At 39.7% G+C, this 72,089-nt stretch overlaps 1 protein-coding gene across 2 annotated transcripts; it reads left to right on the top strand.

Annotated features, from left to right (window-relative positions):
- The first annotated feature begins 15,167 nt into the window (after window positions 1-15,167).
- Window positions 15,168-45,981, top strand: CUNH14orf105 (chromosome unknown C14orf105 homolog). Of its 2 annotated transcripts, none has more exons than XM_008065966.1 (6): window positions 15,168-15,526; window positions 18,906-18,988; window positions 31,396-31,482; window positions 33,032-33,130; window positions 34,122-34,281; window positions 45,728-45,981. In XM_008065966.1, exons 1-6 carry the CDS (start codon window positions 15,304-15,306, stop codon window positions 45,961-45,963), a joined length of 888 nt encoding a protein of 295 aa, XP_008064157.1. In that variant the 5' UTR covers window positions 15,168-15,303; the 3' UTR covers window positions 45,964-45,981. The 2 variants fall into 2 exon arrangements, with proteins under 2 accessions (XP_008064157.1, XP_008064156.1); XM_008065965.1 differs by having other exon boundaries at window positions 33,029-33,130.
- Window positions 45,982-72,089: the final 26,108 nt, after the last annotated feature.

Here is a 72,089-nt window from a genome sequence, read left to right as displayed (position 1 = left end):
TTATAAACAGCCAAAAACAAATGCGCATCACTTTAATCATGGATATTCACAAAGGTAAAAGTTAAGTTTTTGAACAGGGATACACTTTGAAGGGATTTGGTCTTCTATAAGACTGGAAGTTTTATAAAACTTCCAGGTCCTGAGCCCGCAGTTTGGAGACCCACCTGGGCGACTTGGCGAGACCTCATCTCTACAATAACTAAAAAAATTAGCTGGGCATGGTAGCGTGCACCTGTAGTTCTAGTTACTTGGAAGGCTGAGGCAGAAGGATCGCCGGAGCCCAGCAGGTTGAGGCTGTGGTGGCCGAGGGTGGCCACTGCACTCCAGTCTGGGCGACAGAGTGAGACTCCAACTCAAAAAAAAAAAAAAAAAAAAGAAAAGAAAAACTTCCAGGTCACGCTGGTTTTCCAAAAGGTTCCATGCAGCTCAGTTGCAGGCAGACATTCATTGCCATTTAGTGGCTGTGAAATGTGCTGGAGCATCCCTTTACCTTCTGAGTGAGGAGGTCTCTGCCTCTCCAAAATGGATGTCTATAATGAGAGCTATAAGTTCTCCAAAAATAAGGATGCTCTTCTCTCTTTTGCTGTCTAAACTCCAGCCCTGTCTCTAGACATCCACGTGTCTTAACCCCATTGTTTCTTAATGCGTCAGTCCCACTGCTCTGCCTCTGACATAGGGACCTTGCTTCCCTCCAAATACAAAAGCAGTCTTCCTGGTTATCCCCTGTTACCCTGACCGCAGGGCTGCCTGTGCCAGTTTTTGTTTACCATTCACTCTGAACTCTCATTAGCCTTAATATATTTCTTTCAAACTTTCCTCTTTTAGGCAGAACTTGGCCTGTCTTTCAGGAGCAAAATAAGATCAGAAATTTGACCAAGTTCTCACTTGTAAGTAAGCACTAAACCCTGGGTACACATAGACATGAGGATGGAAACAACAGACACTGGGGACTCCTAAAGTAGGGAAGGGAGAAAGGAAGAGTTGAAAAACTACCAAGTGGATATTGTGCTCACTATTTAGGTGCTAGGCTTGATAGAAGCCCAAACTTCACTGTCACACAATATACCCATGTAACAAATCTGCACATGTACCCCTGAATAAAAAACAAAGAAGGAAGGGAGGGAGAGAGAAAAATAAATAAATCTGACCAAAAGTCTAGGCAACCACTTTTCTCTCTTAGAGATAATTCCATATAACCTTGGCTGACCCAACAAGATGGAGGGGCGAGAAGGGAAAAATATTAGGAATTTCTACTAGGTAGGCTGGCCCTACATTCTCTTGCTCCAAACCCTTGTGCTTGCCCTGTAGGGCAAACCACTATTATTATTATTGATTGCATCTTGCTTTTTGGAATGAAGGAGCCCATGAACTCTTCCCTAGATCCAGATGTCAAGGAAATGTAGTGACGGCCCAGAGAAAATGACAGGCATTGCCTGAGGAGTCTGCCTCAGGGCCCCCAGGGAGGTAGCCGTAGCAATTCAGCCCTGGGCTGTCCCTGCACAGTTCCAGACCCCGGGACACACCTGGATGTTGTGAGCAGCTCACCCAGCCAGGCAGAAGGTTAATGAGAACAGAATGTGTGTGAATGTCATCAAATCACCTGGTGCTTTGGGGTCTATTTTGGGGCTCAACCAGATCTGATTGCATAATAGGCCTGTTTGACATAATTGGAAGTGGAAGCTGGCAGCTTCTTTGCTTGTGTAGGACCTGCAGCAGCTGGCATGAGAGACAAAGAGGGGCCCAGCATCATCTGGAATGAATCTGGGTAAGTGCAGGAAAAGAGGGGCTGCCCCCACCACTTGACAAGCTCAGGAAGGAAGGTGCGAGCAGCGGCTGGGGTCTCCAGCTAAAGAGTTCTGTGCCAATGTCTCCCACCCTGGCTCAACCTCTGTAGCCTTCAAAAACCTAACTGTTATCTCCCCATGGAACCTGAAGAGATAAAGTCATAAAACCTCTACCCTGGCCAGGTCTAGAGAAATGTGACAGGCACATATCCAGCCTGCCTCATCTTCCTTTCTTTTTTTTGAGTTGGAGTCTCACTCTGTTGCCCAGACTGGAGTGCAGTGGCCGCTCCCGGCCACCGCAGCCACCTGCTGGGCTCCAGCGATCCTTCCGCCTCAGCCTTCCAAGTAGCTGGAACTACAGGCGCACTACCACATCCGGCTAATTTTTTGATTTATTGTAGAGATGAGGTCTCACCAAGTTGCCCAGGTGGGTCTCGAACCCGTGGGCTCAGGGAATTCACTCACCCCAGCCTCCCAAAGGCACAGGATTACAGGCTGAGCCACCATCTTCCTTTCTTTGTAAAAGAAGGTTGAGGTGTCTGAAGTCTGAGACCCTCTCAGCTCAGTTTTGGCATCCTGATGGGGGCAGACTGGGTATGACCCACATCTAATTTGAAATGCTGGTGTTGAGATAGTTCTATAGTATTACAGTGAAGGGCACAGGCTTTGAAAGTATCACCCTACCGATTACTCACTATCAGGGGGAAAAGTGTTTCAATGGAGATACCGACTGTTACCTCCTAAACTCACTACCAGTCTTAGCATCCACCCTCCCCATGAGACACAGTATGACGCATACAGCATCAGCTGGAAGTGGTGTTATTAAACGATTAAGCCTGCATCTAAGAAGCCTTTAGACTTAACTCCCGGTTTAAGAAAATCCAGGTCGGGTGCAGTGGCTCATGCCTGTAATCCCAACACTTTGGGAGGCCAAAGTAGAGGGACTGCTTGAGCCCAGAAGTTTGAGACCAACCTGGGCAACATAGCGAGATCTCATCTCTACAAAAAAATGTTAGCTGGGCACGGTGGCACATGTCTATAGGGTGGCCTGAGCCTGGCAGGCTGAGGCTGTGGTGAGCCATGATCATGTCACTGCACTCCAGCCTGGGCAAGAGAGTAAGACCCTTGACTCTAAAAAAAGAGAGAGAGAGAGAAAGGAGAAGGGAGAGAAGAGAAGAGAAGAAGAGGGGAGGGGAGGGGAGGGAAGGGGAGGGAGGAAGAAAATCCAGGGGCTCGAGAAACAACAGAAAAAAACCAGACAGATCCCAAATCCATGGGACAGTCCAAGGACAACTGATTCCACAATCTCTCCAACAAGAGAGCGGCATGAAAAATGTGGGAAGATTGCTTAAGAGTAAAAGGTTTGACATTTTAGAAATATACCATTCTTCTCCCCACCAAAAATAAACAGACAGACAAAACAGGCAAGTATCCTCAGACAAGTTACTTAACTTCTCTGTGCCTATTTTCCTTACCCACAGAAAGAGAATGACGCCTTCTTTTCACAGGGCTGTGTGAAGATTTACTGAGCTGTGCATGGGAGGCTTTAGTACAGTATATAGTGCACGCAGAACAGTGCATAACAGCACTGTTGGGATTGCCCTAGAGATCTGCTGACTAACAGCTATACCCTGTGGGACACCCTTGGTCCGAGAGTGCTGTGGCCTTCCTGCTTACCACTTACCAGCTTCTCTACATAATGAGGCCTAACCCATCCTATGGGAAATATCATCTTCCCAATCCAAATCCCCCTCTTATAACACCCTCCTGCAGAGTTAGGATTGAAGAAGTAGCCAGAGGCCTGCTTGGGCGGGAAGATACGAAAACAGGCTTGCAGATGCTGCCTGCTCTCCTGGGCCCTTCCCAGGTAGGGGCACACTACCAGGGCTCCCATCTCTCTGTCTTAGGGCTTCCTTCCACTGGCCACCCCTCCCCTCAGTGGTTCTCAACCAGTGACTACAGGAGTTGAGGGACAGCTCTCCCAGGTCCCTCACCCTTCTGTGGGACTATCTCTGATGTGTGTATTCTATACTTCCCAGAATTCCACAGCAGGATTAGGTCCTACTCACTCATAGGGTAACAAGCTAGATGCTACCTTCTGTATTAGCTTTTTTCTTCCCAGATTTAATCCTCCTGCTGCCCTGTGTTTTAGAATAACATCTCAAACAAACCGCCTGCACTTGAAGCTTTGCCTGAGGGAATCAGAACCCAAACAAAAACATCACTTGAATGAGTTTGGTTTTTTCCCTGAAGGCAATGGAAAGCTGTTAAGTACCCATTAAGGTGGCTAATGGTGTCATTCTAGAGACCCAAGCTTTGTCCCACCCTGCCTTTCCACTCTCTGGGCTGGATTTTGAACCCAGTAAGAGCAGTAGGTGCCATGTCTCATTCACCTCAAATACTCTCCTACATAGTACCTGGCAGCTAGGCTGCCTCCACCTTCTCAACAGCAGTCTCCCCACCAGGAGCGACAGGAAAGAAAGCTAGAGGTACCCCCAGAGAGACCTTGGATCCACAGAGTCTAAGCGTTGTAGCCATCCTGGCTGCAAATAAACAGAAATTAACTGTCGCTTTCTGCATGGAGATGTCTGAAGTCTAAGTAAAATCCTGCAGGAAGTATCATGCCAGTAAGAGCAGGAAACACCTAGAAGGGATGAAGCTCTGAGAAAGCATCTGGTCACTGTGAGTGCAGCCCAGGGAATCTACCTTCCATAGGTTAACCAAGAAAGCCCTGGAAAGACCCATGGAAGACTACACTGCTCTAATAAAGAGACCCCTAAGTCTTCTGTCTTGCTTCAGCATACATGCCCTTGAGTCTGATAAGGAGACTCCCAACAAGGGAGATTAGGCAGCTGGCCAACTGTTGGCATGCCTGGCATACTGCAGTTGGAACTACTTCAGAAAGGTCTGGGTCCAAGTTGGTGTTAAGATACAAGGTCAGCAAGAACATTGAGCCAGTTGTGCTGCCGATCAAAAAGAGGACTGGATAAAAAAAAAAAAGGCGGTACATATACACAATGTAATATTACACAGCCATCAAGAACAAAATCATGAACTTCACAGCAACCTGGATGGACTTGGAGTCCATAATACTGAGAGATCTTTCACAGAAAGAAAGAACTGAGTATCACATGTTCTCACTCATAAGTGGACCTTAAACAATTATCGTAATACTATAAGAAAAGGATTGGCAATGGCAGAAAGGGGGCGGGGAAGCGGGATTGGCAGTAGTGGGAATCTGCCTGGGAAAGGGGGGGCACACCTCATCAACAGGGATACCTGCATAATGAGCGTTTGTATAGCTAACCCTGAATTGTACCCCACATCTTTAAAATAAAAAAATTGAAAGTTAAAAAAAAAGATGGAAGGTCTGTGGGAAAAATCGACCCAGTAAAATCTGAGACACCCCAACTCTTTTGTGTAACATTTTTTCCCCTCTCATGAGAAACAGATGAAATAAATAGACTGAGCCTATTGTTTTATTACTCTATTGTTCTAAAGCTAGATACTCCAAAATCTGTGTCCTTTACCAGGTTGCAAATTGGTAGCAAGCTTAAGATCAGCAAATCTTTTGAATTTGTTTAGCAGGTAAGGCGATTTGCTTTCTGTTTCTGCTTTTAAAAAAAAGAAAGAGAGAGAGAGAAAGAAAGAAAAGAAAAAACAAGTAGAAACTTGCTCTACAGAGTTTCAAAAGAAATCATTGTGTTAGGATTGGATGTCATCATGGACACACAATTTCTCTTCCAAGGAAAGTAATAAATGGGACCAGAGTGATCACTCGACTGTGTCAGCAGAAGCTCAGCCACAGGTGACATGAAGTCCTCTGTCCTCACGGCATTGCCAGGTGACTCAAGCCAGGTCTGGGCCCTCAAACCACCAGAACAAAAGAAAAATTCCACTGCCAAGCAGAGAGCCAGAGCAGTGAGGATGGTATCTCGATATTGCTTGGCATTACATTTGGTGGGAATAAGATGAATAAAGGGAATGAAGGGAAAGGGAAATCTTTTGGACTGGTCTCTTTATTTGGTGTCCTCTAAATTTCATCTCAATGCAATTTTGAAAAATCAGAGTACAGACTTTCCCAGAGCAAACATCCTAATTTGGGCTGGACTCAGCGTTGATGTGTTTTAAAACACATAGCTGAAATTGAGATTTCTTGAGCTCAGGCTCTGACTGGCTGGGCTAGCATTTAGTTCAATGAAAATAACTGAAGTTTCACTCTGGGTCACTTTGGTCCTAATCTTTAGGACATCTGATTCATCATGGTCTTCCTCACTCTAGTCTTATGCTGCTCAGAAGCTTGAAGTTCACATCTCCACCATTTAAATTGAGAGAGAGAGAGAGAGAGACACGGAGACTAAGACTTGTTTTTAGGAGGCATCAGTAAGAGGAGATAGCTTTTTAATGGCCATCATTAATAAAATAAACAATAACAGATGCTGGCGAGGATGCAGAGAAAAAGGAATGCTTCTACACTGCTGGTGGGAATGCAAACTAGTGCAACCTCTTTGGAAGACAGTGTGGCGATTTCTGAAAAATCTAGAAATTGACATTCCATATGACCCAGCAATCCCCCTATTGGGAATATACCCAGAGGAACTCAAATCATTCTACAAAAAAGAAACCTGCACACATATGTTTGTTGCAGCTCTATTCACAATAGCAAAAACAAGGAACTAACCATGCTGCCCATTGAAGCTGGATTGGATACAAAAAATGTGGTACATATACACAATGGAATATTGTGCAACCATAAAGAAGGACAAACATATGGACTTCGCATCAACTTGGATGGATTTAGAGTCTATCATACTCAGTGATCTATCACAGAAACAAAGAACAGAGTACCATATGTTCTCACTCATAAGTAGACCTTTAACAATTATCATAAAACTATAAGAAAAGGATTGGCAGTAGTGGGAAACTGCCAGGGGAGGGGGTTGAGATTGGCAGTTGAGGGAAACTGCCAGGGGAGGGAGGGGCACACCTCATCAACAAGGGTACCTGCATAATCAACTTTTGTATACCTAACCCTGAATTGTACCCCACATCTTTAAAATATAATAATAATAATAATAATAATAATAATAATGAGATAGTTTTTTGCCTTAGAAGAAAAATGCACATTATTTGATTTAGGCCTGTATTTGAGTGACAGTTTAGACTAGGTTAAATATATTAAAGGTTAAATTTCAGTGTGAATTCTTAAGACAAACATTTATGCACTAACAGTTAAATGTAATCGTGTTTTAAGAAAAAGGTAGAAGGAGAAAGAAAAACAATTTTCTAAAGATGTCTTTAAAAAGATGATCATAAATGGATCTTTAAATGTGGTACATATACACAACGGAATAATATTTAACCTTTAAAAAACAGGAAATCCTGTCATTTGCAACAATGTAGATAAACCTAAGGGACATATGTTCAGTGAAATAAGCCAAGCACAGATAGATAAAAACAGCATGTTCTCACTTAAATGTCAAACTCACAGAAGTGGAGAGTAGAAAGGTGGTTGCCAGAGACTGAGGGGACGGGAGATGGACAGAGAAAAAAGAGATGAGTTATTGGCCAACATATACAATGTTACAGTTAGAGAAGAGGAGTAAGTTCTGGTGTTCTATTGCACAGCATGGTGACTATAGTTAATCATGATGCATATTTCAAAATATCTAAAAGAGAGAATTTTAAATGTTCTCACCACAAAGAAATTCTCGATATTTGAGGTGATGGATATGCTAATGACCCTAACTGAATCATTTCATAATGTATCCATGTATCAAAACATTACATTGTACCCCATAAATATATACAATTATTATTTATCAATTAAAAATAAAACAAAAAGTTTTTTAAACAAAAAGGATTATTAGTAAAGGTTGATGTTCCCAATGAGAGACATAATATACAAAAATTACTTTATCTAAGTTAAATCTATGAGCAACATATTTTAAGAAACTCAGGCGCTGACCGTCTTCAGATAGAGGAGGGAAGTGAAGGCGCGGTTTTAGCATTTCATTCAATGATGCATTTGAAGATTGCATTTAAAGGGTAAAGATACAACTTTGGTTCAACTGAAACCATTTAACAGTTTATACAAGATGCTTCAGTTCACGTTTTTTTCATTTGTTTTGCTTGAGCACTTATAAACCAAGTAGGTCTGATTGTACTGTCACCTTTATATCCATGGATAGATAAGTAAACAGGGAAATAATCACTGGGAGGAAAATTAAGGTTTAGGTCATGCATCAACTCTGCTTAGCTGGCATCCAAACACATAATTCACATTGCTCTTGAAAAGCCTCCAGTGACTGTTTATCCATTACAGATCAATTGCAGAAAAGGCTGAAACTGTATTAAAAGCATAATTTAGAATCCCTATAAACATTTAGGATTTAAACCCCACTGACCAAATTAAATCCAACTCTATGGAATATTTATATACACATTGTCTTAAATCCTTTCTAGAGCCTTTCCAAGAAAACCGTATGCCAAAGAATCAAAAGGCGTTTTAACCAACCTGACTCTGGCTCACCATCTGATCCTAAGGAATATTACCTGAGCCTTTGTCATCTGCTTCATGGAAAACATCCAGATGAGATTACCCATAGCCCATTAAAAAAAGAAACTCATCTGTCCAATATTAGGTTGTTTAGATGTTAAGGTTTACTATTCATTAATATACCCAGTCATCAAATGTTTATACGGCTTTCTCTGTATTGCTGCTTAGAAGATAGTGCTACTGCAGTCACGATTTCCTGTTTGCTTCACACAGTAGCTTGATGAGTTACCTGCAGAAAATAGATCTTTCTTCACCCCAGACATACTCCTTATTTTTAGGTAGCCATTTTAGCAAGGTGAGGAGCAAGCAGATTGTGGATGACTCCAACTCCATCAAAACTAAGGCAGGAGATACCATATCACAATCTTATGGTCAAAGGTAGGTAATGTTTCCATATAGAAAGAAAATCTCTTCTCATCTTATTGGCTCTGATTAAATATTATAATATTTAGAATAGAATATTCTGTATAAGCCTGTAAGGAAACTTAGTAGGCAACCAACTCTTGTCAAACTCATACTTGAAGTCCTGGATCTTGGCTCCCACCATTCAAATGTAAAACTTTCTCTTTAATTCGAGAGCAGAAAAATTCACTTATCTTATTATGAAAGCAAATTGAGTTTCTACAGAATTTAAATTCACTAAACAAGATCGCTTGATGGGTTTGCCCCAAGGCTAGTTAGGGGTGAATCAAGAACAAAAGCTGAGGTTTCCAACTTTCAAAGCAGCTTTGTAGCTTTCATCCTCCTCCTTCCTACTTGGCTCACGCAGTGTCTGAAAGGAAAGCATTTTCTGTGTAAAGCAAGAAAGGTACTGGACCTGGTGGTTTACTTCTGTGATCCTAACACTTTGAGAGGCTGAGGTGGGAAGATTGCTTGAGACTAGGAGTTAGAGACTAAAATGCAAGACCTCATCTCTACAAAACATAAAAAAATTAGCCAAGCATAGTGTCACACATCTGTAGTCCCAGTTACTTGGGAGGTTGAGGTGGCAGGATTGCTCAAGTCCAGGAGTTAGACGCTGTGGTGAGCCGTGATCATGCCATTGCACTCCAGCCTGGTAACAGAGTGAGATGCCAATTCAAAGAAAAAAAAGAAGAAAGAAAGGTCCAAGTACTCTGAGCTCCTACAGGCTATTCCTTGGGAAGTTCAAGGTCACATTGTCTACACTGCTGCTCCAGGCTGGGAGATTTGATTCCTTACTTGCAGAAATAGTACATTTGGCAGTTAGTTCCTGCTCCTGTCTCCTGTGGGATCTCACAACCACCTCTTTTCTCTATGCCTTTTGTCTGAATAAATTTTTCTTTGTACACTAACTTCAGTTTTAGAAAAGTTTAGCTAATTCTTTCTGAGCTTCATTTTAAGATATTTATAAATTAATATTCTCATTTCATAGTCATGATTCTGATTATTACAAATAAAACAGCATATTATATTATTTTTACACACAATAATGTATGTTCATAGTCATTCAACTGGATAGTGATTATTATAAAGCAGCACAAAGAGTCTGGGAGCTGGTAAGTAGTGGGGATTTTGTAATGTTTTACAATTCTAACGGTTAAGGAATTATATTCTATATCTTTTGTATTTTTAAAATTAAAGATGAGGTCTCAAATTCCTGGCTTCAAGTGATCCTCCCACCTCAGCCTCCCAAAGTCCTGGAATTACAGACATGAGCCACTACTCCTGACCTAGAAATTATATCTTATATCTCAGAGGTCCCCAACCTCTGGGCCACAGACAAGTTCATGGTTTTTTAGGAACTGGACCACACAGCAGGAGGTGAGCAGCAGACAAACAAACAAAACTTCTGTGTTCACAGCCACTCCCCATCACTTGCATTACTACCTGAGCTCTGTCTTCTGTCAGATTAGCAGTGGCATTAGATTCTCATAGGAGCATGAACCCTATCATGAACTATGCATGTGAGGGATCTAGGTTGTGTGCTTCTTATGAGAATCTAATGCCTGATGATTTGAGGTGGAGCTGAGGCAGAGATACTAGTACTAGGGATTGACATTAGCAGTGAGGTTTGACTTCACAGAGACTATAATAAATCAATTGCTTGCAGACTCATATCAAAACTCTTATCAATGAGTGGCAAGTGAGTTAACATACTTCAATTATACAGCTGCATCTGGTGGCAGGCTTTAAGTCAGAATCCGACTTACACTTATTTTAGTCTGTGCATGGCCGGCCCATTATTTTATTTACCACTTCCATCCACACCTCTTTCCCTCACTGCACACTTGTCTCAGTCACAGTTTTGGTTAAAAAGCCACTGGAATGCTTTGAAAAAGGAGAAAGAACCAATGATGAGACAGCAGAAGACTCTAAGACTGCCAACAAAAAGAAAGCTACATTTAAAAGAAAATATCAAGAGTCCTATTTAAATTATGGGTTCATTGCAACAGGTGATTCACATTCTCCAAGCCTGCTTTGTATAATATGTAGTGACTGACTAACCAGCAAAGCCATGAAACCTTCAAAACTGCTTCGCCACATGGAGTCCAAGTACCCTGCATTAAAAGACTAGCCTTTTGAGTTTTTCAAAAGAAAACCACGTGAAAATGAAGAACAGGAGCAATTACTGAAGGCCATCACTTCATCAAATGTGTCTGTACTGAGAACATTGTTCTTAATGGCTAAACATATTGCAAAAGCTAAGACTTTCACTATTAGTGAAGAGTTGATCACGCCTGCTGCTAAGAACATTTGTCGTGAACTTTTAGGAGAGGCTGCAGTTCAAAAGGTGGCATGTGTTCCTCTTTTGGCTAGCACCATTACTAGACAAATTGATGAAATAAGAGAGGATATTGAGGCACAATTGTTAGAAAGGATTAATGAGTCATGGTATGCAATCCAGGTTGATGAGTCTATCAATGTTGACAATGAGAAAGCAACGCTTGCTTTTGTGTGATTATTTTTCAGAAGGATGTGCATGAAGATATTGTTGCCAACCAATACCACAGCTGCAGAACTATTCAAATCTTTGAATGGTTACATAGCAAGAAAACCGAACTGATCATTTTGTATAGGTATATGCATGGACAGAGCAGCTGCCATGACCGGCCGGCTTTCTAGTTTCACTACTCGGGTCAAAGGGGAAGCTTCTGAATGTGAGTAGACACACTGTGTAATCCATAGAGAAATGCTGGCCAGACGAAAAATGTCACCAGACCCTAATAATGCTTTGCAGGATGTGATTACAATTATTAATCACATTAAAGCACATGCCCTTAACTCATGTCTGTTCATACAGCTCTGTGAGAAGATGGATACAGAGTACACGTCTTCTCTTACACATAGAAGTGAGATGGCTTTCTACAGGTAGATCACTGGATAGAATTTTTTAGTTATAAGAGCCACTCCTGAGATTTCTTTTAGAAAATTAGTCACTAGTGGCAGCACATTTCAGTGACATAGAATGGGTCACAAAACTTGCTTACTTGTATGACATATTCAACATGCTCAATGAACTCAATCTGTCATTTGAGGGGAGAACAACAACTGTGTTCAAGTTGGCAGATAAAGTGGCTACAATCAAAGATAAGTGGGAATTATGGGGGCAACGAGTGAACTTTGGGATTTTTTATAGGTTTCAGACATTAGCAGAGATTTTGAAGGAGACTGAGGAGAGGGCCTTTTTTCTCCTAGCTGGTACATGATCACCTATCTCAGCTTTCAAAAGAGTTTGAGCATTACTTCCCAACCACAAAAGACCCACAAACTGGGAAGGAATGAATCCACAACCCATTTATGAATAAGCCAGATCAATCAACTTTGTTTGTGCTAGAAGGAGATCAACTGCTTGAGATCACAAATGACAGTGGCCTTAAAAGTATGTTTGCCACTTCAAATCTCCATACCTTCTGGAGTAAAGCCAAGGTGGAATATCCTGAGATTGCCACAGAAGCACTGAAAAGCCTGCTTCCATTTCCAACATCCTACCTTTGTGAAGCAGGGTCTGCAATGACAGCAACCAAAATGAGATTTCATAGTAGACTGGACATAAGCAACATGCCCATAATTCTGCATTGTGGTGAGTTATATAATTATTTCATTATATATTACAATGTAACAATTATGGAAATAAAGTGCACAAGAAACGTAATGCACTTGAGTCATCCCCAAATCACCCCCCTACCCCTGGAAAAATTGTCTTCCATGAAACTGGCTCCTGACACCAAAAAGGTTTAGGACTGCTGTTATAGCTAACTCTGCAGGCAAACTTAAACTCTCTTTTTTCTCTTTAATGGAATTAAAATTTTTGCCATGATTTTTAATAAAATTCTTTCAGCATATGAAGATTTTTTAAATGATAATCCTTAGGCACTGTTGTTTTCCCAGTTAAATAGACCTATCAACTTTCCTCGGTGGTCTTTTCTATACTTAGGTTCAAACTCCTTTGGACAGGAATATGTCTGTTATAAAGGATTCTTTTTTGACCCATGGGCAAAAAGGAACTATCTTATGTACATGTAAGCTTGTAGCAATACTTTCTCAGGAGGAGAATACAAGCTAATGATTACTGTGAGCTTACTACATGCTAGGTGTTATTCTAAGAGTTATACATGTAATCAATAGATTCATTCCTCGTGAAGTATTATATTAATAACTCCATTTTACAGATCAGGAAACTGAGGAATTTGCACGAGCCATAAACCATGGTAGTTACTAGTAATGAAAAGAAAAACAGACACAGAAATGCCCCTTCATTTTTAAATCATTTCTTCAACAACTACCAATTTCCTCAACCAAGGCATATGTTGTCCACAAACATAGTCTCTGAAAATTAAATAATAAAGCAAAAATAAGAGCTACAATTCTTCTCACTGTTCCAGGTCCAGAAGGTTTTCACTATAATTTCTAGTTCATTTGTTAGTTTGCAATACATTTCCCTGCCCTTAGAAATGGATTGTATCCAAACATAAATAGGACTAGATGTTGTTCAATATTTTTATCTTTATAATTAAACTAGTCTCTAGTTACAAGAGGTAATTTTATTTACAGATACTGTTAGCATATGGTTCTTTCTTACAATTCTCTCTGCTGCAGAAAAAAAATGTGTATAAAATGCAAAAGGAATACATGGGAAAAATCTAAACAATTTCTAGCATCATTTTAGATAATGCTATTGGCTAGCAAGACTTTCCAAACACCATGTTAGCTCCTTAGCAAATGGACTGTACAATAATGAAAAATAAATTATTTTGAATTTCTCTATGAAGATGGGATGAAAACACATGTAATTTGTGGTCATAAACAATTAGAACTAGAAAATAAGTCCCATTTCAAAGTATAAAGAATAAAATAAAAAATCACTATATTTACGTTATTCAAAAAATCACAACTCAACATTTCAGCCCATTTCCTTCCAGTCTTTTTTTTTTTGTTTATTTTTTAAAGATATAGTAAATAGGCTATCTTTGAAAACTCAAGGTTTATTTAGACCATTTTTTGAGAAGTCTGTCCTTTCAGGGACAGACCGAGAGTGGGAAGCTGTTTATCCTCTTGTTCTTAAACGCTGACACAATGATGAGAAAGTAAAAGCTATGCTTTTGGAGAAATGCACACTTTAGGTATAATTAACTTTACCGACTTTGTCTTTTCAGAAGCAGACTTCCAGGTATCAGAGGTATCTCATGTGGCAATCAAACTTGCCTAGAGTAAAGGGAATTTACAAGGCCTGAGACATCATCCTTTGGTCAAGGATTGTAAAAGTCATGAAACTTGTAATTACAAAAGTTATGACCACTCAGAGGGGGAGCAGGTGGGGATTCGATCTTCCAGTAAATTGGGCAATACCTACAGGGAAGCCAAGGATCCCCTGAAGCTGCCCACTGGGAATGCCTAGGAGATAAGGGGCGGTGCACCCTCCATTAGCTCTAAGGAATGTCATTTGGGAAGGTGCAGGAGCATTAGAATCCTTGTCACACCCTTCTTTAGGGGCTATGATAATGTGGGCGAACATTAATGGGTCTCTGTGTCACAGGTTCTCGAAGACATCCACAGGTAGTCGATAAGGAAGTCACAGCAGTCACGTGCAACATCATCAAAGAAAGAATTTAAGCCAGGACTCTGGGGGCTACGACGCCACACTCACCTAGAGTGTAGGTCCACTCCCTGTCTGTGGGGGGTGAACTTTTCTTAAATAAATCTTTTCTTGTCTCACCTTTCTGTGTGTCACAATTCTTTGCAATCTACTCGGATCTCTGGGTTGCCAGCGCGCACCTCCGGCTTGCCAGCCCCGGCAGTGCTGCACACCTCCCTGCGCCTCTCCACTCTCACCCTGTCCATCCGAACCCTAACAGTCCCCTCTCCCCAAGAAAAAATGTATATTGTCCTCCTGTAACATATTCACCCCTTCAAAGTCCACTCAGGTCACTGACAGGAAAATCAAGTGGAGCTTTAAGCCACTGTGCTGTTTTCCTTCCTATTTGGATGATAAATTATTTAAAGTTAAAGAGTAACAAAGTCTTAGCCATTAGCATGCATTCTCTTACTGCCAGAGGTGACTTAGCTGTTCTCAGTTGTTAGTTCCTACAAAAGTATTTGCAGTGAAAGCGTCAAGTTTAAGACTTCTCTAAACCTCTGCTCTACATCTCTCTGTTAATTGCCTTCCTGGTGTTAGATATCTGTTTAATGATCAGTAGTGGTTTTTATTCTTACCACAGAATTTTTCAGAAAGTAGCATAACCAAGTCAATGTTTAACCAGATTCTTTGGGTCTGAAATGGCAAAGTAAAAGTTGAAGGGAAGTCTCCATGGAAACCAGACTCCCAGGAAGTAACCTGAGGGGTTAGTATCTGGTGAAATAGAGCTAGAAGTATGTAGTGAGGGAAACGACTGCTTTGTAACACCCAGGTAAACTTCTGAAACACCTTGATGAAAACAAGCTACATTAAAGGCCCCAAAACCACTTTCCTTGTGGTTTTCCTCTGAATGTCCTTCACATGAAATGGGCCTGAGCCACTCTAAGTCTCACCCTAGGGTGACCAAAGTAGCACCTTTGCAGAACAAAGAGGAAGAAACTCCCTCGACTGGCCCTGTGGACTTTGCATTCTATCAGAATCTGGAAGAAAAGAGTTCATATTCCTCAGCAAGACTGCAGGACCAGAATAAAGCTTTGGAAGGGCAGCTGCCACCTCTACAAGAAACCCGGTATGGAAGATATTCTGCAGGTAAACATGAATCCAGTATGACATTTGCATATCTGGACCAAGGAGTCCGACTGATAGATTTACCTGACTGTCTCTATAATCTCAGAAAAATTCTAAATTCTACTGAAATTTAAAGGAATATCTTTCAATGGGGATTGAATGATTGTTAAATGAAAGTATTCTGGGTACATTAGAATGAGTGTGTAAGCTATGTACAAAGGGCTTTTCACTATTCCATATGAGAAAATCATTTTGTTTCAGCTTAGTTTGTGGTACTTTCAATGTTTATACCTAGTTTTGCCAAATCATTAAAATTTTATCCATACGAATGTGATAAATGACAGCAATCATGCTTCAGTTAGATTCTAAATCTAAATCATTCTCCCTCCCCAGTACAATTTAATGCGTTTGGATGTGTGGTTTTGAAAGCAGCACTTCAGGAGTGAACTCATTCTAACATGAATTTTGAAACCATCCTAAACAGAATTGATTTATTGCAGCACAGATGAGTGGATGAGTCACCTTCTTCCCAGCCCCATATTCTTCATGGTCATCTGCAGAACTAAGAAAATTCTTTCCCATTATTATTAGAAGCTCTGAGCCTGAAGTGGCTATAAATTAACCTGGGATATTGTATAAGACATATAAAATGTTTTACGATGACTACAATGATAATTAAACACACATTCTAACTTGGAAAGAGAGATATATGTTTATAACGTATACATATGTCATGTTCTCTTTTCTTTACATCCTGGAACAGTAACACAAATAAGTTCCCCTATTGGACGACTTGGTCAGAAAACTTATATCCTGGCCAGGCATAGTGGTTCATGCCTGTAATCCCAGCACTTTGGGAGGCTGAGGTGAGAGGACTGCCTGAATCCAAGGGTTCGAGACCAGCCTCGGCAGCATGGCAAGACCTCATCTCTATAATAAATAAATAAAAATTAGCCGGGTGTCGAGGCACATGCCTGTAGTCCCAGCTACTTGGAAGGCTTAGGCGGAAGGATCACCTGAGCCCAGCAGAGTGAGGCTGTGGCAGCCGTGACTGTACCACTGTACTCCAGCCTGTTCAATAGAGTGAGACTCCACCCCCGCCGCCAAAAAAAAAAAAGAAAGAAACCTTACCTTCTCTTTTGGTACTTGGCAAATCTTGCCTGGAATAATGTTCATGGCTACTGTCTATAGAACTGAAAACCTTTGACTAGTTCTATATGGGCCTACTTTTATGTTCTCCAAATTCTTAGGCACATGGATGGAAATTTTCCTCCTAGTTTCATCGAGAAATTTCTTTTTTTATCTAAATCCCCAATTCACAGTTTTAAGATTTTGGTAACTAAAGGAATGGCAAAAGCTGATTCTAGTGCTTTAGAGTCCCAACTGGAAAATGTGCTTATTTTTTAAATGACAAAACCAGATCAGAAATAAATTACAGGGGGATGGTGACCATTCTGATTACTATTTTCAAAAGTCCCATCTTCTACTCCCAGCTCCACCACATACCAAATAACCTTGGGCAAGTTACTTGACCAGCTTTCTTCACCTATAATCAGGAATAAAAATAAAGATCTGACACAGCCTATGCCATTTTGGGAGAATCTGATTTTAAAATAGGGTGGTACACTCAAATCATATAAAAATAAGCAGTAGTCAGTCTTCTGGGAGAAAAATTGATGAAAATATTTACATTTTAAAATCTGGTATGTTTGTTGTTGTTGATTCTGTCCTGCTCAATATGTTGTCATATTTAGAAAGAAAATAAGATCATAGTTTCTATCCCACTAAAAGAGAGAGTGAAGTCCATAAAGTGGTCATTCAAATGTCTTAAGGATAGAGATACATATTTACTCAGGATTTTTCCATTCAAAATACAAAATGGGACTGTAATATAGTCTACAGAACAATTTAGAAATCAGAATGCATCCAAATTGTTAAGAGGTAAGGACACTGCAGCATTGGTCACAGTAGCACTCCTGAGAGCCCAGGACAATCAAGCTAAAAAACAAAATCCATGACCAGAACCGTAACCCCAGCACTAGGAAGCCTTGGTAGGAGGATCACTTGAACCCAGGAGTTCAAGACCAGCCTGGGCAACATAGCAAGAACTCATCCTTATAAAAAAAAAATTAGCTGGATGTGATAGCTCACTCCTATAGTCTCAGCCATATGGAAGGCTGAGGCAGAAGAGTTGCCTGAACCCAGGAAGTCAAGACTGCAGTAAGCCATGACTGTGCCACTGCACTCTAGCCTGGGCTACAATGAGACTCTGATTCAGATAGATAGATAGATAGATAGATAGATAGATAGATAGATAGATAGATAGATAGATAGATAGATAGAATCTATAATGAATCTTTTGAACCCCTGTTTCCTAACAAAGACTTGACTACGTATCCCTGGCTTGTTTCATTGGAAAATAATACTGACATGTTGTATTATAGTAACAACTTGTGGAAATTTCTTTCCCTAGTTGGAGGGACTATTTAATGGTCATCATACAATTTTAAGCACTGCAAACTCCTATTATACATCTATGCTTCACATCTTTATCATCTCTCTCTGTCTAATCACCTCACCATTGTCTATTTCATTTGAGAAAATAATGTATTTTCATTTCTTAAAGTTGTGTTTTTTCTGATTTTATATTTTTTATTTCTAGGCCAAATCCCATTTGTGGAACATTTTTAATCAATACATTGTTAATTTTGTAGGTCTTTTAAATATGAACCTGAACAAAAAATGAGGATAACAGAAATTAAATCCTGGGTCTAGGCTAAAATAGCACCATTTGCATTCATGTAGGGCCCCTGCTTTCCATGTTTTATCCCTACATTCAACCTATAGGTTAGAAATTAAAACTGGAAATGTGCAAAATTGAGTTAACAAAGTCTTATAACTGGCCAGGTGTGGTGGCTCATGCTTGTAATCCCAGCAATTTGGGAAGCTGAGATGGGAGAATCATTTGAGCCCAGGAGTTCAAGGTTACAGTGGGCTGTAATCATGCCACTGTATACTCCAGTCTGGGCAATAGAGCAAGATCCTGTTGCTTTTGTTGTTGTTTTTAAAGTGGGGGCGGGGACAATCATGGTGGCTCATGCCTGTAATCCTAGCACTTTGGGAGACCAAGGCAGGAGCGTTTGAGCCCAGGAGTTTGAGACAGCCTGGGCAATGCAGTGAGACCTCGACTCTGGAAAAAAAATTTTTTAATTGCCAGGCATGGTGGCGCACGCCTGTAGTACTAGCTACTGCAGAAGCTGAGGAGGGTGGGTCACTGGTCTGGGCAACAGAGTGAGACCCTCAACTCAAAAAAAAAAGTCTAATAACTAATTTATGATGCCAAATTTAATGGTGAATTGTATTTAATGATTTATTCTTGTTTCTCCCCCAATCCTTTAAGCATCCAGCCCCACATATTTTGACATCCCACTGGAAAGGAGAGAAACAAGTATTATTAAAAGACATCCACCCCGAAGACTTCAAGTAAGATGAATTTAAAAGGCTTCATAAAGAATTTCTTGGATATAATGGTAACACCCCTTTTTAAACTATAATGATAAAAGAGGGATATTGAAAACGACCAAGCTGTTGATGAGAATGTTGTTAAAGAGAATACTGCCAATTGCAAAGACTAGACTACTTCAGGGTTTCCTTTAGTGATTATTTGATTTTAAGACCCACAGCCAAAAGAAGCAAGTATAGTAGCAAGGGCATAGGTATGATGGGATTCAAGGGACCTGAATCTACCACTGATTAGTTGGACAACTGTGGGAAAATCACTTGTAATAAATAATAATAACTACCATCACTACTATTGAATTACCCCCTACAAGTCAGATACTATACTAGACAACTTGATCTTTGCCATTCATTTAATGCTCCTAGCCCCCTGTGAGAAAGGGTGTATTATCTTCATTTTATACATGTGGTTCAGAGAGTCAGTAACTTGCCTGAAGACACACAGAAGCCAGATACCAACCAGATCTCCAAAGTCTGTGGTCTTGACCTTCAGTGTATGTAATCTCCAAAACCCTTCTGTCCCCAATCTTTAGTCTTTCTAGATGTTAACTGGTTGCTGAAATTGGAGGCACTGGATTCCAAGGCAGCAAAGCAAGGACTTTAAACGCACCTACCCTAATAAATTTCCTCTAGACAGCTATAAATTCTAAGAATTCTCACCCTGGAAAAGATAAAAGATCAGAGTGGGTCTTTGAAAATAAGTATCAGTTAAAGGAAGGTTTGGGCTCTCTTGTGAGCCAGATCTATCACTGGCAGTTGAAAAAAGGGAATTGCTACACAATTCATCCACGTGCCTTGACCAATCCCAAGGATATCGAAGCTCATTTGTTGGGATTATTTGTTTCGGTTGGTTTTTATTTACCTGTGTTCTGCAGAAGTTCACAGTCAAATATTAGAAACTTCAAAATTATAATTAAAAGAAAAAGTATAAATGTAATACATTAATATATAATTTAAGAGTTTTGAAGACCTCCAGCTAAACTAGACAATTTTAAAACTTGTTTTATTCCTAAATCAAATGTTTCCTTTCAAAGGAGTGTGCTTAATAGATTTTTCCGTGAAGGCTCTAAGCTGATTAACACAAATAGAAGATATTACTATAATGAGTGAAAAATATTTGTGTACTCTATCGTTCACAATATATTTTTAAAATAAATCAACCCTAAACAAATAAGGTTAGGTTTTGATTCTCTCAACAATCAAGCTCAAAAAGAGAATTTTGGTATTTTAGAGGAAAATACTATTCCCCCTAATCCTAACTAACCACCCTAAAAATGAAGACTCAAAAAAAAAAAACAAAAAACAACCAAACAAAAAAAAGAATTATTTGAGTGCAAAGACTATGTCTTACTCAGTCTTACATCTTTAGGTACTAACATGAATATGCACCCCCACAAAAAATTTGTGAGTGAAATGAATGAATGAATAAATGAACAGATGAATGAATTACAATGAGGTCCATCACCCCTACTGGAAGAAAAAAAAAAACATTAAAAGTACACTCCCTACTACTGCAGACCTGTAACATCACTGTATTGCAAATCCCATTGACTAACCAAAATAACCAATATGATTAATTATAAGGCATAGAAATGTTTTATTGAACTCAAGAGCTGGGAGACATTTGGACTTCAGGGAAGAATTGTGCTTTAAAACTTGAAAGGCAGAATCTGAAAAGGCTACATACTACTGTATAATTCCACCTATGTGATATTCTGGAAAAAGACAAATGAAGGAGATCGCAAGAAAGATCAGTGCCTGCCAAAGGTTAGTGGGGAGGGAGGGATGAATAGATGGAGGACAGAGAATTTTTAGGGCAGTGAAAATAGTCTGTGTGATACTATAATGGTGGATACATGTCGTTACATTTGTCCAAACCCACAGAATCTACAACACCAAGAGAACCATAATGTCATCTATGGACTTTGGGTGATAATCATGTGTCAATGTAGATTTATCAATTGTAACAAATGTACCACGCCATACCAGGGGTGGGGGGGATGCTGATGGGCAGGGGCCTATATGTGGGTGGGGGAAGGGGATATTTGGGTACCCTGTACCTTCTGCTCAATTTTGCTGTGAACCTAAAACTGCTCTTTAAAAAAAAGTCTATTAACAACATGAAAAAAAAAATTTAAAGACAGAAGAACTCTCTAAGTGTCTGCCCTTAGAGATTCTCTGTGCATTTGCTTTGCTCTCTTGCCCTGAAACTCAGCTTTCTCTGCTCCTCAGAAACACTTGTGAAATATAGCCACCCTGAACCTACACCTTATAGTTCCAGTCAAAAGGACAGATTGGCCTAACCCTCTTGGCTCCAATTCTGAATTCCTGGAAGGAAAGATTTCATTGGTTCAGCTTTGTTCTTCAGCTCTGGTCCAATAAGCTATGACCAAAGGATATGCTCAGGCAGTAGCTATGTGGGCAGAGGCGTCACCCCTGTAGATTCTGGAATCAGATCTCAGAGAAGAGGGAAATCACTAAGAACTTGGCAGACACTCCCGAAGATATCAACTATAATTATCTTCACAAATGGGGCTCAGCACATTTTCCACCACAAATGGGTTTTTGAGAGAATAATACATGCTGGGTCCACATGACACGCTAATTAATAGCTTGATCTATGCCAAAGAAAACTAAAAGTATTTTTAATTATTAAACCAAATCTAACTGCATCCTAAATAATTTGAGTTGTATATTTGGCACTCTTTGCTTCCTGAACATCTACTCCTCAAGTAAAGAGCAAGTCATGAACTAACGTTCTCCAACCTAGGGCTGAGAGGATCTGAGAGCCCCTACCAGGAAACTTGGAAACACACGTGCCTGCCCCCATGTTGAAGAATTGATTAACACTGTCCTCTCTGGCCTGATCACCTTCTCATTCAACCATGTCAGGTCTACCCTAGGTTGGAGGTTTTCCCCTAGTTATACTATGGCCTCCAGGAATCTTCTTGGATAAACCCTCTTTTCCAATGATTTGCTCAAATCTTACTGTTCCTATAAGGCTTTGCTTGACCAATCTATGGACAATTGCAACCCTCATGCCAGCAGTCTTTATTTCCCTTTCCCTTCACTATTTTTTCTTCCCCTCAGAACACTAATTTCCATTTAACATACTGTGTATTTTCTTCACAACTCTCCTATGTCTGACATTAGAATATAATCTTCACAGAGGCAGGGTTTTTTTTGTTTTTTTGTTTTTTTGTATTTACTAGTATCTGTAGTGTCTAGAACAGTACCTGGTCACATAGTAGGTAATCAATAAGTCTGTGTTGAATATTAAATGAATGAATAAAGAGAGAAATGTGAGTATAATCTGCTGGTGAGACATAAGAAGGGTGGTTCTAACCTGAAGGGTTTCATTATGTTGTTTTTGGCATTAGAAAATATCGAGTAAGCCAGGCACAGTGACTCACATCTATAATCCCAGCACTTTGGAAAGCCAAGGCAGGAGAATTGCTTGAGCCCAGGAGTTCCAGACCAGCCTGGGCAACATGGCAAGACCTTGTCCCTATTTTAAAAATCAAAAAAGGCCAGGCTCAGTGGTTCAGCCTGTAATCCCAGCACTTTGGGAGGCCAAGGCGAGTGAATCGCCTGAGCCCGCGGGTTCAAGACCAGCCTGAGCAACATGGTGAGATCTCATCTTTACAATAAAAAAAAAAAAATTAGCCAGTTGTGGTAGCGCGTACCTGTAGTTCTGGCTACTTGGAAGGCTGAGGCGGAAGGTTTGCTGGAGCCCAGCAGGTCGATGCTGGGGTGGCCATGAGTGTGCCACTATACTCTAGCCTGGGCGACAGAGTGAGACTCCACCTCAAAAAAAACCCAAAAAACCGAAAGATTAAAAAAAAAATAGCCAAGCACAGTGGCACACACCTGTAGTACCAGCTACTGGGGAAACTGAGACAGAAGGGTTGCCTGAGCCCAGGAGGTTAAGGCTGCAATGAGCTGTGATCATGCAGCTGCACTCCAGCCTGGGCAACACAGTGAGACTCCAACTCAAAAAAAAAAAAAAAAAGTATTGAGTCTATTAAACCACGAACATGGCATATATCCCCCATTTACTTGAATTTTCTTTTAGATCTTTCAATAATGTTTCATAATTTTTCTCCACAGGGATCTTGTATGATATTATTTACATTTGTTTCTAGACATCTATATCAATTAGCATTCAACCAGAGAAACAGAACGAGAAGATATATATATCTAAAGACTTATGACAAGGAATTGGCTTACATAATGGTGGAAGTTGGAAAGGCAAATCCAAAATTCATAGGTCAGGCCTTTAGGAAGGGTGGATTGGGCCGGGCTCGGTGGCTCAGCCTGTAATCCCGTGCCTTGAAAGGCCGAGGTGAGTGGATTGCCTGAGCTCATGGGTTTGAGACCCGCCTAGACAACTTGATAAGACCTCATCTCTACAATAAATCAAAAAATGAGCCGGGCTTGATAGTGCACGCCTGTAGTTCCAGCTACTTGGAAGGCTGAGGCGGAAGGATCACCGGAGCCCAGCAGGTCGAGGCTGTGGTGGCCGGGAGTGGCCACTGCACTCCAGTCTGGGTGACAGAGTGAGATTCCAACTCAAAAAAAAAAAAAGGAAGGGTGCATTGGGACTCTAGGGAATCAGCTAAAGCTGCTGCCCACTGGCAGAATTTCTTCTTTAAGGAAGTCTCAGCTTTGCTCTTAAGACCTTTCAACTGGTTGAATCAAGCCCACTCAGATTACGTATGGGGCTTAATCACATCTTTAAAATCATTTCCCAGCACCTCGATTAGTGTTTAAATAACTGGAGACTGCAACCCAGCCAAGCTGACACACAAAACTGGCCATCAGAATACCTTACAGGGTTTTTTCTCCCTGTTCTGAATAAGGCCTTTTATCCCAGGTAATGTTTCAAATCATCTTTATTGGTGAATAAGAAAACTATCGATTTATGTATATTGAATGTATATTTTACATTATTGAAATTACTTGCTAATTCTAAGTTTCTACAGATTCTTCCAGATTTTCTATGTAGATAATATTTTCCATAAATGTGAATAGGTTTTTTTTCTCTTTCTTTTAAAATCTAGTTTCTTGTACTTGTCTTCTTTTTCTTGCACTGACTAGAACTTCACTTGCGATGTTAAATACAAGTAGTGACAACAGACATCTTTATCTTATCTACAACATTAGTGGGACTGGTTCTAAAACTAAGTAAGTGTTTACAATAGGATTTTAGTAGATCCTGGTACCAGTCAGAGTGCCAAAGGGAAACAGATGGCACATTCAAATTACAGTAATTCAAGGAAGTTTTCTTTACAAGTCACTATGAACAGAGATTTGGATCAGGGAAACCACTGAAGATACTGCAATAACTGCTAGCGGTAGCTGAAGGATAACTAACTCTAGACCAAGGGACCAGGAAAGGGAGAAATTTCGGGAACATGGAAGGAGAGGGTTGGGTGGAGGAGGCAGTTTTTGAGAGGAGCAGTGGCTCACAATTGAAGGACGCAGCCATCTCAATATGACCTTCCAGGGAAAGAGGCAAAGGAACAAGTACCCTGACCTCACACTGTCCTTCCTCACTCAGATCTGCTGCCAGGATTCATTAGTGGCTAAACCCAACTGGAAGCAAAAAGGCAAGAGAAACTTCATAGTCCTTAAATGCAGAGGACAGAGTAGAGAAAATGTGGCTAGGAGATCTGGAGGAAAAAAATGGAAGATAGCTGGCACAATGCCATTTCTTTAAATTATGGACATGCCCCTTATTTCTCAGTAAAGGTACCAAGAGTTTTTCTCAGGGTTGAGTGTTACAATAATCATATGGATTTTCTTTTTAACTAGGTGAGACAATGTATTACACTAATGGATTTTATTATGTTGAACCATGCTTGCATTCCTGGCATAAATCCTACTTGTTCGTGAAATACATATGTAAATATACTGCTGAATTCGATTTGCTAAGACTTTTATATCTATTTTAATAATTGGGTCTGTAATTTTCTTATAGTGATTTTATTTTTGAGCTTTGCTATCAAGGTTATATTAGTCTTGGTTACCTTCCCCACCTCTCCATTCTCTAAAACATGTCATATAACACAGATGATATCTGTTTCTCAAAATTTGGTAAAACAGGCCTTTGGAACCATTTTGGGGCTACCTGGACTTCTGAGGGGAGTGAGGAATTTTCCTACTAACTGAATTTCTTTTATGGTTATTGGTTGAGTTGGATATCTTATTCCTTCCTGCTAATTTATATTTTTCTAGAAAATTATCCATTTATCTAAGCTGTCAAATTTGTTATTATAAAGACATATTCAACTTCTAATAATGCTTAAAAAACAAATCATCTAGCTTGCATTTTGATGCTGCTCATTTTTATTGGGTAGAGCAGTGGGGAAAAAAGAAGCACCTGATTTCAAGCTGTGAGCCTGGCTCCAGCTTCCCATCTTATTTGAAGTATTTTTTAGGTTCCTTTTAACCAACTGAGATAACTCTGGATAAGCCTTCAGGATCCCTAAATGCCTTATAGAGCAGGTTCTCCAAATATTTGCATTTCTATTCTGTTTCTAGTCTGTGGAGATGTTTATCTTATATTAAATCTTGACCACAGTTTTTTTGTTTTATGTTTTATTTTTCATTGCTAGATGTTATTTATTTTCATTACAAAAAATGTTATTGAAATGTGAACTCTTTGCAATACCTTCATCAAAAATTTCTCCAAGACTGTCCTGAATACCTTGTCTGCTTCTCAGATCCTTAAAAGACACATTCTTCTTAAGTCATGAAGCCAGACAAATTTTACATTTTCTTTGAGGTGCACTGGCTCATCTTTCTCTTCCTTATACTAAATAGAAACAACCAACTCAGATTAATGTTTATCTCCAAGTTCAGTGACATATGGGCTATGGTTGATTTAATCTTGATTCATGAGTTTCCCGGCAGACACTTCAACTAATTATGCTGGCCATTTGTTTTTATTTGAGATTTAAGAAGTTAAATAATCCAGAAGTCTTTAGACAAATAATACCCTTTTTAATATTATGAAGTGAAAAAAAAAAGTGTCATTCGGGGCCAGGAGTGGTGGCTCACACCTGTAATCCCAGCACTGGGAGACAGAGATGGAGCAATCACTTGCAGCCAGGAGTTTGAGACCAACCTGAGCAACATAACAAAAAAATACAAAAAATAAAAATGAGTCAGGTGTGCCTGTAGTGCTAACTTCTCAGGAGGCTGAGGCACGAGTATCGCTTGAGCTCAGGAGTTTGTGGAGGCAGTGAGCTATAATCACACCACTGCTCTCAGGCCTGGGCAACAGAACTATATTCCCTGGAAGGGAGAAACAGAGGGAGGGAGTGCAGAGGAGGGAGGAGGGAGGAAGGAAAATAATTCAAAACAAAACAAAAAACTGTCATTCTACCAAATCTCCAGTAACTCTTCCATTGTGTTCTCTTTGAAGATGATGAAATGAAGCTTCTTACTCCCCAGGTCAAGAAAAGGGACATGCACACAAACCCAGAATTCTGAGGCAATTTCATTTGACTGGTTTATTTATGTAAAGCCAATTTTCACAATTTTTTCTGCAGTGCTTCTCGGATCAAGCACAAGTGATTTAACGGAGTGATCCTATTTGCGATGTTAGTTGCTGCCATCTAATGGCTACTGTGAAGAACTATAGCATGATTCTGTAGGTTCTTTGCAAAGTCCAGAAAGGAAGTCACTGACTCGAGAGAGTTCTTGAAGATAATCACCAGTTAACCCTTATCAGAACTGTATGTTTAAATAAAAAGACTGAGGAGGGACTAAAGTCTGTGATTAACTGTATATTCATACTATCAAAGCAAAAACCTGGCCTAAGAATTTAAGAGTAGATAATTTTAAATAGCTCAAAGATCTTGGCTTTTTCAGACTAAATTATTCAATACTTCACAAACAAGTCCTCTGTGGTGTATTTTGATGTGCTCCTTTATTCGCTTGAGAAATTGTGGAGGCCAATAGACCCCAACCTACAAAGAAATCATCAGAATTCTAGGAGGGTTTTGCAAAATATATATTCCAAGGACATAACCCAGACGTGTTGAATCTCAGTCTCCGGTGAATGGCTCAATGACCCAGGAATTTTTTCTTAATTCCATCTTCTTTTTTAATTTTATTTTTTCTCTCTTTCTTTTTTCAGAGAGATAGAGTCTCATTCTGTCACCCAGGTGGTAGTGTAGTGGCACGATCACAGCTCACTGCAGCCTCATACTCCTAGGCTCAAGTGATCTTCCCACCTCAGCCTCCTGAATAGCTAGGAATTCAGATACATGCCACCATACCCCAGCTATTTCTTTTTGAATTTTTATAGAGATGGAAGTCTCACTATATTGCCCGGGTTGATCTCAAACTCCTGGGATCAAGCACTCCTCCCGCCTGCCAAAGCACTAGAATTATAGGTTTGAGCCAACACACCTGGCCAGTTTCAGAAGATTCTGATGATAAACCATTTTGGACAACAAATAGTGGAGAAAAGAACATAGGATTTGGAACTGGACAGACTTGAACTTGAATCCTGGAAATGTCACTTTCTAGCTGTGCAACCTTGGATAGGTCATTATGAATAATCATTATCTTCCATAGGGTCCACACGAAGATTGAGTGAGATGACATGCTGATAACTCTGGGCATAATGTGCAATAATGACTTTAAAGTAATATAGGCCAAATCAGAAAGAACGAAATCCTGAACACTCCCTCTGTCCAGCGGATGTCACAAAAAAAGTCCATTGTTCTCTTCCACCTCCAGAAATCCCCCTTTAGTTATTGCTGACTCTTACTTCCACAGGATCCAGATGTGCCTGTACTCCCAGCTCCTCAAGAGGCAGAGGCAAGAGGATCGCTTGAGCCCAAGAGTTGGCTTTACCCCCTCCTTTCCCTCCCACTCCTTGCAATGTTTTGTCTTGATCAGCTGCTGCCTCCAGCACCAGCAGGTCCTATTTGCTTTGTATCTTCATGTCCTACATAGTTGAGAGCTGGGAAACAAACAATCTTTTCTTACAAGTATATTATGTTAAAAGACCTATTTCCTCATCTGAAGTGAGAATGGGACAGAGTACCACTTCACACCACAAATTACCTGGCTCATATCTAATGTGAAGATGAGTTCTGCTCCCTTGGTGTCCTTTCCTTGTCTCCATGTTCTGTGCCCTTCTTTTCTTCCTTGCCAGGTCAACTTTAGGCTGCTCCAACAGAAAAGACTGCTGACTGCTCTCCCCGGAGCAGGTCAGATCCAGAACCAGGGAACAAGAAATGGTTCTACAGGGTACAGCGGGAGGCCCAGGTCATGCTCCCCACTACAAGTGCTGGACACACAGCATCTATTTCCCATAGTTCCACTCCCTCATTTGAGCCTGGTCACCTGGAAAGCCAAGCTGGCTTCCGAGTCTACTCCCTGAAAATGCATCAAATCACACCAAAATGAGAAACAATGTTTAAATAAATTACCATTTGCCTTCGCTGGGCTAAGGTAGGAGTGGTGCTCACACTGTTGGCTGCAGCATGGCAGCCTCCTGGTTTTCCTCCTACTTCTCAAGCCATCACTCCCCAGTCTCCTTGGCCCACTCATCCCCATCCACCAACCTCCCAACTTTGTCTGCTGTCCTTGGCTCTGCTCTTCTCACTCCTGACCTTGTCCGTGACCTTGGCTTCACTCATGCTCTACCCAGGGATGATTCCCCAAAACCTCAAGTACAGACCTCTTTCCTCTGAGTGTGACACAGGTCTCCCACTAGCCCTGTGAAACCATTTCCTGGTCCCTGGTCCTGTACCTGACCTGCTCCAGGGAGAACGGCCTAAAGTTGACACTCAGCATCTACACAACATCTACACTGGCATGTCCCAAAGGTTTCTCAAACCCAACCTGCTCAAAACCAAATGTGTATCTTCCTTCTGTAGCCCACCCAAACTGAGTCCTGCTCTAGGATTCTCCATCTCAGTGAACAGTAACACCATCCACCCTCTGTATTAGGGTGGGGTGCTAGTTAGGGACTCTACTTGCCTTCACTTGCCAGAACGAATCTTGTTTGGTAAGGTTTAAATACTTGGAGAGCCCATCAATTTTACTCCCTCAACCCCAGTCCATCATCTTGGTCCTCTTAACTGATCTCCTCACATCCATAATTGCTCCTCTCTAGTTTCCACACTGCTGCCAGAGTGACTTTTTAAAAACAGATGTAATCGTGTCACTCCTTTGTTTAATACATGCCAGTGACTTCCCATTGCTCTTTTGAGACCAGCATCTTTAGGATGGCCTCTTGGGCCCCACACCCACACACGTGACCCCCAGCCTCCCCGGTCTCATTCTGGGCCATTCTTTTCCTCACTCTGAACTGAAGGCAACTGATTTCTTTCCATTTCTTCAACAGATCATGTTTTCTTTCCTTCCTTCAACAGATCATGTTTTCTTTCCTTCCCATTTCTCCTGAAAAATTCTTCCCCAGAAAACTTTCTGGGACTACCTCCTAAGCCCTTTCTCTCCTGTGTTAGTTGTCTAAGGCTACTGTGACAAAGTACCACAAACTGGGTAGCTTAAACAACAGAAATGTATTGTCTCACACTTCTGGAGGCTGGAAGTCTGAGATCAAGCTGTTTGGTTCCTTCTGGGGACTGTGAGGAAGAATCTGCTCCATGTCACTCTCCTAGCTTTGGATGGTTTCCTGGCAATCTTTGGTATTCCTTGGCTTGAAAAATTATCACCCTAATCAATGCCTTCATATTGACATGGTGCTCTCCGTGCGTGTGTGTGTGTGTGTGTATGTGTGTGTGTGTGTGTGTGTGTGTGTGTGTGTGTGTGTTCAAATTTCCCCTTTTTATGAGGACACTATCATATTGAATTAGGGGCTCAGTCTACTCTAGTATGACTAATCATACTAATTTTGACTAATCATATCTACAGTCACCCTATTTCCAAATAAGGTCACATCATGAGGTACTTGGGGTTAGGAATTTAACATATAAATATGGAAGAGGGGACACATTCAACCTATAACATCCCCTTTCCAAGGTTGGATTTTTCATCACCCCAATCTCTGCCTTTTGGGTGTCTGTGGGTGTATATGTTCAAATTTCCCCTTTTATGAGGACACCAGTCATATGGAATTAGAGGCTCACTCTGCTTCAGTATGACTTTTTCATACTGTAGACTTTTTCTTCAAAGCCCGACCACTGTTTGTAATTATCAGTCAAATAATCCCACAAGCAAAAGTGTATCTCTTGCCCATAGACTGTAAGCTCCAAGAGGGACCATGTCCTTTTTTGTTGGCTACTGCATTCCCATGCCTGGCATGTAGCAGTCATTCAGTAAGTACTCACTGAAGGAACAAATATATTCTGTGGACCTCCAAGTCCCTCAGTGCATGTCACTATGAAGAGACTAACCTTTGCCTCCTAAGCCTACTGGGTCACTTCTCAGTGCTCAGCTTCTGAAGCAAGAAGGGCTAGAGGTAGACCTGCTGACATGAATTGCTACCCCGTCTTAGTGACCACTGAAACCCCAACATGATCCTCCCCAATAAAGCCAAGCCCCAATGGAAAAATACATCCCTAAGAATTTGTTTTAATTGTACTTTCATTTATTTACTTACTTACTGATTTGAGTCGGAGTCTCATTCTGTCACCCAGACTGGAGTGCAGTGGCGCAAACAGGAATCGCTGCAGCCTTGACCTCCTGATCTCAGGTGATCCTTCTGCCTCACGAAGTAGCTGGGACTACGGGTGCACACCATCACACCCGGCTAATTTTTTAATTTTTTGTGTAAAAATGGAGTCTAGCTATGTTGCCCAGGCTGGTCTTGAATGACCGGGCTCAAGCAATTCTCCCACCTCAGCCTCCCAAAGTGCTGGTATTACAGGCATGAGCCACTGAGCTTGGTCGCACTTTCATTTTAAATGTGTTTTATAATCATCTGTGGTGATTACGAGCAGGCTGATGGAACTTCTCTAGAGATCTTAAAAACAGATTACTTCCTATGGACTGGGATAATTCAGCTGGGTAAAGAGTAAAATAAAATAACTTCCTGGTGCCTCTTTTATCTCTGTTATTCTATCACCATGGTTGTTTGATAACTTTGGACGTGGTCCCTCGATGTGGACAGAAAAGGATTCTTTCTCTCTTAACTCTCTGACCAATATTTAAATCAATAAGTCACTGGCAACATTGCAACGGAAGAATAAAGAAGCTAGATAGACAGGAAAGCCTTTTGCACTGATGTAATCGCAATACTGTTGGAGTCTCCTTTCCTTTGTGCTTTCAGGAATAAGTGCTGGTTTTGCAAAGTGCTAAGATAGTTTAATGTCTGGCTTTTGTGTTTCATCATCTCATGGCATGAGAAATGCTGACTGCTCTAAATGTTGAACTTCTAGAAGCTTGAACCCATTGACTTGCCACAAGTAATTACTTCTGAAAGGTTCCTGAGCCAGCGAGAAGCCAGGACAAGGCACAAAGCAAAGGTGAGTGAGGCAGTAATCGAGGGGGTGGTTACCTGGGAGCAGCTACAAAGGGTGGGGTAAGCTGGCCCTTCATGTACTCCCTGCCTAGAAGATTTCAAAGACAAATCAAACTGTTAAGTCATTCAGAGTTAGAACTTTTCAAAGCTATTCATTCTCTCCTGCTTATGCCTCCAACTGACAATGCTCTTAGCTCTTGGATGATCTCTGGGCCTTTATCGGCTTTGTGCTGAAAACAGGGCAATGTAGATGAGAGAGAATTTTACTTGGAGACAGGTGATTCTAGAAGTTTTCAAAGCTATGAAAAATCCAACATGACTCTTCTCTTTCATTCCTCCCCTTGGTTTAAGACTTTCTCTTCATTCCCAGTTTGCCAGAAAAATCTTTTTTTTTTTTTTTTAAATAGAGAGTGTCTCACTATGTTGCCCGGGCTAGTCTTGAACTCATGGCCTCAGACAATCCTCCTGCCTCAGCCTCCCAAAGTGCTTGGGATTACAGGCATGAGCCACCACTCCCAGCTGAGAAATCTTATCTATAAGTTGTTCCTGACTTATTCACCACAACTCTACCCACAGGTATCCTGGGAAAGGATTTCTGTGTGTTGTTTCTCTGTTGGGTTCTTGTAACATTCTCTGAGTAGAACTCCTTTCACATAGAAACGAAAGCTGTGAGGTAGGAGCTGATTTTCAACATTTTTCACTCACTCCTAATTTGTTTTGGAGCTAGCTAGATGCTGCTGTGTAGCTGGCTGACTTGGTAAAAGATGTCCAGGTCCTGTCAGATCCTCAAGGCCACATCTGTGGTGCTGACAGCACCTGTGGAGCTGGGCCACTCCTTGAGGCTCACAACGACTGGCAGTCACTGTCCACAGGGCAACACAAATGTATCACTGAATACATCCCTCCCCTTTCCTGGCAATAGCAAGTGACAGATGAAGGTAAATTCAGCTCTGGTTTCCCTCACTATCTATTTGCAGCGTCCTACTGGAGTTTATGATGCAACGGGGGGCGGGGGGAGATCATAAGAGTCACAAATAATCAACTTCAAATCCTCCCTAAACTGCAATACTCTCCAGGACTTAAAGTGGCATATGGAGGTACACTCTATGGAAATAGTTTCCATTTAACCATTCAGTGGCTTCTCTCTCGTTTCATAACCAGCCAATCAGTCAATGGTGAAAGAGGCAGGGAGAAAAAAGGAAGGTTTCATCAAACCAGAGCACATTTCTGGGGAGATAGCAATAAGCATCTATTGACAGAGGAAGTGATATCTTGTCAAAAATGAAATGTGAGATGTTTCCACTTAAAAGTTACAAAACTCTACAGGAACCTTAAAGACTACATTATACACACAGCAAATTGCCACTTCATTCACTGATCACGACACAAGAGTTTTGTCAGGGACACCCAAGGTCCACCTTTCATCACAAGAGATATCCATGGATTATGATTGATTAAGATCTCACTCTTTTTCAAAAAGGATTTAACGTTGTGGACTTCAGAGTCAGTAACAAATTACTTCATACTAATTGGTGTGTTGTCTTTCACAGCAGGAGCTAGAAAAGAAAATGCCAATCCTAACATATACATCTGGGAAAAGACAATATTTGCATAAGATGCAAATGCTGGAAATGAACCGTGAAAGACAAGAGGTAAATATGAAAGAAGAAAAGAGCATATTTACCAAGTTTATGCCATGTCATCACTGCCCTGGCATGAATACAGTCAAGCATACACATCCAGTCTTTACATTTAGTCATTGGCACTGAGGGTCCAACTACCAAAGCTGGGAAGAATCAGGAAGTTCTAACTTCTTTGTTGAGTCTTCTCTCTATTCTCTTGAGAATGTGTCTGTGTCTCAAGTCCTCTTTTTTATGTCTATTTTATTTTATTTTATTTTTATTTTTTTGAGTCGGGGTCTCACTCTGGCACCCAGGATGGTGTGCAGTGGCGTGATCATGGCTCACTGCAGACTCAACCTCCTGGGCTCAGGTCATCTTCCCACCTCAGACCCCCGAATAGCCTGGAACTACGGGCATGCACCACTGTGCCGGGCTGATTATTTTTTAAAGAGACAAGGTCTCGCTATGTTGCCCAGGCTAAGTCTTTTTTTAAAAAAACAGGTTGCTCCTATGACATTCTAGACATAGATAAATGGGGCTAGATCATTTTTCTTGTCGTAGTAAAAGGGGAGGAGATGAATTATTCTTTATTTTTGTGCCTAGGCCTCTATAATTTATGCCATAGAATTATCTTACCAGGAAGACCTCTTGTAACAAGCCCCTTTGCCAGTAATGTCCTGTAACTGTCATATTCCACATTCTCCCTCTAGAAATGAGCCTGTAGGTACTGATCTCTGCAAACATATCAGCTAGACTACAGAAAAACACTTTTGTAAGGGTCCTTTTCTAAATTGAGGCATTCCTTTTTGAGACTATGGTCACACTTACCTTTCTCCTAATAAGCCTGTGAATAAGGAAAGTTTCCATGCTTTCTAATAGGAAAAGGAAAACCATGTTCTGGTTAGGGTACTGTAGATGTCTACAAATAAGTATACAACTTGCAAAGTGGCTGATCTGTGGATCTATTCTGGTGAAGGTAGCTTGGGAAGAACATTCATCATTTATAGCCGATTCTTTTCAGGCCCAAATGGAGTTGAAGAAAAGTCTTCACAGGGAAGCAAGAATTCATAAGCAAAACCTGAGGGACCATAATGCCAAGAAAATCCTTCCAAGCATCCCAAGGAATGATGACCATGACCATCTAACCATATTGCCTGATGAAACCTTGAGCAAAGGTCCAGGTGAGTCATGTTATTTTTTTAATGAAATATTTCAAGTGTTTTTAAAACATCAAATGATCTCCCAGGGTGGGCGGGAGTGTGATGAGAAGACAGAAAACAGCCTTGGGTCCATGCTGAGAGTTTACTGTCCAGAATACAGTGAGCATGTTGTCGTGTCATTTTGGGAGGAAAAGACAGAGGCTTAAGTTCAATAATAAAATGTCTCCTTTTTTATGGACTTAATAAGCTTTACATGCGTCATTGCAATCCTTGTCCCATCCCTGGAAGGAGAAAAGGCAAAAGAGCCTGATCCTGTGGTCAGGGAGAATGAAGCACATGGAGATATGTTAAGTTGTCTGCAATTACACGGCAAATGTGCACCAGTCAGGCTGGTGCCTATGCAGACAATCCTCTCCCCTACTGCCCACTTTCCCCCACAGATCAATCCCCTTTGGCACATTCCTAATGGCTAAAGTGAATCCAGCATCTTTGACTATGCCAAGTTTACTCCTCCTGCTGTATCTATTGTCTTGGTGGGAAAGGCCTGTGTGCACTGCGTATCTCAGGCCAGAGACAAGGCCTCTTCAGCACTTCTTCTCCCTATCCCTGCAGCTAATGTCATCAAGTCCTGTTGGCATCACTTAGTGGTGTGATCTGCCCTTTCCCTTCCATTCCCAGTAGTATTTGCCTTAGACCTAGCCCTCAACCTGTTGCACCAGGGCTCCAGTTACCGCCTCCTGACGGGCTCCTCTCCTTACGTCTTACTCTCCATCCATCAACCCTCCACTTCATTAGCTCTCTGTGGGGTTCCCAGGTCACCAGCATCACACAAGAACTTGTTAGAGTCCCAGTCAGAGCAACTGAATCAGAAACTGTAGGGGCCAGGCCCAATAACTTGGGTTTAACCATCCTTCCTGATGATTCTGATGCCCCTAAAGTTCAAGAAACATTTAAATTTAAGTGACTCCTAATGCTACTTTACTTGATAATCAAAGTATTACCCACAGGTCAGCAGCATCAGCATCACCTGGTAGTTTATTAGAAATGCAGGCTTTGGCCAGGCATGGTGGCACATGCCTGTAATCCTAGCACTTTGGGCAGTCAAGGCGGGAGGCTTGCCTGAGATAGTGAGTTTAACACCAGCCTGGGCAACATAGCGAGACCTCATCTCTACCAAAAAAAATTTAAAAATTAGCCAGGCCTGGTGGCATGAACCCATAGTCCTAGCTACTCGGAGGCTAAAGCAGAAGGATCACCTGAGCCCAGGAGGTCATGGCTGTGGTAAGTTGTGACCGTGCCACTGCACTCCAGCCTGGGCCACTTGAGTGAAACTCTGACTCAAATAAATAAATAAATAAATAAACACGCTTTGAGGTCATACCCCAGGCCTACTAAATCAGGACCTGCATGTTATCATGATATCTATGAACACTGAAGTTCTAGAAGCATTGCTAATATCAGAGTGATCTTATAAAATGCAAATATGGCCATGTTACCCTCCTGCTTAAAAAAAAAAAAAGCTAAAAACCTCAGTGATTCTCCATCAGCCTGAAGACAAAGTCTAAACTCCATAGTATGAAGCTGGACACAGTGCTTCACACCTGTAATCCAAGTGATTTGGAAGGCTGAAGTGGAAGGTTCCCTTGAGCCCAGGAGTTCCAGACCAGCCTGGGCAACCTACTCCTACACCCGACTCAGAAATAAAATAAAATAAACACCTCAACTTGGGACTCTAAGCCTTTCAGGATCTAACTGCTACTCACCTTCCTAGCTTCATCTCCTACCACTCTCATGCCCAGTCCCCATGCCCCAGCCAGGCCAACGTATTCTGCGCTCTCAGATTGCTCTGTACTTTTCGACAAACATCCATGTCCACAACCTCTATGCTATGTTGCCCCAGGAATTAGAGTCCCATTAAGTTTTCCCTGGTCATATTCCCCCAGGGCAAGCCTACAGTTGCCAATGCACAATATTGTTCCCACACATAGACTGCTCTGCTGTGAACCAGATTCCCACATCAGCAGGACAGACCCCTGAGAGAGCTGTGGAAAAGCTGGCCATGTCTCTGGAGGTCTTGAGCTTTTGAAATGCAAAATCACTTGCTGAAAGAGACACTACCACTGCTCAAAGAAACAAGATGCTTAATCAATAAGTTAATTAAATAAGAAAGGACCGAATAATTGAAAATCTACTTGGGGCATCTATTTAACCTATAACTCCCAAGTCTCAGAATGAAATGTGCTTTGTAATCACATTGATAAACAACTTTTACAAATTAAAAAAAAATTCCTTTAAAAATATAGGCAAAACAATCAAGAAAAGAGCCTTAGGTAAAGTTAGATACTTGGAGTCATTGCTTGAGACCAGACCAAAAAAAAAAACCAACATTGGTGAAGTCTTTGGAAGATGTCCTAGACCTGGAGGGGACCAGAAGAGACTTGGCCACACAGAGAAAGGGGTTTTTCTCTCCTCTTCTGATGCCCTTTAGAGCTGCTGCACTTTGTTTAAGCTAAGGTTTGTCAAGTGCTTACCATAAGGTGGTCTACCTTAATATGCATTATCTCATTTAATCCTCACACAACCTAGAAGGTAAGAGCTACTCTTTGCCTAAGTGTGACAAAGCCAGGATCCAAGGACTGGTCTTTTTGACCTGCCCTCTTGCATTGCCTCATCAGGACTCCAGGGACTCCAAGCTCTGTCAAGGACAGCCTTGGGAAAGTCTGCAAATGCAGGAGTGGTGACTCCTCAACCTAATTTTTCAAGGGAAGGCTGCACTCTATGACTTTTGAAAGGAGTTAGAGCAGATGGCAGACACTGTACACATGTTTACCAGGAAGTGACAGAGTGAGGAGAGTAGAGACTAGAAGGAGTGGCTCAGGCAGGAGCCAATTCAAGTGCCAGTCAGGGAGCTGTGGCTGCATCGGTGGTGCACAGTCTAGCCATGAGTGGAAACTCCAGGGAGTTTTTCAAAAATACCTAGTCCTGGGTCCCAATTTCTTCCCTGAGATCAGAATCTCTAAGTTGGGGGCAAAAAAAATTTACTTTTTTTTTTTGGAATCAGAGTCTCACTCTGTTACTCAGGCTGGAGTATAGTGGCACAATCATGGTTACCACTGCCTCAACCTGCTGGGCTCAGGTGATCTCTCTGCCTCAGGTTTCCATGCAGCTGAGACTACAGGCGTGCACCACCATGTCCGGCTAATTTTTTATTTATTGCCATGTTGCCCATGCTGGTCTATAACTACTGGGCTCAGAGAATCCTCTCACCTCGGCTTCCCAAAGTGCTGGGACTACAGGCATGAACCACCACTCTCAGCCTGAATTTTACTTTTTAAAAGTTTCCTTAGTTGCTCATCCATGGTTGATGGGTCTGTAAACTAGTTCAACCTCTGTGAAAAACAATATTTCTCAAAGAACTAAAAATTGAATTATTATTTGATCCAGCAACCCCACTCCTAGGGATCTACCCAACAGAAAATAAATCAATATATAAAAATATACCCATACTCCTCTGTTTATTGCAGCACTATTCACAATAATAAAATCATGGAGCCAGCCTAAGTGCCCACCAACAATTGATTGGATAAAGAAAATGTGGTATAAAGATACCATGTAATATTATGCAGTCATAAAAAATAATGAAATCCTGTCCTTTGCAGCAACATGGATGGATCCTAAGTGAACTGACTCAGAAATTGAAAACCAAACACCACATGCTCTCACTTATATGTGGTAGCTAAATGGTTACAACCATGGAAATAAACACTGGGGACACCGAAAGAAAGGGAGGCAGAAAGGGGACACGGGATTCATAAAGTACAATGTTCACCTGAGATCCAATCCCCACCCTACACCATACGTCCATGTAACAAACATATGTGGACCCCAAATCAAAAAACTTTTTAAATAATATATTTTTTTAAAGTTCCCTTAGTGATTTTGAAGATTGGCCAAATTCAGATGGACTAGATAACCTTTGCAAGTTCTTTCAACATTTCAATGTTACAAGAATATTTCAAAATGACTGTGTGTGTGTGTGTGTGTGTGTGTGTGTGTGTGTGTGTGTGATGTGCATACACATGAAAAAATGGGCCTAGAAAAATGTATGTTTTGTTAACATGAGATAGAGAGGAAATTCTAATTCTGCCCATTATAATGAAATTTCAGTTCATTAGGATCTCATGGAATGAGATGTCTGCATTATACTCATTTGCCTATTACTGAAGTTATTGCTGGAAAGGAAAGTAAGGCAAGTATCACTGGGAATGTGTTTGATGATGGAGAGATCACAATGCCTGCAAAGTGTACCATTCTATTTTATGCTTTAATTCTCCTGTACAGTCCTGTACATGTAAAAGTTTAGGACAGGCCAGGCATGGTGGTTCACACCTATAATCCCAGCACTTTGGGAGACTGAAGCAGGAGAATGGCTTGAGCTCAGCAGTTCAAGACCAGTCTAGGCAACATAGCAAAATCTCATCTCTACATAAAATCAAAAAATTAGCCAGGCGTTGTGGTGCACGTTTGTAGTCCTAGCTACTCCGGGGAGCTGAAGCAGAAGGGTCACCTGAGCTCAGGAGGTCGAGGTTGCAGTAAGTCGTGAGTGTGCCACTGCACTCTAACCTGTGTGACAGAGTGAAAATCCAACTTAAAAAAAAAATGTAGGACAGTGGGATAATAATAGACATAACTAGTACTTATAAGGTGCTTCTAAGCATTTTAAATGCATTATTTAATCTTCATATCAACTCTATGAGGTGAGGGTATTACTACCTCTCTTTTACAAGTTAGGAGACTAGATCCAGAGCGGTCAAGTCACATGCTCAAGGTCACAGCCAGTCAGAGGTGAAACTGCTGAAGGATGTGCACGCAGGGTGCCTGACTCCAGACTCCACAGACTTCACCTCTGCACTTGGCTTATGTTCTAGCAATGACTCCTTTTTACTTATTCCCAGAAAGCCTCTCTGCTTTCTTCCCATCTTTTACAAGTAGGTTCACTTTGCTTTCTCCTATGAGTGTAGCCAAGATCATATACTTCCACAAGCATTCTGCTGGTCAGGGTCTGGTAATTAAGGCTCCTCTATGCCAGTTTCCTCTTATTTCATGATACATTTGCCCATTCTTCTTCCCCTTTTAAAAGATGAGATGAGCATTTTAGTGCTCTTGTGAGATAAAAGTCAGTCTTTGGTTACTGCTGCCTCTTTAAAGGAAATCACCCATGCTTTACACATATTTTACATACATTTCTATAATAAATTACTTAAATAATCATATGACTTATGTAATTACATATAAGAAACACAAAGGGGGCATCTTTTTGGGGGTGTATGGTGCTATGAATCTTTATGTGGTTACGTGGAACTGCCATTTCCAGAAGCCGTAATGTGGATTAGTGGCTGGAAAGAGCAATGCCATTGAAGTAAAAACCCTTCGCTGAATCCCAACATTTGCACTTACTAAATGTAACCTCCATGACAGCAGGAACCTTTTCTTGTTCCCCGAATAGTGCCTGGCACATAATAACCTCTCAACAAATATTAAATATATTTTTGTTGTTTTTTTGAAACAGAGTCTCTCTCTGTTGCCCAGGCTGGAGTGCAGTGGCATGATCATAGCTCACTGTAACCATCTCAGTCCCCCAAGAAGTTGGGACTACAGGCATTCGCCACAATACCTGGCTGATTATTGTTCTTCTTTACAGAGATGGAGTCTGGCTATGTTGCTCAGGCTGGTCTTGAACACCTGGCCTAAAGCGATCTTCCCACCTTGGCCTCCCAAAGTGCTCCTTGTAGGTCATGGATGTTAGGCCTTTGTCAGATGTACAGTTGGCAAATATATTTTCCTATTCTGTGGGCTGTCTCCCCACTCTCTTGAAGGTCCATTTAGGTTTTTTGTTTTTTGGTTTTTTTTTTGAGTTGGAGTCTCACTCTGTCGCCCAGACTGGAGTCACAAGCCACAGCTCCTGGCCTAAATATATTTTTCTATATAGCTCTATTCTATATACAGAAAGAATGTAGCTAAATTCCAGTTATTTAACCTCTGTGAACCTCAGTTTCCAAATCTGTAAAATGAGAATCAAGTATTGTCTACCCTGAAGGGCTTATGCAAAATTTAACCCAATTTGTGTAAAAGTTCATATAAAATGTTAAGCACCTTACACAGATGTAAGGTAATGTGGACAAAACTTAAGAAGGGTGGAACTGATATCTTATCAAGAAAACAGCCCTATGCTTCAGGGAAGTATCGCTCTAAACCCATCATTTGAATGTCACCTTCACAACTCTGGTCTTATTTAGCCACCTGCACTATTTTTCTGTACATTATCTTGCTTTGTCTTGTTTTTTGGATATAGCTTTGTCTATGAAATAACTGTGAAATTCTGGGTTTCATACAGTAATGATACATTTTTCTAAAACACATCTTATAAAATATACAATCATCAAACATTTTTCAAGTTTTGTATGACCCTTATAGTACTACCTAAATCATTTCCTATGCTTTTTCCACTGGTATCCTACTTTCTTCTCTCCCCAAAAACCCATATAGGTCTTATTTTTAATACATATATATATTTATTTTAAAGATGTGGGGTACAATTCAAGATTAGGTATACAAGTGGTCATTACACAGGTAAAGTTTGGGCCTCCCTTTGGTTCCTACTTCACTGGTTTGAGATCAGGTATCCTTATTGGTGTTGTGTCCACACCCCCACCCCCATTCCTGACAGTCTCCTGCTACTATCCTTTTCTTATTGTATTATGGTAAATGTTCAGGGACTACTTATGAGTGAGAACGTGTGTTACTAAGTTCTTTGTGTCTGTGATAGATCACTGAAGATGATAGGCTCTAAGTCCATCCAAGTTGCTGTGAAGTCCATATGTTTGTCCTTCTTTATGACAGTGTAATATTCCATCATGTATATGTACCACATTTTTTTATACAGTCCAGTTTTGATGGGCAATATGGTTGACTCCATGTTTTTGCTATTGTGAATAGTGCTGCAATAAATATGCATGTGCAAGTATCTTTTTTGTAGAATGATTTGAGTTCCTCCAGATATATTCCCAGTAGGGGGATTGCTGGGTCATATAGAAGGTCAATTTCTAATTCTTTTAGAAATCACCACACTGTTTTCAATAGAATTTGCATTCTCACCAGTAGCATAGAAGTGTTCCCTTTTCTCCACATCCTCGCCAGCGTCTGTTGTTTGTTTTATTAATGATGGTCATTCTTACTGGGGTTAGGTGGTATTTCAATGTGGTTTTGATTTGCATTTCTCTGATGATTACTGAGGCTGAGAACTTTTTCATGTGTCTGTTGGCTGCACATATATCTTCCTTTGAGAAGTGTCTCTTCATGTCTTTTGCCCACTTTGTAATGGGGCTATTTGTTTTTGGTTTTTTTTATTCCTTTCAGCATACTTGAGCTCCTTGTAGGTCATGGATGTTAGGCCTTTGTCAGATGTACAGTTGGCAAATATATTTTCCTATTCTGTGGGCTGTCTCCCCACTCTCTTGAAGGTCCATTTAGGTTTTTTGTTTTTTGATTTTTTTTTTGAGTTGGAGTCTCACTCTGTCGCCCAGACTGGAGTGCAGTGGCCTCTCCCAGCCACCGCAGCCTCGACCTGCTGGGCTTCAGCGATCCCTCCGCCTCAGCCTTCCAAGTAGCTGGAATTACAGGCATGCACTACCATGCCCGGCTGATTTTTTGATTTATTGTAGAAATGAGGTCTCGCTGCCCAGGCGGGTCTCGAACCCACGGGCTCAGGCAATCCATTCACCTCAGCCTCCCAAAGGCATGGGATTACAGGCTGAGCCACCGAGCCCAGCTCATTTAGGTTTTTAAAGGTTATGTTTTTCTTTTCTTTTTTTTTTAAGTCTACAAACCACAGAGAATTAAACACAGATTTTAAAAATATATATATAGTATATAACAAGTAGTAAGAAAACATAATGCTCAGAAGTTCTCAATTTTTAATGCTGTGTACACAAAACTATGTATATAATACTTTATGAGTGACAAAGGATCTATTTTCAAGGATAAAGCTGAATGTGTGAATTCTGTCTCACACACTAACTTTAGACTTGAATTATAACACCAAGAGTGTTGAGGGACTTCAGCAGTCGTTATATTGCATTAGATCTCATCACTAACAAGTATTCTCTTTCTGTTTCAAAGCTTCTGCCCCCACCTGGATATTCTAGAAAATCCCCATTCCCAGTATGAGTGATGCCTCTAGTAGTTCTTGGCTCATTTGCAGAGTAGAGATGATGACACCCCTGAGTCCCAGTGAATGAAGCCTTTCCCAGATCCTGGTTAAAATCCTTCCCACTTCCCAAAATGTTCTGATCACTCACTTGTTCATATATTTATTCATTTACTCATTTGGCACATACTTATTGGGCACATTCCAGGTGCCAGTCATTGAGTGAAATGGTTCCTGGCTTGTGGAGTTTACATAGTATATAAGGAACAAGATGTTCTAAGCATATTGGTGGCATATGCCTGTCATCCCAGCTTCTCAGTAATCTGGGGCAGGAGGATCTCTTCAGCCCTGGAGTTTGAGGCTATGGTGAGCTGTGATTGTGCCACTGTACTCCAGTCTGGGCAACAGAGTGAGACTCTCACTCAAAAAAAAAAAAAAAACCCCAAAAAACAAAAAAACTCAACAAGCGTATAACTGGAAGATCTAATATCTGTGGAGACAGGTAAAGTTTCCATGAGGAAGTGACATTTAAGCTGAGACACAAAGTAGCTTGAAGAAGGGAACAGGAGCACATGTGAGTTTGAGGACCAGGGTTGCTGGAATGTTCAAAACAGTAATTAATTAATGACAGCATGTGCAAAATCCAGTGGGAAGGAGCACAGTGGATTCTAGACACCAGATGGAGAAGAGAGATTCAGAGAGTAACTGGAGGTAGTTCTGGAGACATAGGCACAGGCCAAATCACACAAAGTCTTGTAAGTCATGTCGAATGAGGATTTTTAGCTCTATCTTAAGATCAATGGGAAGCCATTGTGAGAGTATCACAATCAGGTTTATATTTTTAAATATCACTGTGTCTACACTATGGAGAATGATTGGGAGAGGAAAACAAGATGAAGGAAGACAAGTTGTAAGCACACAGCAATAGTGTGAGCGCGAGGTGCTTTTTAGACCAGGAGAATAGGGTGATGAGGATGGGAAGAGGAGCCGGACACAAGATATATAGGAAACAGAGCTAGCAGGATCTGGTGATGGGTTAGATGTGAGAGCATGGAGACAGTAAGAGACCAGGTGGACTCCTGGGTTTTTCTTGAGGAGTTAGGCAGACAATGGGGCAAAGGCAGTACCATTTGCTGAACTAGGGTACCCAGGAGCAGAAGCAGGATTGTGATAGAGAGAAAGTGAGACTGACATATTGCCAGGCAGACATCAGAGTGGAGGTGTCCAGTTTCTCAAAAAAAAAAAGGTCTGTTGTAACTTAGGAGATCAAGGCTGCCAACATACATAATCTGTATTTATTTGTCAGTGCTGTCTAAACAGGGAACAATAATTATAGTAGTATTCCAGGGGAGATCAGGGTAGCCTGTCACTGAGGCAGAAAGAAACTTAATAAATCACAAGGCATGAATACTCACATGGAAATGTTTGATTTCAGTTCATCAAGCTGTGCACATTAAGTATGTATGGCCTTTTGTATGTCAATCATAGTTCAATAAAGTGGTTTAAAAATATGATGCATAGAAAAAAAGAAATGTTTAATCTTGTATAAAAGTATACAACTTCAGATATCGAGGACTTTAAAAATATGCCAAAAGATTGAATACATAATTATCATTAAGATGGCAACGAAAAAATTATGGCTGCTTCATTCAAACTGAAGAGGCGCTCTGGGCTTTGACCTAGGATTATTTTCCTAGCTCAGAAGTAGTTGGGAAGATTTTGTTTTCTTAAAAGTCAGCCTTCCCGGAACAAAGCCTCTGTTGCTCTCTGAAGTACATTCTAAAAGAACTCTGGGTACCACTTAAATATAGAGCTAAAGTAAACACATACACTCATCAATCAAATCCCATGCCAAAAGTAAAGTCTTTTCTAATGAAAAATATTATAAAGTAAAATAGAATGCCTGATCCACTGAGGACCCAGTATGATGGTCCTGGAGGGAAGTCCAGGCATCTGTTTCCAAAATGCTGCATTGATTATTCTGATATGAAGTCAGAGTTGATGTGAAGGCGAGATATGTGTATCATGTGCTTAGCACATAGTAATTGTTCGATAAAGAGTGCCAAGTGACATCACCTGTGCAATATTCTCATCCCAAATGTTTAACCTTAATTTAATCACAAAGAAACAATCAGACAAGCCCAAATTTAGGTTCCTTCTGCAAAACAGTTAACCTGGAGTCTTTAAAATGCCAATGTTAGGAAAAATGAAGACAACAAAGATGGAGGAGAAGGAGGAGAAGAGGAGGAGGAAGGAATGGGAACAGGGGAAGAGAGAATGAGAGAGAGAAAAAGTAGGAGAAGAAAAGAATAGGGAGAATTCTTGAATTAAATGAGATGAAGACAAGAAAATAAAATGTAATGCATGATCCTAGATTGGACCCCAGACCTAAAAAATAAAACTTGAACAAGCAAACAAAAAACAACTATATTCAGCCTGCAATCCCAGCACTTTGGGAGGCCAAGGCGAGTGGATTGTCTGAGCCCGCAGGTTCAAGATCAGCCCGGGTAACTTGGTGAGACCTGGTCTCTACAATAAATCAAAAAATTAGCTGGATGTGGTAGCCCTCGCATGTAGTTCCGGCTACTTGGAAGGCTGGGGTGGAAGGATCACAGGAGCCCAGCAGGTCGACGTTGCAGTCTCTGTGATTGTGCCACTGTACTCCCGCCTGGGTGATGAAGTGAGACTCTAACTCAAAAAAAAAAAAAGTTATAAAGGGCATTACTGGGATAATCATGAATATTTGAATATGGAGCATATATTTAAAAATAGTGTTATGTCAATGTTAAATTTCCTAAGTGTAATAATTGTAGTTATATAAAGAAAATGTCCTTGTCCTAAGAGATTTGTGGTGATATGTTTAGGGAGGAAGTGACTCTATAACTAATTCTCAAATGGTTCAGCTGAAAAGCATGCACATGCGCGCACGCGTGTGTGTGTGTGTGTGTGTGTGTGTGTGTGTGTGTAGTGACAATATACAATATACATATACTATATATATAGTGGCAAAATATTGTTAATGGATTGAGATGATTATAGTGTATCATATGATTTTGACTTTCTGAAGATTTAAATTTTTTAAAAAATAACAACTAAAAATTTTTTAATGCTTACAGAGGCACCAGTTGGAATTATATATATATATAATTATACATATAACTTGGAATTATTTTGTGTCCAGAAAAACATAGACACTTAATAAACAATTAAATCATTGCTAAGGGAACAATTAAGTTAAATAAACTTTTAATTTTTTTGTAGGCAATTCACAGAACACAGACTTTTTGGAGCATCAAGCAGTGAATGACTACTGTTCCCGGAAAACTGGCAAAATAGAAACATGGCTCCATGCAAAAGAGGCCTGGAGACAATGTTTCTGGGACAGCTCTAGCTCTGACTCAGATGAGTTAGGGAAAGATGAAAAGAAACCGCGAGGACTGGTGAGGACCAGGACAGAGAGAACCCTGCTTTTCGATGAGTTTTTTGATGGAGAATAAAAATGCTATTCACTAACCCATATAATGAGTGCATTAAAAGTTTGCTTTTCTGTCAAAATCTTCAAGTTAATATATGTATTATTTTGAGGAAAGCAAATCACATTGGTAAAAAAAATGATATCACTTGGAGTCTTATGGCTAACAAGTTTGTCATATATGCTGTTAACCACTGCTGTATAACTAACTGCCTCAAAACTTAGGGTCTTCAACAACAACTATTTTTATTATCTCATGTTTCTGAGGGTTGCTGAGCTCAGCAAGGTGGTTCTTCTGGTCTCTTTTGAACTCTTTCATGATGTTGAAATCAGATGGCAGCTAAGACTGCAGTCAATCCTGAGGTTTAAGTAGGACACAGAGACAGGTGGACCGTGTCCCTCTGTCTCAGAGCCTCTTCATGTGATCTCTGCAGCAGGTCAGTAAATTTTCTTTTGCATTGGTCAAAGGATCCCAAAAGCAAACATCCTAAGAGGAGGAAACAGAAGCTGCTAGTCTTCTTAAAGGCCAGTCATCGAACTGGCTCAGTATTATTTCCACCATGTTTTATTGGTTAATGTAAGTCATAGGCCCGCTTGTGGTCAATGCAGACAGAAAATACACAAGGGCATGAATGCCAAAGTGTGGACCACAGAGGTACAGCTTTGAGACTTGCCACCACTCTATGTTTTTGAAAAGCAAATTAGATTACAAAAGACAAAGATGACAGAGTAGACTTGGCACAAAGAAAAGTGGGGGGGTGTTGGTTTTTGTTGTTGTTGTTTTTGAGTTGGAGTCTCACTCTGTCGCCCAGACTGGAGTGCAGTGGCCGCTCCCGGCCACCGCAGCCTCAATCTGCTGGGCTCCGGCGATCCTTCTGCCTCAGCCTTCTGAGTAGCTGGAATTACAGGCACGTGCTACCACGCCCGGCTGATTTTTTGGTTTATTGTAGAGATGAGGTCTCGCCTGCCCAGGCAGGTCTTGAACCCGCGGGCTCAGGCAATCCACTCACCTCAGCCTCCCAAAGAGAAAAGTGGGTTTTTAAAGAAAAGTCACAGTAATGCTATATTAGACACTAAGCTAATTTAGGTCACTTTCTTGTGAGTTAGCCATAACAGAGAGACTACAGGAGAGAGGTGGAATAATGTCAAGTGTGGAAGACTGCTGTGAATTAAAGATCAAAATTAAGTCCTCTTAGATTATGATACAGATTTTAGAACTCTTTAAAACATAAAAGAATCTTAGAAATATTCAGTCCAAAAGTTATTGCATTTATATGAATTAGCTTTTTAGGCAATTTTAAGAACGACTTTTGTGTAAAATTCAGCTACTTTTAAGCAATCCAGAGGCTTCCAAAACTTTAGTGAAACTTTAAAACAAAGAAAAACAAAAACACTCTTTTAAGCCTACTCTGAGAAAGTTCCAAGAAGAGTACACCACTTGAACTTGACATTCAGTACATTCACATCAGTCACTAAGAAGATAAAAAGCCTAAGATATCAAGGGATAACCATTCATGCTTCTTCCAAGGACAGAAAGCTATTAGGCCTAGGTATAGCTATCCCCAGGCCTTTGTGAGACCTCATCTTACTTTTTCTTCTTTGTTTTTTTGTTTTTTGTTTTTTGAGTTGGAGTCTCACTCTGTCACCCAGACTGGAGTGCAGTGGCATACTCACAGCCACCCCAGCATCGACTTGTTGGACTCTGGCAATCCTTCCACTTCAACCTTCCAAGTAGCTAGAACTACAGGCATGCACTATCATGTCCAACAAATATTTTTTAATTTAGTGTAGAGGTCTCACCAAGTTGCCTGGGTTAGTCTCGAACCTGCGGGCACAGACAATTCATTCACCTCAGCCTCCCAAAGTACTGAGATTACAGGCTGAGCCATGGAGCCTGGCTTCTTTGCTTTTTAATAGAGATGGGGGTCTTGCTATGCTGCCCAAACTGGTCTTAAACTCCTGACCCCAAGCTATCCTCCTGCCTCAGCACTCCAAAGTGCTGGGATTACAAGCATGAGCTACCATAACTGGCCTCATCTTCTCACTGTTTCTGTGGTAGGTAAGAAGTATTATTTTCCAAAAAGGATCACATAAATTATTTTGCCAGCTAGCCTTCTTGAAAAGTAAGATGCTTGAGAGTATAAACAAATCCTCACATATTATGGTCTACCTGAAAGGCTGAAGACAAAGTGGGGTGAACAACTCCCAACATTGGAGACAGGGGAACCAAAAGTTCTTCATGAAATGAATCCAGTTTCATGAAACCCCCTTCTATAAGCTCACTGGACTGTGAACTACATGAAGGCACAAACCACATCTTCTCCCTGTGGTATCCCCACTACCTAGCATAACAACTGGTACAGAGTTTATCATTAAATGTTTGCTGAATTAACTAATGTATGTGTTGCATTAACTAGTCCATTAGAGGGGCACGTGTTTCTCTCCAGCTCATTTCCATCAATTCCCAAGAGTCTCAGATAGACAGAGCTGATTATACAGTAAAGAAAGGGACTTTTTTCAAAAGCTCTTGGTATTTATACATCTAAATGGATTAAGCATCGCCTTGGGATACCAGAGCTATGCACATATGCCAATGAGGATGCCATGGCTCAAAATACCTTTTCTAAACTCTCTCAGCATATGTTAGCCTCAAAAGAAAATCAGTCCTAATGGCTCCTCTCTTTGGGTTTGGTTGCTGGCTCCATGTGGAACTCTTCCTCACCCAATTATAAGATCAAGGATTTTAAAGGATAATAATGGTAGTAATATCTGCTAATGTGTATGACAGGCACTCTTCAAACACTATACATATTTAATGTTCACAATGACTTTGTGGGAATTAATGTCATTCCCACCTTACAGATGAGAAGACTGAGGCACAGAGAAGTTAAATAGCTTGCCAGAGTCATCTAGCAAAACTTGCCTTTGGAGTAGACCAAAAATGTCCTGACAGGAGCCAAGGACTCTTTCCTCCTGTTCCAATTTTACTTCCAACTCACCAGCTGCATTACAAGCCATTCCACATATTTTTTTTTTTTTTTTGTAAGGAGTAATAGCACACTGGGAAGAGCGAGGGAAAAATAGCTTAACTGATAACTGAACTGTGAGCAAAGGGAGGATGAAAGTACCTGAGAAAGACATATGAGAGAGTAAAGGCAAACCTGACTGTCCTCCCATTTTGGCCTAGGAGCAGCAGAGGTGAGCAGCCCCACCAGAAAGCCCCATCCAGGGGGGCACTCGGTTGCACACTGTGGCAAGGGCTCAAGTGTAGCAGTTCTCAGTGCTGGCCACAGGTTAGAATCATCTGTCGAATGATCAAAAGACTAATAACAATCAGAATTTCTGGGACCCACCTTTTGGTTTGTTTGTCCTGGAATGGAGATCTGGCATTGGGTTTATGGGTTTTTTTTTGTTGTTGTTGGGAGCCAGCCTTGGAGGCCCGCCTGATGACAAAGTCCAGGTGTGCTGAGGACTCCCCGGCCGCAAAGCGAGCCCGGGCAGCTGAGGCCCTTCTGTCTTCCATCTTTGCTGTTGATACAGCTGAAGAAATTCTGTGCAGTCATGAAAGAAGAAGATGGCATGTTTATGCGAAAAATCACAGCTAACCTGGAAATATCATGGTTTATTTTTCCATTTTTCCCACTATGCCACTTGGCCTTTTCTAACATATGCAAGGGTTAAACTCTGAAACACATCAAGAATGCTTTCTTTCACTTGGTTATAAGTTACGAGATATTACTCAAATAATAAATGATATAAGTATATTCACTCCTTATTTGATTTATAATTGTGTAATTTAGTATTTAGACATAAGAGTTTTTACAAGCACAAGTTTATAATAAGTTTATTATAAATTCATTATAAGTTCTAACACTTATCTAGGAGTTATATAGGTGATTTATAACACTGCTTTCACTAACTTAGGATAAAGATTAATATTAAGGTTTCTACTTAATTCTATAGTTAAAACTCTAAGTTAACATTTATAGAGTAGGTTTTCACTGAACTTAAAATATAATAATCAGACACTTTTATGATAGATCAACTAAAACAAAAAGTAACCTTGAGGGGCCTGAAAAGCATTACTAAAAGCTTCTTTTGAGTTCTCTTTAAAAACAAACACTGCAAAATAAGAAAAAAATAATGAGGACATCTGGACAAGAGAGACAATCACAGGACTCTAAAGAACATAAGAGCCTAAGATAAAAATATTCCTGACACATAAAAAAATATACACTTAAAAAAACTTTCTTAAAACATTTGTAATTTGGGACATTAGACTGAGAGTGTCATTGTTGGCTTTATAAATAAGACGTTGTCTAAATGCCTATGAAAATCTTGGTTTGTTTATTATTAAGACCACTAGCTGGTAACTTTTTAAAAATATGTATGTAAAAGAGTTTTCTTTGTCTTGCCCCTTCAAAAATGATATAAAAGCTCTGTATTAACTAACATTAAATTGTCATCTGTTCAAAAAACAAGTGTCCGGTTTATGATCGTTGTTGCCTATCTGTCTCTCCTTCAACACATCCCACGACCCTCGCAGGGTGGGCCCCCGCATTGTTTTGTTGTTGTTTGTTTGTTTTTGAGTTGGAGTCTCACTCCGTCACCCAGGTTGGAGTGCAGTGACATGCCCACAGCCACCCCAGCGTCAACCTGCTGGGCTCAGGCAATCCTTCCGCCTCAGTCTTCTGAGTAGCAGGAATTACAGGCGCGCGTTACCATGCCCAGTTAATTTTCTTTTATTGTAGAGATGAGGTCTTGCCAAGTTGCCCAGGCTGTTCTCAAACGCATGGGCTCAGGCAATCTCCTCACATCGGTCTCCCAAAGTGATGGAATTACAGGCTTGAGCCACCATGCTGGCCAGATTGATGTTTGTTAAGCTTCCAGGTGACTCTAACACACAGCTAAGATTTAAAGTCACAGTTTCAGCAATATGAACGTTCTATTTTACCAGAATATATCAACTGTCTTTAAAAACAACTTCTGGGGTAATTTTTTGGAGTTAAGAACATTAGGCCTGGAGCTCCACAAAATAGTAAAAGAAATGTTCATTTTGTTAGTAATTGTCTGAGAACACCAATCCTATAGTTAACCTTGAATTTGTTCAGGGCCACATACAGCCATCATAAACACAGCTGTTGCTGGTGAAAACTATAAAATTCAGCCTGGAGGCAACATTGTCAATTTTTTTTCAGCTGAAAATCTCTCCAGCTTTGGAAAGAAAAATGTCTTGTCTATGACCAAACGCCTACTTTCTCTTGTGAAAACAATATTTTCTCTTGCTTTGAATTTTGCATGAGAAAAAGAAATGTCTTTTTTTTCTTGCATACTTCTGGAAATATATTTTCTTCAATTTTTTTTCTCAGGTAGAAGGCTGTTTCTCCTCATCTATGATTATTCTGAGTTACTGTACTGGGATTTAACTAAAGATGACTTTTGTAGGAGTCATCCATGAAATAGCCTTGTAAACAGATGTTTTCTGATTATATAGAGCCTTTAAAAAACAGAACACCAGCTTTCTGTGCCATTCCCTTTCTTACCAAGGAAGCATGCTGGTCATCAACTTATAATTAACATCAACTATTTCCTGCCTTGGGTAAACAGAAAAGGCCTATTTCCACACATTACTGTTAAACTTCACTAATTTAGGATACTGTAGGGATGGTTTGGGAGGAAGTACGCCAAGAGGTAGGATAAGGAAGGTCAGACCATTAAAAATCTAAATCACATCTCATTTTAAAAGAAATGCTATTTTATTGAAGTATAGAATATACAGTAACACACTGAAAAATAAGCCAATAGTTGATGTTTATTTTTAGATATATAATTACTTCATAATAAGTTTGCAATGCATTATTCATTTGTTTAATCATACTTTCATTGAATGGGTTTTGGGTGTCTCCTATATCCAAGTACTATGCTGAGAATACAGCCATAAATAAGATGAAGTCCTTGCACCCATGGGTTCCATTCCAGCAGGGAGAGCATGATTACATAGTCAAAGACATGATAATACAACTTCATGCAATTGTAAGCATTATGGAGAAAAATAAAGCATGAAAGAGGATAGGCAAAGATGGAATGAACTGAAGCAAGATGCTCTGAGAGGGACCCTCTAATGAAGAGACATGGATGAAGGGAGCGTGTAAGCCATGAGAAACCCTATGGAATGGACTTTCCAAGCATTAAAAGAACAGGGGCAAAGATCCTGAGGAGAAAATGAGCATGTAATGTTCAAGGACCAACAAGAAAACCAGAATGGCAGAATGAGCAAAGAGGAGACCAACCGGGATGACATAAGAAAGACTATCAAGGCCCAGACACGAGGAACCCAGAAGACCACATATGACGATGGGTTTGAAGTGTAACCAAATTTTAGAGATGGCAGAGGCTGAACCTAGTCTAGATTGACATCTCCAATATGATCATGAACAAAGGCAAACAGACTCACTAAACTCACATGGCCATATGTGGCTGAACTGGGGCCTGACCTTGACCTACAGAGCTAATCAGAGAGAAACTTGGTCTTTGCTGGTGGCAGGAACCTCAGTGAGGAAACTCAGGCACAATGGGTGGCAATGATCTGCTCTGTGGGCCAAAGATGCAGAGACCACTGACCTACAGCAGACAAAGATTCAGAGGCCCATTGAGGCCCACTGAACATCTGTTCCTCATTCTTAGCCCTCCCAAAGCCCTGCTGTCTCCTGGCCTTCCTTCTGAAACTGTATCTTTCTAATAAACCCCAATTTCTGCTTGGGACAGCTCCAGTTGATCTTTTTCTTAAAAAATCTATCTTTACTAATAGATATCTTAAGCACCAGCCACCTCCTTGCTTTGTGGTACAGCAAGAATGACCCACTCTAGCTCCCACAAGGAATCGGAAGGTTGTTTTTGCAATATGTGGTGGGAGCATTTACACCAGAAATATTGGTAAGTGTGACAAATCAGGGATTTTTTTCAGAGCTGATAGCAAACATCTGCCAGCACATCAGGATAGAAGTAAGGAGCATTAGACTCTGGAGACTGAGTTCATATCCAAGTTCAGTCACTTCCTGTCTTAGGTAAGTTATTTAACCTGTCTGGCCACAGTGTCCTCATTATAAAATGGGGACAAGTGCCAGGCATGGTGGCTCACACCTGTAATCTCAGCACTGTGCCAGGCATGGTGGCTCACACCTGTAATCTCAGCACTTTTGGAGGAATAGGCAGGAGGATTGCTTGAACACAGGAGTTTGAGACCAGCCTGGGCGACATAGTGAAACTTCATCTATGCAAAAAAAATCAAAAAATTTGCCCAGCATGGTTGTGTGCACCTATAGTCCCAGCTACTCAAGAGGCTGAGGCTGGAGGATGACCTGAGCCTAGGAGGTCAAGGCTGCAGTGAGCTGTCATCGTGCCACTGCCCTCCAACCTGGGCAACAGAGTGAAACTCGAACTCTAAATAAATAAACGATTAAATGGATGTTTGAATAAAAGAAATATGTATTGAAGTCAACAGCTTTTGCAAACTATCTCTCAGAATTTTTCCAACAGAATAAAAATACCAATGTGCAAACACAAAAGTTCAAGGATAAGTAGTGAATTCACTAATCATAAGGGGGAAGTCTCAGGGAATACCATCTCAGAATATTCTTTCTCTGTTACTCCAGCTTTCAAATTATTTTTTCCATTACTGTTCAAAACTGTCCTCTTGCCAGTTCAAGGCACTTTAGTCACTCCTGGCTTAAAATGTACTTTCTCAGGATTCTCCCCTACTCCCCCTTTTTCCTCCTCAGCCATGGCCTGTGTTTGGGGGAGGACATACAAGCCTTACCTGTGGCCCTGTCCTGGTGAGGTGTGGGGAGTATCTCATCAGTGCTGTGTCATATCTCTGGGAGAGTGGGTGGACAGTCAGGGTATTCCTCAAAATCAATCTTTCATCACAATTGTGACAATAACAACAGTTTGTGGAAATGACTGTGTTATCGCTAACAACTGTGATGAAGGCCAGGGGTTGCACTGCAGTATGACATATCCTACGACACCTGGCAATGCATGTAGCTGGAAGAGGAGAAATGAAGTTTTAAATATACAGCACCAAAAGCTAGTCAGGCTGTGGTATGTCAGGCAGTTAATCAATAAACACACTATGCTGTTTTTCTGGTTTCTGTGATATTTGTAGTATTTGACAACTTTTTAAAATGCATGATTCTTAAACATTTATTTTATCATAATAAGTATTTGCTTTCATACCTAATTTTATATTCAGAATTTTTATTCTTTTTCTCAAAGAGGGCACTCAAAATGCATGTTTCTCTTCATCTTACAGATAGAGACAAGCTTTTCTGCTTTAAGATTAACAAATATTCCTGGGGACAGGAGTGATAGTCAAAATATTTAAGTATACCCCTAATGCAAGCAGCAACCAATCCATGGCTCCAGCACAGTCCTCTAGACTGGACTTACTAAATAAGAATCTGCCTGAATTCTTTGTAAGATTTTGATCTGCAGAGTTTGTAAAAACAATTATTCAAATGTGATTATAGACAGACTGACCAGGAGGCTGTCATTACTCTTTTCAATAACTTTTCAAAACTTTTTCACTAAAATTATCTGGAAATTAGTGAAGAATGTCACATAACTATACTAGCTTCTAGTAACAAAATTGTCTGTAAATATATATTTCTTCAAATATTGCTAACATGAAGGAAAAATCTGTGTTTGGAATATAATGTTTATAGATAGTACAATGTTTTTTAAAAATAAAGCAAATTACATTAATCAATGATCACAATAAAATTGTCAACTTCTATATTCTGTCGATTTCTATAACCTGTAACCGTAAGATTAGTGCAAATAAACAAAAAGAAAAATCCAAATAATTTATGTAAAATTTTATATAAATTACTTCATTTTAAACATTTACAAAAAATAATGATGTCATTATCATTTTAAATGACTGACTCGCAAGACACCATGATATCCAAATTCATTTTAAATCTTACATGCAAACTGGATCGAGATAAACTATTGTTCGTGAAGAACACAGAGTGTGCAGAGTTAGACAATTAACAATCTTTTGTTGCTATATTCATTCTAGCCATCAGACATTTGACTACAGGAACTCAAAGAATAAAATCTATCAGCGCACACATCTACATGAGATTACATCTAATTATTTAAATTGTATCTGTATAATATTAACATATGTATAATTCAACATATTTGAAAAAAGGAAATACTGTGGATCTTATAAAATATGTTTTTGAAGAACCTCAATAGTTAAGATAATTCTGCTTTTGAGGATTCTGACACAACGAACTGTTGATATAATTATGAAAAATGTAGAAATTGGTAACTGGATCTGAGCTTGTCTCCACTTCATTCACCAGATAAGCCTGCAGTTGATGGGAAATAACACCATGACTACTGAATCTGTGTATGACATCTATTTTTTCTGTATGTGGCTGACAATCCCAGCCTGTTCCCTGACCCCTCTATACTCCTGGCAAGCATTCTCTTTTCATCTGTGTCTTGCTTTGAGTTTTCTCCTCTCGGAATTACTACATTGATCTGATTTGATATAATACATTTGAAACTTGCAGTGATTTGGTTTTGATCTTCCTTTTTATTTAGGTAACTCAAAATTCTTTGTAGAAATTGGGAACAGTGATAACTTGGAGAAAATAAGTTGCCAGAATTCTTCAAGACAAATTTTAGTCAGATTTTGCTGTGTCCTGGTCACTATTTTTGTAATCTTCCTGCTCTGTTCTATACAGTGGTCAAGTTTTTGTCCTTTTTACTTCATTTCTCTAGAGACTGAGAGAAAATGCTGATAAGCAGTAAAATGCCCAACAGTGACAAATAATAGAGAAGTTTTTTATTCAGAGGACTGAATGAAAAGTTTAGCAACCAACTCCTAGAATTACTACCTTTACCAACTCTGAAAATTTCCCAGATGCAAAATGTGGTCCCCCTTTTCACGTTTTATGCTCCCTGTAATGCCAAGTAAACAATAGCAGTTTTAAAAAATGTCAGTGCATTCCAATTTTTTCTTACCAAGTAGTTTGTTTTATAAAATGTTACATATAAAAATGGTACAGAAACTCTAAAGAATTACTGATTAGGTGTTTGATTTTCATTTTCTTCAGTTATTTCAATATCTTTGTACTATCAACAGCATCCATTTAGTTACTTGGTGATGTTGCCTCTATCACAATGGATTATTACTATTAACTACTTTTATTTATGGCATGTGCCATACTGTATCATAACCAGGTACAAATCTTAGATGGAATCCTTTTTGTTTGTTTTGGAGAATTAGTTCCATTTCTACTGTGAATAACCAGTGCATATTGTTAAGCAATTAAAAGAATATATCCCAAAAAAAGAAAGAAAATTATGGTAATTCGTATTATAGAACCTATATCTATATATAAACTTTTGATTTAACTTTTTTGATACATAATTATACATATTTGTGGGATATGTGACACTGATACATGCACACAATGTGTAATTGTAAAGTCAGGGTAATTGGGATATTATCACCTCAAACATTTATCATTTCTTTGTGTTGAAATCATTCTAAATCATCTAACTATTTTGAAATATACAATAAATCATTGTTAACTATAGTCACCCTATTGTGTTCTCAAACACTATAACTTGTTCCTTTTGGGGTAAAAGGGAAAAAAGGGATTCAAGGACACTGAATAAAAGCAGCAGGTGTCCACTACCAAATAGAAGCTAAAGGACTGACTACTTCTCTAACATATCACACATATATAAAGCATGGCACTGTCATGGTTCTATCTGAAAACAACATAACAATGGTGGAGGAGAAAGTTTATAGTATTTATTAGTTCTGGAAACAGTTTATTTGCCTATATAGGAGAACAGAGGAAAAAATAATTCTGTCTCAGAAGTTATCAGCATAAACTTTAACTGTGGGAATTCCAGGAATGAAGAAAAAGAAATTAACATCAAAGCCAGGTTTCAGTAAAGAAACAGAAGAGATTGTGCAATATTATATTCTTTGTATCCCAATAGACCAATTCAACTGTTCTTGTTATCCTTCAACATTCTCCAAAAGAAAAAATATTTCCTCCAAAATTGAAATTCAAGCTTTATGTCCCCATTGTAAAGTTGGGAACTCTGCATCTACTTTCAGTTCACAACACACTGGGGGGCTTCTTGAGGGAGCTAAGGCTTTGTATCAAGTCGGAGCACTTCCAAACACAGATTCATAGAACTGAAGGGGAATTTAAGAACCTTTTATTCCACCTTCCCACCCACAGGAATTGAAAGAACAACAGCACTTACATGTGAATTTCAAGAGAGACTGATTGACCAACTGATTTTGATACATACTGATGTAGCTTAGTTGGTAAATGTCCTCATAACTATTTGAAAAAGGACTATTTTTTCATTCACTGCATTTTACAACATACTACACATACATACACATAAGCCAACCACCACTCATGCCCCCCAAAAGAAACAAGAGCCCCCCAATATTTCTCTAGAAGGATATCTACTCTTGACAGGCCTTCTTCAACCTAAGGGTTGTAGAAGTTTGCCACCTACTGACTTTTTGCTGAAGTACCTTGCTCTCCATGAAATATTGCTAACAAATATAATTCAATGGCAGTGACATCCACTGAGGCTTGCAGCCTTTTGCAACTATTTCCCAATATGATATGAAATTTTTTTTCTCAAAAAAACCTCTAGGGAAGAGGATTCAAAGCTCAAAGATCCTATATAAATATTAAACAGCATTCATGTTCACGTGAAGGCCCTCTGCTGACCATTCTCCTTATGTGTACTCTTTAGTTTAAAAAAAAAAAGAATCACAAAAATTGGGGAACAGTAAAGGTATTTTTTTCTAACATGTCTGCTTCCAGAATTTCTCTCCCTGTCTGCTTTCTTTCCTGGAATTTGAGTCAGTATTCCTTATTATCCTTTCTTACAAAACAGGTTGCAGATCTGGCCCTGATCTGTCTAGCTCTGAACTGCCTTCAATATTTTTCAATTATTATTTGCAAAGTTCCTGTTATTTAGCTTATGACTTCTTTCCTGCTTGCTGTTTCAGAGGTGGTCCTAAATATATAAAGACCTTTTATACCAAGTCTTTAAAACAATACCTAATCACTAATAGAGTATTGAGAGGTAGATACATGAAGCCATGCCCAGTTATTGCACAGGGATCTCCCCTATAGACTAGGCTGTGATGTGTCAGCACAAAATGTATCTTTCACCGAATTCAGATGGCAGAACCTATCTACACAACTTATTCATCCTTCTCTACTCCCATGTTTAATCTTTTCACCTTCCATATTTCCTCTGTAGAATCAGTAGAATCCTCTGAATCTCTTTCACTTAACTCTGCAGGCTAGATTCTTCCCTGAAAATATCAGAAAATAAAATATTGGTCCATAATATCAAGGATGGTGTCATAGCAGAATTACTGGGATGGGACAGGGATTAGACTACAGGATTCCTGAGATCCTTTGTGATCATCTGATTCTATGGTGATAAATCAAACCACTGTGAAGTTGATTTAAAACGTTAGAACAGATATGAAGAGCTGAAAGTTTTTTGTTTTGTTTTGTTGAGCGGAAAGGTTTTTGGCAAATAAAAACTACTTAATAAATATTGGCCTATACTATGAACTATCTATAGAGGGGTATGATTATAACAATAAAACTAATCGTTAACAAAACTACATGGAGACTCAAAGGCCAGGAGTAGAAAGACTGCAGCAGAAATAGAGAAGAAAAAATATTGCCAAAGCCAGGAAATTTGGAATATAGGTGGCTCTCTGCCACAATTTCTTAGTCTAAGTGGTAAGCAACAGAAATTCCTGTGTCTCCATACATAAAACACTGAACAGAAACGTACTGTTTTTGGTCAGAGATTCAAAGTTTTATATATATGCGTGTGTGTGTGTGTGTGTATGTACACATTATATATATATACACACGTATATATAAATCACTTATATATACTAAGTGAAAGACAAATAGAAACAAAGAACAAAAGCAACAAATCGAAAACAGTAACAAATATCATAGATATTAACCAATGATATAAATAATCACTTTGAAGGTCAATGGTATAATGTACTAATTAAAAGAGATTGTCAAAGTAGATCAAAAAACAAGATTTGGGCAGGTACAGTGGCTCACACCTATACTCCCAGCACTTGAGAGGCTGAGGCAAGAGGGTTGCTTGAGCCCAGAAGTTTGCTATGATCATGCCACTGCACTCCAGCCTGGGAGACAGAGTAAGATGCTGTCTATAAAAAACAAAACAAAACAAAACAAAAAAGATCCAACTATATGTTGTCTACAAGAAACAAATTTTAAATATAAAGACACATATAGATTAACAGTAAATTGATGAAGAAAGATGTATACTATGCTAACACTAATCAAAAAAGTAGAAGTAGCTATATTAACTTCAGAAAGAGCAAACTGCAGAGCAAGGAACGTTATCAAGGACAAAGGACATTACATAATGATAAAGGAGTCAATTCTCTAAGAAGACATAATAATTCTTAATGCATATTCACCTAACAACAAGGTGCCAAAACATGTGAGGCAAAAACTGATGAAGCTTCAAAAAATAGATGAATTCGCTATTATAATAGGAGACTTCAACACTCTTCTATCATAAATGGACAGCTCCAGCAGAAAATCTTAGTAAGGACATAGTTGAACTCAACAACACCATAAATCAACTGGATATAATAGACATCTAAGACTACTTAATCCATCAACAGCAAAATACATATTCTTCTCAAAATCATAGCAGACATTCACTAAAATAGACCACATGCTGAGCCATAAAACACAGTTTAACAAATTTTAAAAAGTAGAAACTATACAATGTCTGCTTTCAGATCAAATGAAATTGAATTAGAAGAAAACAAAAAAAATTCTAGAAAATCTCAAAATACTTAAAGATTAAGCAATACATTTTTAAATAGCACATAGGGACAAAAAGAAATGTCAAGAAAAAGTTAAATTGGCATATATGAAGGAAAATTAAAAATAAAAGAAATATTTTAAAATATTTTGAACTAAATGAAAATGAAAACACACAGCATTATCAAAATTTGGGGAATTCAGGGAAAGGAGTACTTAGAGGGAAATGTCTAGCATTGAATGTATGTTTTAGAAAATGATGGCCTGGCTCAGTGGCTCAGCCTGAAATCTCAGCACTTTGGGAGGCCGAGGTGAGGGGATTGCCTAAGCCCGCAGGTTCAAGACCAGCCCAGGCAACTTGGCGAGACCTCGTCTCCACAATAAATCAAAAATTAGCCGGCGTGGTAGCACGCGCTTGTACTTCCAGCCACTTGGAAAGCTGATGCGGAAGAATCACCGGAGCCCAGCAGGTCGAGTGTGCCACTGCACTCCAGCCTGGGCGACAGAATGAGACTCCAACAGGAAGGAAGGAAGGGAAAGATCTAAAATCAATTATCTAGTTTTCCAATAGAGGAAACTAGAAAAAGAAGAGCAAATTAAATCCAAATTAAGCAGAAGCAAAGAAATAAGAAATATTAGAGCAGAAATCAATGAAATTAAAAATAGAAAATCAATAGAGAAAATCGCATGCTCCCGGCCACCGCAGCCTCAACCTGCTGGGCTCCAGTGATTCTTCCGCCTCAGCCTTCCAAGTAACCAGAACTTCAGGCGTGCACTACTACACCCGGCTAATTTTTGATTTATTGTCTCGAATCCCCGGGCTCAGGCAGTCCACCTGCCTCGGCCTCCCAAAGTGCTGGGATTATAGGCTGAGCCATCAAGCCGGGCTGAGAAAATCAATAAAACCAAAACTTGGATCTTTGAAAAGATGAATAAAATTGATAAGCCTTAACCAGGTTCGGTGCCTTAGCCTGTAATCCCGCGCCTTTGGGAGGCTGAGGTGAGTGGATTGCCTGAGCCCGCGGGTTCGAGACCCGCCTGGCCAACTTGGCGAGATCTCATCTCTACACTAAATCAAAAAATCAGCCGGGCGTGGTAGCGCATGCCTGTAATTCCGGCTACTCAGAAAGCTGAGGCGGAAGGATCGCCAGAGATCAGCAGGTCGAGGCTGCGGTGGCCGGGAGCCACTGCACTCAGTCTGGGCGACAGAGTGAGACTTCAACTCAAAAAAAAAAAAAATTGATAAGCCTCTAGTCAGTTTAAGAAAAAAGAGAGAGAGAGAGAGAAGACACAAATTACTAATATTGGAAATGAGAGAAGGGACATCAGGGCAGATCCCACAGACATTAAAGGAATAATAAAGAAATATGAAATGGACTAATTTCTTCAAAGACAATCAGTCAAAATTCACGTAAGAAACAGACTATCTGAATAGGCCTACTGCTATTAAATTAATTGAATCACTAATTAATAACTATCCAAGACAGAGAGCAAAAACTCAAATTCATTGGTGAATTCTACCAAACATTTAAGGAGATATTATGCCAATTCTCTACAATCTGTTTCAGAAGATAGAATCAGAGGGAACAAGTCTATGAGAATAACTCATTCTATGAGGGCATCATTATCTTATTCCCAAAACCAGACCAAGATATTACAAGAAAACTACAGAGCAATATCTCTCATGAATACAGATGCAAAAATCCTCAACAAAATATTACCAAATTGAATTCAACTATATATAAAAATAATTATACCATGACCAAGTGGGGTTTATTCCATGTATGCAAGTCTGGTTCAGCATTCAAAATCAATGAATGTACATCAACAGGCTAAAGAAAAATATTTCATGTGATCAAATTAACAGATGCAGAAAAAGCATTTTACAAAGTCTAAAGCCCTTTTGATGGGGGGGGAAAAAACCTCTCAACAAACTAGGAATAAAGGAGAATGTCCTCAACTTGAGGACATCTGCAAAACATCTACAGCTAATATTATACTTCATAGTGAAAAAACTAAAGCTTTTCCTACCAAGATCAGGAACATGACAATTATGTTGTCATACCTTTTCAACATCATACTGGAAGTCTAAGCTAATGCAACAAGACGAGAAAAGGACACAAATTACTAATATCAGAAATGAAAGAAGGGACATCAGGGCAGATCCCATAGACATTATGGGATCCCATGGCACAACTATTACCTGAAAAGGTATACAGATTTGGAAAGAAGAAATAAAACTGTCTTTGTTCACAGTTGGCATTGATGTAAAAAATAAAAAAGAATTTAAAAAAAGAATCAACAAAAACATTCCTGGAATTAAGAAGCAATTACAGCAAGGTTGTAAGACACAAAGTTTACATACAAAAGTCAATCATTTGTCTACATACCTGCAGTGAACAAGTGGAATTTGAAGTTTAAAAAAATCACACTACTATTTATATTAGCACCCCCAAAATGAAATACTTAGGAAATCTAACAAAATATATACAAGATCTATATGAGGAAAACTATAAAACTATGAAAAGATATCAAGGCAGATAGTAAAATAAATGAAGAGATATTCCATGTTCATGAATAGGAAGACTCAATATAGTCAAGATGTCAGTTCTTCCTAAGTTGATCTACAGATTCAACATAATACTATCAACCAAGAATCCCAGCAACTTATTTTGTAGATATTGACAAACTCATTCTAGAGTTTATATGGAGAGGCAAAATACCCAGAAAAGCCAACTCAATATTGAAGAACAGAGTTGGAGGACTCACACTACACAACTTCAAGACTTACTATAAAGTTACAGTAATCAAAACAGTGTGGCACTGTCAAAAGAACAAGCAGATATATGTAATAGAATAGAGAGACCAAAAATAGGTCCACATAAATACAGTCAACTGAATCTTTGACATAGGAACAAAGGCAACACAATGGAGCAAAATTAGTCTTCTTAACAAATGGTGCTGAAGCAACTGGACACCCACATGCAACAAAGTGAACCTAGACACAGATCTTACATCCTCCAAAAAGATTAACTCAAGATGGATCATCAACCTAAATGTAAGATGCAAAACTACAAAACTCATAAAAGATAACATAGGAGAAAACCTAAGTAACCTTGGATATGATGATGACTTCTTAGATGCAACTCTGAAGGTACAATCCATGAAAGAAATCATCAAAAATCTGGACTTCATTAAAATTTAAAATTTCTTCTCTGTGAAAAATACTTTCAAGAGAATAAGATGAGAAGCCACAGACTGGGAGAAAACATTTGCAAAAGAGACATCTGATAAAAGACTATTATTCAAAGTATACAAAAAACACTTAAAACTAAATGACAAGAAAATAAACAACTTGATTTTAAAATGGGCAAAAGACCTTAACAGACACTTCACCAAATAAGATACATAGATAGCAAGTAAACATACAGATGTTCGGTGTTATATATCACTGGGGAATTGCAAATTAAGACAGCAATAAGATATCATGGTACAACTACTATAATGGTCAAAATTCAAAACACTGACACCACCAAGTGTTGGCGAGGATGTGGAACAACAGATACTCTCATTGCTTGTAGGAATGCAACTCTGGAAGACAGTCAGCAGTTTCTTTGAAAGCTAGACATATTTTACCATGTGATCTAGTAAGCACACTCCTTGGTATTTACCTAAGTGAATTGAAAACTTATTTCCACACAAAAATCTTCACAAAAGCCTTGTCTCCACTTCAAAAATCTATGGATGTTCATAGTAGTTTTATTCATAATTGCCAAAACTTGTAAGCAACAAGATGTCCTTCAGTAGGTGAACAAATAAACTGTACTACATTCAGACAACAAAAAATTATTCAGTGCTAACAAGAAATGAGCTATTAAGCCATGAAAAGACATGGAGAAAACTTAAATGCATAATACTAAATGAAAGATGCCAACCTGAAAAGGCTACATGCTGTATGATTACAACTTTATAACCATCTGGAAAAGACAAAACTACAAAATAAAAAACTATGACAATAAAGAGATAGTGGTTTCCAGGAGTTTGGGGTGGGGAAAGGGATGAATAATACACAGAGCATAGATTATTTTTAGGGCAATAAAACTATTCTGTATGATACTACAATGGTGAATACATGTTTTTATACATTTGTTAAACCTACAAAATTTACAACACCAAGCATGACCCCAGCTGTCAACCATGAACTCTGGGTAACACTTATGTAGGTTCATCAGTTGTAATACCATGTACCACTGTGGTGTGGGATGTCAATAGTGGAGGAGGTTATGCATGTGTAGGGACAGGGTTTATAGAGGAACTCTCTGTATTTTCTGCTCAATTTTGCTGGGAACCTAAAATTGCCCTAAAAATACAATTTTTTAAATTAATAAAAATTAAAAACTCAATTGCAAAATATTAAAAACAAAGTAATCTATCAAACGGATAATATAACTACAGAGAATAATTATTTCAAGTGAATTTCAAACAGCATTGGAATTGAGAGAGAGAGAGAAACAGACATGGATATAGGTATGATGGAGATATACAGAGAGAAAATCCAGATTAATGCCCCGAGGGCAGTTTATTACAGCAATGGCAATAGCCAGAGTAACATCATTTTTGCACAGTTCCCCAAGACTCCATTGTGATAGACCACGCAAAGAGGGTCAGATGACCCTGTACAATAGTAGGTTTCATTTCAGAAAAAAGACTCTGAGCTCAGGAAATTCTAATATATGTATGCTGTAAGTAACCTTGCCCACCCTTTGCTCCAGAGAGAGACACTAATGCTTTTTCCAAGTTCATTCACAATACAAACATCCTTGAAAAGATAATGCAGACAAAGGACAGTTAGAGCATCCTCTTGCAAGATCAAGAGAAACGTAATAACCCCAGGGAAAATTGTCTCCTAACAATCTAATCAGTTCACCAATCTTAATATCACTAAAAGTGGGGCAAACAGACAGTCATGTGTCTCTTGATATGATGACTAAGAAGTCCACAGAACCACCTACAAGTTATTCTCACCAAAAAGGGGGAATTCGAATCTAATCAAGTCTAGAGACCTAACTACAATTTTGTAGGAAATTCAGGGGATAAAGAACAAGTTGAAGCCGGACTCAGTGGCTCAGCCTGTAATCCTGCGCTTTGGGAGGCTGAGGTGAGTGAGTGGATTGCCTGAGCCCACGGGTTCGAGACCCGCCTGGCCAACTTGGCAAGACCTCATCTCTACAATAAGTCAAAAAATTAGCCGGGCGTGGTAGCGTGTAGCTGTAGTTCCAGCTATTTGGAAGGTTGAGGTGGAAGGATCGCCGGAGCCCAGCAGGTTGAGGCTGCGGTGGCTGGGAGCATGCCACTGCACTCCAGTCAGGGTGACAGAGTGAGACTCCAACTCAAAAAAAAAAAAAAAAAGAATAAGCCGGGCAAAGAGGCAATCAGCCAAATTTAGAAGATGGTAAGTTATATGGGATAAATGATTCAGTTCCTCCAATGAATAAATGGCATTTTATAAGGTGGGAAGAGAAAGAATAGTTATGGACTAAAAGAGACTTGGGAAACAATGTAATGTGTAGTCCTTACTTGAGCCTACACTAAACCCCCAATTTTAGCACAATTTTTAGACAACAAAGAAAATTGAGTATGGGCAAGGAATTAGGTAATATTAAAATTATATGAATTATTGTTGTTAGAGATTATAATGTCATTGGGGTTTGTTTTTTAACTATCTTGAGTGTTAGAGTTAGTTACTGAACTATTTATGTGTGAAATATGATACTGACATTTGCTTTCAATTACTTCAGTGTCACTGCCACCAACAAAAGTGGAAGAAGAGAGAGATGAAACAAGCTTGGCAAAGCATTATTAATTATTAAAACTGATGAATACATAAAGTTCATAATACTATTTTCTTCTTATGTAATTTTTAAATTTTCTACTAAAAAGTTTCATAAATAAATAAAACCATGGAAGAATATTTTTAAAGAACCAAAAAAGAGTGAGTAAAATTAATTACAAACATAGAGGTTCTGGGGGCCCTGGTGGAGTTAATTCAGACTTTAGTGAAGCATCTTCTGAAGCCTGCCCTTCCAAAGAGAATATCTTCTATTGCTTTTTATAATCTTTGTTCATTGAGATGACAGAGTTTCTATGGAAAGAAAAAAGTTGAAGAGTTAGGAAAGTAGTGAGAAATAGGGAAGAGGGGAAGGGAAAAGATATATGGATATAGATATAGATGTAGATATATATGAATATATCTTTATCGAAGGAAGAGGGAAGGAGAGAGACAGGGAGAGAAGGAAGGAGAGAAGGAGGGAAGGAGGGAGAGAGGAAGGGACTGAGTGTTGGTGTAAAAACAAAAAAAAAACTAGGGTGCATTTGCTGAGACTTTTTCCCCCAAGACCTCTTTCTTATCTATTTAAGGCAAAATTTAGCTACATTTTTCTTCTTGATCTTTCAACAAATTCTTATGCATCAGGCACTATGCAAGAGAATAATGAGCAAAAAAGATGCACCGCTTTTTGAGGAACTTATAGTTTGGTGGAGAAGAGTCATTGATCCAATAATCACACAGATGAATGTTTAGCTACCAACTGAGATAAATTCTATGAAGTAAAAGAAGAAATTTCCCTAAGAGCTAATAGCACAATAATTTACACAGCAAAGGAAGTGACCTTTGCTAGTGCTTAGATCTAAAGTGTGGGTGTCAACAAAGCACAGGGGCCTGGGAAGACCTGTTCTTCCAGGACAGCCAAGATAGACCTTGAGCTCAACATGCAAAGAGAAAAATGGACTGAAGGGGGCACCAGAGTACACAAGGGAGGGAGACTTATTTTGGACATTTTGCAGTAGCCACATTAGCGATAATGGTGGCTTACACTAGAATGGTGGTAGCCAGGTGGAGAAATGTGGACCATCTGTGAAATACTTAGGGAGTAAAATTGACCTGACCTGGTAATGGATCAGATATGATGATGGACATGAACATTTCTTAATGTATTCTTAGTATTATTTCTGTGTTGTCCACCTAAAGCACTGACTTTTGGGGACTGCCTGTGCCCATGAATGTCTGGATGAATTGAGTTGTAGGGTACCAAAAAAAGCAATCATAAGCTAATCTCAAAGAAGGACTGAGCTAAGAATGTTACACGAAACCTGTAAGACTATTAAGGAGAACTGGGCTTGCTGTCCAGCGTCTCATCACTTCTATCAATACAGCCTCAGACATTCAAACCTACTGCCCAAGCACTGAAGAAAGTGGAATCTCCTGAGGAAAGTCAGGAGATCTGGTTTGCCCTCTGGCTCTTCCAAGTTGAGAAACATTGGTCATTTCAAGTTTCTGAGTTGGAAACTCAAGCGCTGCCATCGTTGTCCACGAACAAAGGGACCCTTGACTTCTCCAATAGTGCACCTGGGCTGAAATCCAGGGGAGGGTTATGAAGAAGCTGGTGGAAGCAGAAGGACTGAGCTAAGAATTTCACATGAAGCCTGGAAGACTGTTAGGGAGAACCAGGGCTGCTGTCTAGCTTTTCATCACTTCTATCAGTACACTCTCAGACATTCAAACCTTTAGATCTGGAAATAATGAACCCTACCACACTCCTTGAGGGACAGGCTGATCCTTTCTTCTTGTGAAATCACCCAAATGGTCCTTTTTATCATATAAATGCAAGAAAAGAAACTCAGTGAAATAATTCTATCTCAAAAGAGCATCTTTGCTTTAAATTTTCCTAACCAAAACCTGGTTCCCTCACTACTTTGGGAGGGAAAAATCCAGGGGTCTCACAAGCAACAATCTACAGAGTTTTTCTAATGACAGTAAGTGTGGGGAGAGGAGAAAAGTAGGGAGCCAGAGTTGGGGATAGGGAAAGAGTCCAAGCAAGATGGTTGCAACAATGGAAAAAATTACTGTATGGTCTTAGGCAAAGCATAACCAAACAATTTTATAGAGTAAATTAAATAATTCATAGAGAATATGTTTTTGCATTCTTTAACAATAGTATGTTAAAAATATGGCTAACATTAATGTTGATTACATAACTATTGATAACATAACTATTAGTGTCAATTACTTGGTCTATGTCAGCTATTATGCCAAGGATATTATGTGGACTATCTCATTTTATCTCCTTAGCCCCATGGGGTAAGATTATTCAACATAAATTGAATTCAAAAGATTTCCTACCTGGAATCTAAGCCCGTCTGTCAGTGCCACATAATAATCTTTCTCTCTTACAGGAAGCAAAGCATATTGACCAACTGAGGCCATGTATGTCACATTTCAGAAATGGGTTGCAGATCTGCAGCAATGTAGGGCTACATGTCATATCTGTAAATCTTCATTTTGTTTTAACATCTGCAATTTCTTTTCAAAATATATTTTATTTTAAAGATGTGGGGTACAATTCAGGATTAGGTATGCAAGTGGTCATTGTACATACAGGTAAAGTTTGGGCCTCCCCTTGGTCCCCACTTTGCCTGGTTTGAACATATGCAATTTATGGACAAGCTTGTTCCTCTGTCAAGGTAGAAAGATACTGTGAATTACTGTCTCAATGGGATTCCATTTGAATTGTGGCAAAAGTCATAAAAGGGGTCAGGCTATTGTTAGGTTCATGTCACAGGTCTGCCTGGCTTTCCTTTCATACATGACAGTGTTTCTGTTGTCCTGAATAGCAGCTTTTGGGGAGGGAAAACAAAGCCAAAATAAAAGATGTTGCCCAATATAGTGTTTATTACACAAAGCATTAGATTTAAAGACAAAAGGCCAAGGGTCAAAGCTCTTCATGATTCCTTACTAGTTGTGTGATCATGTGCAAACTTCACACAATCTCATCTCCCTTCCAGGTCATCTGTTGGATGTGCTGATAAAGTCACAGATACAGCAGGTGATTTATGATGAGTAAATGCCAAACTCTTTATGAAAGCACTCAGTGTAATTCAGTGATTAAATAAGTGCAGACTGATCATTTGTTTTCTTTCTGCTGAAGAGTGTAATTTATCCAGTTCTCATTTCTTGAAGAAAAGAAACAGACTTTAACCAGGGATTGTGGAGCACACGTCCTCAGTCTGCCCTTAGTCACTTCTCAGGCCTCCCTGATAAGAACACTAGCCAGACAAACCCAATATTACCCTCCTGTCCTCCTGGCCCATCAGGTGGGCACCCTGAAAGGCACCTTGCAGCAGCTCTGCCTGATCTACCAGGGTTCTGGTACAGGTTCACTAGCACAGCCTTGACTCATGAATGTTGATGAACAAACCGACTCATTTGTCCACAATGGCAGATATTGGCAGCCAAGTGTCAACACACTGATTTGCTTGATTTGCTTGGTTATGAAAGCATTATTGGATCCTAAATGACCAATTCAACCTTACATATGACAGAGAATGATTGGCCACAGCTTTTGGACTCTTCTGGACTTGCATAAAAAGAGCTAATCCAGTGTTTCGCACTGTGGTCCCTTGACAACCTGCTGCTGAACCTCCCGGGAATCTCATTAATATGCAGATATTCCCCAGAGCTACTGAATCAGAATCTCTGGGGGGTGGGCCCAAAGATCAGCACTGTTAACAATCATCACAGGATTTCTGATAATCCCAAAAGTTTGAGGATTTTTGATGATGACAAAAGTTTGAGAACTGGTTAAGCAAACTCAATGTTATTATCCAAATTGCTGTTGCTATCAAGGACTATATACATAGGTAATACTTCCAGTCAGGACAATGTTTAAGTATACTGAAATGCTGAATTCCCAAATATTAGTTACAATAAAAAATGCATATAATCTAAGAAATGTAAACAGGTGGCACAAGATGCTATAATCTGATCTTTGGATTTCTACCCACATTAAGAAATTTCTTTTTCTGTATCACAAGTCATCAAGCAACTACCCACATTAATCAAGCACATTGGTTGCACTAAAATGGGCAGATCTGTGCATTATGCAACAAAATGATTGACTTTAATGGCTTCGGTAGGGTAGGTGTTACCTCAGTTTCTGATAATAAGAATAAGTGCAATAGATAATCACTTGCCAAGTCAATCACAAGCAGTAACAATTGAACGTGAACCTCTCACTTTGGTGTTTTACTTGTCTGTTTTGAACTTTGAATTGGAGTTAAGTAGGAAAACACTTCACACTGAGGAGCAGAACTTCTAATTCAGGCTCAATTAAAGAAGAAAATACATACCATATATTCCTCTTCCATTTCCTTTAGTCAGGGCCAAGAATTTTGCTGGTGTCGCTAGCCTGGTCAGTGGGACTGAGGCCAAAGAGGCAGCCTGTGTGGTCATACATTGGTTACACACAGGAGTATTGGCTACCTGAATAAATGTATAGAGGCTAATGGGAGCCAGATTTCTCCATGTTGGAGAAAGGAATTACAAGTAGTTAAAAGAAGCTAGGATAAACCCTATGGCGTTAGATTAGAACTGAAAGTATCTGTGTGAATTCATAGTTTTTAACATAGGTAGGTAGACAGACAGATAGATGTATATATGTGTCTATATAGACACACACACACACACCTATATATATTTCCTAATCTGCTGAGAAGGTCCAAAAGCAACAATATCTCAATAACAAGAAGCACTGAAATCACAGTTTCTAAATAAAATCACATTTTCCACTAAAAGGAACCAGAGCTTTTTATGACTAATTCCAGGGAATGGAATTAAAGAAACAGCTTTTAAAAAGTGAGTTTGGCAGAGAAATGTCAGTGAAGTCTAGAACTCGTTGGACCAGAAAGTAAGTACTCAAAGAATGATGGAGACATGTCAAAGGATGTAGGAGTCAACCCGAAGAGGTTAATAAGTAATAATAGGTAATAACACATTGAACAAAATAGAAATTCATGAATTCATATTTATATAAATAAATGAATGATTATATAACTAAGTGAAAGGACAGTAAAAACTCAACCTTACAAGAGAATACTAAATATGTCTTATGGGATGAAAAATAAATATTTATTATGGAAAGATGGAATTCGAAAATTACATTTGGTAACTGTCATGGTAATACTTAATTCAGTCATAAATCATCAACAGGTGCTAAAACTAATGAGTGACAATTTGATGAGGAGTAGGATATTTACATAATCTCAAAACATCACTCTATAAAATACTTATCTATTGCTTAATAAATTTATGCATCATATTAATAATGTTATATTACAGTAACTTGGCAGACACAATCTTAACCAAGTAATAAAAGTGAAATCAACAGTAGGACAAATAAGTATAAGGTACCTCCTGATATTATGCATTGAGAATAAAATGTAGTAGTTTTGCCAGAAATGCATAATCTGAATCTAATCATAAGAAAATATCAGAGCCAGCTGGGCTCTGTGGCTCAGCCTATAATCCCGCGCCTTTGGGAGGCTGAGGTGAGTGGATTGCCTGAGCCCACAGGTTCGAGACCCGCCTGGGCAACTTGGCGAGACCTCATCTCTACAATAAATAAAAATGAGCCGGGCGTGGTAGCGCGCGCGTGTAGTTCCAGCTACTTGGAAGGCTGAGGCGGAAGGATTGCCGGAGCCCAGCAAGTCGAGGCTGCGGTGGCTGGGAGCAGCCACTGCACTCCAGTCTGAGTGACAGAGTGAGACTCCAACTAAAAAAAAAAAAGAAAGAAAGAAAGAAAATATCAGAGCCATGCATGGTGGATCACATCTGTAATCTCAGCAGTTTGGGAGGCCGAGGCGAGAGGATTGCCCTAGCCCATGGGTTCGAAACCAACCTGGGCAACATGGTGAGCTCTTGTCTCTACAATAAATAAAAAAATTAGCCAGGTATGGTGATGTGTGCCTGTAATCCCACCTACTTGGAAGGCTAAGGTGAAAGGATAGCCTGAACCCAACAGGTTGAGGCTATGGTAGCCGTGAGCATACCACCGCACTCCAGTCTGTGACAGAGTGAGACGCCAAATCAAAAAAAAAGGAAGAAAGAAAATGTCAGACAAACTCAAGTTGAGTAATATTTACACAGTAAATTTTAAAACTGTTGATACTGTTTGGCTGTTTGTCCCTTCCAACTCTCACGTTGGAGGTGGGGCCTAGTGGGAAGTGGTTGAGTCATGAGAGTAGATTTCTCATGAAAGGCTTAGTATCATTCTTGCAGTAACGAGTGAGCTCTCACTCTATTAGTTCACATGAAAGATAACTGTTTAAAAGAGCTTCTCTCTCTTGCTTCCTTTCTCACCATGTGACAGGCCTGCTTCCTCTTTGCCTTCCACCATGATTATAA

Source organism: Carlito syrichta, unplaced genomic scaffold, assembly GCF_000164805.1.
Source record: "Carlito syrichta isolate Samal-C Ts95f unplaced genomic scaffold, Tarsius_syrichta-2.0.1 Scaffold308823, whole genome shotgun sequence".
NCBI lineage: Eukaryota > Metazoa > Chordata > Mammalia > Primates > Tarsiidae > Carlito > Carlito syrichta.
The sequence above is the reverse complement of the archived record's forward strand: the minus strand, read 5'-3'. Positions and strand labels throughout refer to the sequence as shown.

What these genes read in the sequence shown, in the direction of transcription:
- CUNH14orf105 (XM_008065965.1), top strand. Translation starts at nt 15,304, where the DNA reads ATGGGCCTGAGCCACTCTAAGTCTCACCCTAGGGTGACCAAAGTAGCA. An exon ending in GGACAAGGCACAAAGCAAAG is followed by an intron (nt 31,483 to 33,028) that starts GTGAGTGAGGCA and finishes TGTCTTTCACAG; the next exon opens with CAGGAGCTAGAAAAGAAAAT. An exon ending in TGAACCGTGAAAGACAAGAG is followed by an intron (nt 33,131 to 34,121) that starts GTAAATATGAAA and finishes GATTCTTTTCAG; the next exon opens with GCCCAAATGGAGTTGAAGAA.